Genomic DNA, 72,089 nt, shown 5'->3' on the forward strand with positions numbered 1-72,089 from the left:
TTTAGGATACACAAAGAAAAAATCAATGGTTATGTACCCTTATCACATCAAATCGAGTGAAAAATACTCATTTTATAAAATTGATCAAATCATTGAATTTTGTACTTTTTATATAAAAAAACTTTTTTTTTATTGATTTAGACATTTATTTTATATAGATATATAGTTTTTGACGCAACATCTATTGCTCTACCATATATTATAAAAGGCTATTATTCTATAAATATTAACAGGATGATATAAGATGACTCCAACAAGTCAACCCTAGAGGATGTGAATCGCCCATCAAATTGGTTTGTTTGAGATTTGAGATGATTCGGTTTAATATTATTAAATCCTTAGTCAAGTCTCTAAAAATTAGACTTATAAATATATTTTTATATAATATTATATTTTAATTTTATAAATAATTTTTCAAAAAAATTTAGTAGTGGTTTACAATTATGATTAGGCTCGTATAAAATCCTAAACCCCAAAAAATAGAAAAGTAGTCAAAAAAATAAATAGATGGGATCTTCTATTAGGTCCCTAACTTTTATTGATTCTCAGCTATTCGTCTATTTTCCTTATTTTTAATTGAGGTGTAATAAGTAAAAGTTAGGGTGCCAATAACAACTCTCATAAGAAATGGAGAGCTTCTATTGTTGCACCAACTTTTGCTAACACCACCCCAAGACGTGTACTAATTCTTTAGTGTGTTACATATGGATTGGGGTGATGTTAGCAAAAGTTTGTATGTTAATAGAATCTCTCTAAGAAATATCAAATATTTTGAAGGGTAGATTACTATTTCGTTGAATATGACAAAATTTTGAGTTTGGTACATTATTCATTCTAATTTCCAAAGCATATTTTCAAGCGAGTTCACTAGTAGGCATTTTAATTTAAAATGACAAATCGCTGATAATTACCAACGACCTTTCTATTAAAAAATAATGAAATTTTTCTTTAAATTTACCAATGAGATCATCACTTTTTAACAACAAGGCCGTCATTTTAAAATCAAAATGATATTTATTTTTAAAATTTAGGAGTGTGTTTGTAACTTTTTATCAGCAAGATCGTCACTTTAAATTAAAATACCAATAATCAAATTCACTCGAAAACATGTTTTGAAAATTAAAATGAACAACATACAAGAATTATAATTCTTGAAAAAGTTGTTCATGTTTTGGGAAAAATCTCTATTTTGTAATGTAATTAGTTGTGAGAGATTCTATATCCACACCAACTTTTGCTAATGCCACCTGATTCATTCATAAATTACGAAATAATTAGCACACATCTAAGAGTGGCATTAGAAAAAGTTGGTGTGGCAATTTAAGAAGACAATCTGACTAGGTCAAAGTTTCAATGGATGCCGAGACAAGATGAGATTTGAAAGCGATGGTCTGAGAGAGACAAAATCTTATGGGCCCACTAGCTTGCGTAAATTTTCAATCTTTCTCTTTGGGGGCCCACGAAATTATCGGATACCCAACGCTACGCGTTTTCTAACGCGGAGTGCTTACATGGCCTTACGTCTGTCAGAATTTAAAAATACTGCCACGTCATCGTTGTACAACTAAGAGTGGTTCTTAACCGGCCACGTCTAAAGAATGGGTGATTCTCTTTGGTGAATATTTGACTTACTCTGGTGTTTCCAAAGTCACATGCATTTTGACATTAGTCTTCATTGGAAGAATTATAGAAAATGACTTAAATGTCTTCGTCTTCAAATTATTATATTCCACCCAAGTTGAAGTCTGATTATTTAGTTTAGGAGATGCTATTGCCACACCAAATCTTTTTAATGCCACACTAATTCCTATGCAAAGAATTGCATACAATTGGGGTGGTGTTAGCAAAAGTTGGTGAGGCAATAACAACTCCCTTTAGTTTTAGGAGAGTGTACATTTGTGAATGACTTGAATCTCCTTCAAATTCTGTATTAATATTCATAAAGTTTTATACTAGGCTACCAATAGAATAGATTTGGACTCGAATACATTTTATTTTATATATACATTGGAGTTTATCGGGCGGGCATCTTCTTTGAAGTTCAGGGAGGTATAAATGAAAAAAATAATAAAGTCGGATTATTAAAAAAAAATTGAGGTTAAGAAGGTAAAAAAGAAAATATAGTAAAGTTGGAAGGATATTATTGTTTTTTAAATGAGGAGTAGAAAGAAAAGACAATAAATTTATGGGGAAAATCAACTGACATGGACATGTGTTAGAATCATAAATGCTTTTTATCGAGATATAAGTGATATCTCGATGAAAGCATTTATGGTTCTGTGCACACCAATGTCCCTCACGATGTCCAACATAATGTTCTAAAACAAGTAATGTGGAACCCATAAAATTATAATTGGATGGAACACTTATCCACAACAAAATTGTAGAAGAGTGGATTCTACAATTGTGTTTTATTATACTAATAAAGTGCATGTGTGTTGCACGTGAATACATATTTATTTTATATTAAATTATCATTATAAATTGGAAGATGTGATATTATCAATGAACCCATCCAATCCACCATTTTTCTTTACAAGATGGCAACAACCCCTCACATCCTCTCTCATTTTCATAGCTTCAACATCTTTCAGTAAAGTAACCAATAACCCATACTTATTTTCCAATGCTAGAAGGGTTTAATCAAATGTAGAATGATTATGCCTTTTAATGCACCAACCCTATCTTTATCAACAGAATTATTTCATTAATTTTCAAATGTCATTTGAAATCTTTCTTGAATCTTTTATTTATACATTTTTATAATATTCACATAACAAGATTGCATCTTATCTCTCTAAGCAAAGAAAGTAGACGAAAGTTTGGGCAATCAAAGCAAAACCATCCAAAGCCAATGTAGCAAATACTGGATTTGTAGCCAATACAATGAAAAAGGATTTACTTATAATTTAAAATATTCATTAAAAAATATTAAATTACATAGTAAAATTGGACATTTTTATAATTTTTGAAAATTAAACGACGTTGCAAATATAAAAATAGGGGCATTTATGACCACTCAAATTTTGGTGTCAAACCACTTTTACTTCACCTTCTCTCATTATAATAATAAACATACGAGGAGTGCTAACTCGATGCTACATTGGTGATGTTAGCATCTTTCAATACTTTTATTTTTCATGAAAAATAATGGGATCAACTAGTTGCACACCATCCACTAGTAATTGCATTCCATCACTTGAAATTTTTTCTTTTTTTTACTTCATTTTCATTATTTCACTTAAAAATAAAAATGATGCACTTTTTTTTTTCTTTTTCAACTAGTCAACAAAAATCATTGTTGGTTCAATAATTTTTGTAAGAAATATTTGATCGTATAGCGAGCATGTTTACAATTTATACAAGTAGCGAATGAATCCTAAACACCATTTGCATAATGAAGAGTAATTAGAAGGTTGAAATTGAGATTATTATTATTTTTAAAGATATTTTTTAGGTTTGTGTGCAACTAACCATTTGTGGTGTGCAATTAGTCAGTCCCAAAATAAATGACCTTTTAGTATTTATATAATACCACTTTGGTAAATATTAAAAAGGTGAATTACCATTTGGTGAGCTGAAAATGAGTTATTTACAATTCCAGCTACCTGCTCATCTTAATTATCAAAACGAGAATGACAACATTTTCATTAAAAAAAATTCAGAACGGTAACAAATTCAACGGTTTTAAAGTGCCTATTTCATAGGTTCAAAGTGAAAATTTCACAGGTTTAAGGTGACTATTTCAAATTACTCACTTTAAACCTGTGAAATAGTTATACTTTAAAAACGTCCGAGTTCGTTATCGTTCACGTTTTGGTAATTAAAATGAACAGTGAGCCGGAATCGTAAATTCTTCAAAAGTTGATCACTTTATCATAAATATCCCTATAAAAAAAAGTTTATTTATTTATTTATAAAAATATTTTATTGTGTAAATCTTATTGCTTGATTCACCAAAACAAAGATTTACATTCTTGTTTTGGGTTTACGAATCTGAAAAAATCTAAAAAGTGGTCCAAAACATCGTTTGTGAAAACGAGATTCGGAACCATACAAACCATTTGAATAAATGGGTACAAAACAACTATCATAAGATTCTCAAAGTAAAAAAACTTAAATTCCTTCTAGTTACAACACTTCAATTCATTCTAATAACAACAAACACAACTAGAAACAAAGTCTTCTCTTACATGCCTCAAAGGGGAGGGAATACATGTTGTAAGAACACCCTAACTCATTAATAGTCTCCTCAATCAACTCTCCAAACATGTAATCCTCTAACATAACTCCTATTCTTCCTAATTCCCATCTTTGTTCCCAAACAGCATCCTTACACACTTCATTTACACTTTCTACCTTACCATCGCTACTCCAAAATGGCGAATCCCAACTGGTTCTCGTGACCATTGTACCGATCATACTCGAGCTTAAGTACTTGCCTTCATCATCATCATCTCCTCTTCTCCCAGATAGCTTAGGCAATGTTTCAAGTGTGATTTTGTGGAAGAAGGACAAGTTGCTAATGTCACATTCTCTTAATTTTCTGTACTTCTCTCCTGCATCATTGACAATGTTATTATTTACATAATGTTTATGGTTAATATTGGCTAAGGCAGTCAATGGATCATATCAGACCCAAAATTCAATCCATTTCAATCCGAAAATTTTGAATCTGAATCTAAGATTTGAGTTCCAATAAGGGTTCAATTTGATAACTTATCAGATTGGTTCTGGATCAACCATGTCCTGATCTAATAGGATCAAGAACCGAAACAATGTGAGAAGTTATTTAAATTATATTACGTATTTTGTTTAGATATATGAAGTTTATCTATATTTTGTACGTCAAATAGGATTTGATCCAACTGTTACCTGATTGGATTTGGATCTTAATATTGAGACTCGATGAGGGTCCAATCTGATTCATATTGAATCAGTTCCCAAACCAATCGGATGAACCCCAATCCGCTCCGAAAAAAATCCGATCGGAACATATTTTAAGAAAATTTTTTATTCTTAATTTCATATAAATAGATATAGATAAAACATTTTAGTCTTTTTGATTTTCCTCTATATTTGTAATTGGAAAGTAGATTTTTAAAAAAATTATATGATTTTATATTTTTAAATTTTTTTGAACATTGATAATATGAAAATAAGGCATGTGTTCAGATCAGATTGGATCAGTTTCAGATTAAGAATGAAATGAAACATATTAGATTCGGTTCATATATTCATTAATCCATTCGGATCGGATTGGGTACATGTTTTAAAATATTCAGATGGATATTGGAGTGGTACTGATCCGGTACTTAACCGATCCATTGCCAGTCCTAGATGCATCTTCATGATTGTTAAAACAACTCAATGACTAAAAAAAAAAATTATTTAGGCACACCAACCCTTTTGTGAAGGGTGAATCTCCATTTCGTGCGTTGAATATGACAAAATTTCAAGTTCAGTACACGATTTATTTTAACTCCTAAAACATGTTTTTCTAATGAATTTGTCACTTTTATAATCAATGAAAACACTGATAAAATACCAACGATTTTATTATATCAAAGATCTCACTGATAATTTGTCAGTGCATTCATTGATTATAAAAGTGACAATTTCACTGGAAAAACATACTTTGGGAATTAAAATGAACAGTGTATTGGATCCATAATTTTGTCATAACTTGCTCACATTCAGGGAATATCTTTTTTGAAAATAAACGGTCATTCAACTTTGCCATATGTAAAATTTGGTGTGCCAATAGAAGCTTTAAAAAAAATAAGACAAAAACAAAAAATTTGTACATTGTTTGTTACGTGTGTGTGGTGGTTGGTAGTGATACATCCCCCTAAATTGCGAGTGTCCCACAGACTCGTGATTGTCCTGCCCTTGGTGTACCTTTTGGGGTAACATGCACCTCCACGTTTTTGGTCAAATTATACATATACAAGAGAGACCCGTGTGCTTTAAAACTCATGACATACCCCTTGACCTAGGTTTTCTTCAGACACGACTATAAAATGCCCTTTGTATTCAACCTCTAATAAGCCAAAAGCCCTTGATTTTGTTTGTCAAAGAATATCTGTCTTCTTCAAGTTGTTAACTATTTTTAACATATTTAATGTTGTCTTCAATACACACAAAATTCTGTCTTATTTTTGTGGTTTAAAGGAGATATATTATTAATTAAAGATTTTTACTTTAAAATTTTTTATCTTTTAGTTGTTAACTCGTAGGATAAATTATTTTGACTATTTTAATCTCGTCTTCAATGTCTTGTAGAAATCCTTGATTTTTTTTACTCAAAATTTCATTAATCTTCTACTTCTTCAAAAGTTTTATTGTGTTTTTCAAGTTTGAAGATTGAAGACGATTTGGGCAAAGCTCAAATATAGGTCCGATCCCCTGTCTATAGGGATATCCGATTATCAAAAAAAAAAAAAAAAATGATTCAAGACAACTTTATGGTAGAAAATTAGTGATTATCTCTAATATCAACCAAAACATGGAGGGACATGTCTAAATCATAATTTATTTTTATTTTTATTTTTTTAAAACTGAGAAAGAAAGAAAAGAAGATGTTATACAACCAACTTCGTAAACATTTGTTAAGATTGATACATTTTTTAACATGCGTGTATTGGCAAACTATTTATTTTATATGGGTATTATTAATGAATTACTCAATAAAATAATTCTTAAAATAATCCTAAAGCGACTTCAAGATTGTACCTCATATCTCACTTTCCTAACGTGAGAGTGTATAGGAATCATAGATATTTTCATCGAGATACAAGTAGAAAAGCATTTATGATTCCTACACAAGTCTATGTCAAGAAAGTGAGATATAAGGTACAACTTGAGATCACTCCAGCACGAACTCTATTTCTTAAACAACAAAAGTATAAAATATCAAAATCACCAAAATATAATCTTTTAATGGAAAACTCAAATTGAAATCGAATTAGATTTGGATCCTAATATTAAGATCCAATTAAAAACCTGATCCAATTCGAACCTCATCAGTCCCATTTGGACTCAGATCCATTGACAGCCACACTAAAAAGTCAGTAATAAAGCTGTAATTTGGTGGATAAATCTACCTAATACCTAATGGTGGGCCAAAAAATAATGGGTTCCACGTGGTATATGGTCACGAGTGTATTACACGTGGCATTTTTAAAGGGCTACGTATCAAATTTTTGAAGGGACCAAGAATGTATCAAAAGAGAGATCTCAACTAAACTATCTCTTGCCTTTTAGGGCTCACCTTGTTAGCTTCCAAAGTTCTATTTGTAGGGTTCATTTATGAGTCGTCTTTTAAAGGGACTACCGAGGACACTGCATTCGACACTGAGCTGACGTGGACGTATACAGAGAATTGTTAATGCTTTTCACTCGTATCTCGAGGGAAAGAATCTATGGTTCCGTACACACCTCCACAGATTTAAATGCATTTACTAGTCACTTTAGCGTTTTTCTCATTATCCATTAATGTCCCTGGCCCTCTTTATCAACATGAATGCTGACTTTCGACCATTGGATTCTAATGGGCTTGTAACTTATCTATGGGTCTAATAATAAAGCCCATGAGGCCATGACTAAAACAAAATTTTCTCCACGTTTCACGTATTGGGAGACGAGAGTTGGTTAGTTATCCTACTCTCGATGTATGTAATTAGAAGATAGTAAGAGAGAGAGAGAGGGAGGGGGGGAGAGAGAGAGAGAGAAAAGTACCAGTTTCATCTTTAGAAGGCGAAGAAGAAGAAGAGATTTGGTCGAGCACCGAAACGGGACTCGGCTGTTCGCTGTTAACCTCCGAACATCTTTTCTCTTTCTTCGAAGAATCTCCACCGTTCATCTCACCAAAACAATCTTTACTGATCACTGAATTTGATGATCTATCTTTACTTTCGGACCATTGTTTGATCACAATAAGACTTGTTTGACCTTGACCTTGAGCTAGATCTTTGACTCCTCCCACGTGGCAATCCACCACCACTTCCTCCTTCGTGGACGATCGGACATGATCTGCAGATCGTACGGATTCAATTATCTTCTTCAATGATTTGAGATCTTCATCGCATTTCTCCAGAGCTTCTAACAGTTTCCGTCGTTTCTCTGCAGTAGATAACGGTAACGGAGATGAAGGAATCTCATTTAATCCCATTAGTTTTGCCACTACAGCTGGATGAGATTGTGATATCTGTGGAGGTTTAACGGAACTTGATAGACGGATATCTGACGGAATAGTTGGGCTTCTCTTCAAATCGGATGAGAATTTCTTGAAATCGCAATCCAGAGAAGTAGTTTTCTCAAGAACCGAAGCATTGCTTACTGTTCTTGCCGGAGATGAAATTACGTTTTTGTCCTGCTTTTCACCTGAAATTACAAAAAAGAATTCGATAATTAATTAATTAATAACAGATAGAGAGAGAAAAGAGATCGGAAAATGACGACATTGACGGAATACCTGAAGTGAGGAATTTCCGGCGTTTGTGGTATTTGGAGACGAGGTGAAAAATTCCTGACATGCAACCGATATTTTTGGATTGGTGGTTTACCGGTCTGGTTTCCCGGTGAGATGACGAAGAAGAAGACGATTTTAACAAGTTTTCTCTCATCTTCTCTCTCTCTCTCTAAAACACACGCAGAGACAAAGATGAAGGAGAGAAAGACTGTAAAAGTGGAAAGTGTTCGTTAGCGTAATAAAGAGAGGAAACAATGATGTCTCTTCTCTTTCTTTTTAATTACGAAAATGCCACTAGAAGAGACAGTGAAAATCGAATCCAAGGGCACTAGTGTTTAATTAAAGCTAGAAAATAACGGCCTTATTTGGAAGGAATTTACGGTGAAGGCTTTCGATCATATTATTTTTGTTTTATTCATAAAGCACTAATAAAAATAAAAATAAAAATAAAAGTACGTTTTATTATCTGAATCGGCTCGATTAGGAAAAAACGTGTTTTCTTTTATGGATGTTTATTGAAAAAGTGATGTTAGTTTTGTCCTTTGGTTTTAAAAGTAAAGATTTTGTTATGTTAATTTTGTAAGAGTCGTGATAGTATGACTTGTCAGGTAGCATATTCAATAGATTTTTTTGGCGCTGTTAAAATCAATGTTAGTTAATATTTATTTAAATAAAATTAATTTAATTTATTTTAAAATAATATTTAAAAGATATTTTATGATTGATGTACTTTTTTATTAAATAAAAAAAATAAGTATTTTTTATTTAAAGTATTTCTATTAATTGATATATTTTCACAGGGGAAGTATTCAGCGACCTTAAAGAGAGTTAAACATTTTTTAAGATAGGGATTATTAATTTCGGAATGAGCTGTTTTTTTTTTGTGAGGATGATTTTTATGTTGAAGAAATCATCCTTACCAAAAATCAATTCATTCCGAAACTTCTAACCCTAGTTTATAAGTTGAAGAATTGTGAACCGTCCGATTTTTATAAAATCACTTTTGATGAGGTTAGAGGTTTAGAAATGAGTTGATTTTTGGTGAGGATGATCTTCTCATCATAGAGATCAGCCTCACAAAAAATCAAATCACTCTAAAATCTCTAACCCATACATTGAAAAAATGTTTGGCTCTCTTTAGGACGTCTAAACGCCACCCTTGTCACATTGATTGAAGATTGTAAAAGTATTTTTTTGATTCTTTTTTCAAATAATTTGTAAATCTTATTTGTACTGGTCCGAATCACGAACCGATACGAAGTAAACCAATTCATGGTACGGTTTATACTGGGTTCATATACTCAAGCAAACCGTGAACCCACCGAATTTTGATTGGGTTTGACGAATCCACCAATTTGGTCGGTGAACCAAATATTTTTTTAATTAAATTTTATTTTATTTTTATTGTTTATATTTAAATTTTAGATTGTTTTACTAATTTATTTTTATTCAACTTAGAATTTTTTAATATTATAATTGTAATTATAACTTGTGTAGATACACTGGCTTCGAAATCTTTGGAGAGGTTTTGAGCTCATTTATATGAGTTTAAGAGTCACTACCATTCAATTAAAGTGTGAATGGACATTATAAAAGGTTCTTAAAATTCTGTTTTGTTGGCTTGTAGTGACTCACATATTTAAAAGATAAGGGAAAATGGTTCACCTAGATATCTAAGGTAAGGAGGTTCGGCTAAGGGACAAGAAAGGTGTTAGGCACCTTGTCCCTCCCATCCTAAGATGGTTACCAATAGATGACCAAATGGTGTGATTATAAAACCTCTTTTTGGATTTTGAGAATAAGGAAATTATAGAGAAATGTTAAGAAAAATTAACTATAGTTTAACTATAGAAAATGAACAAATTAAGATAATAAGTAAGCCAAAAACAAAAGAAGGTGCTTGCTATAATTTTTTATGAGCTTGAGACTTTAATGAAAACCTACATAGATCTTATCATTTGGAGTCATAAAGCTTCAAAACAATTTTATATGCTCCTTAAGGAGATTTTATTTATTGGTTTAATCCTTTGGTGAGGTTCATGATTTGAATCACACCATATATGAATCAAGACTACATGCATAAGATTTTCTCAATTTTTGGACTATTTGTGTTAGCTATAAAGGTTGAATATAGGTTCATAGGGACTCACACTCTTGCTTGTAACTATTTTAGAAGTGACTGTGTGCAAAATGTATGCATATGATGGACTTATCAAGAGAAGATTACTTTCGATGAGGATTTACTCTCTAGCTCTATTGCCTCAAAGAAGGTAACATAAGAAAAAATATTATTATAGAAAACTTAAAGTGCAAGTAAAGTAAAAAAAAAATACAACATCTACACTATGAATTTAAATTGCATGAAAATAGATAAAGAAAGTAAAACAATATGATATAATGTTCTTAAGGAGCTTATTGAGGACTTATTGAGGAATATTACATTTAAGAGTGATTATTCTATCTTCCCAAGCCTCTAAACTAGAAATTTAAAAAACTACATTAAAAAGCAAACAAGTAAACTAAGTAAGAAAAGTGCTTGAAAGTAAAGAAGAGGGAAGAGTGAGAAGATGAGGATTAAAAAGGGGAAGTTTGGAGGATTTAGCCCATCTTGGTCTTCTTCTTTTTAGTTTGTTCTTCTAGAGATTTTTATAAAGGCTTTCCGAGAATAAGAAGGCTTAGAGAGATTTGAGAGAGTTTTGATAGAATTTTAGATCAGCAAATGAACTCCTTCTTCTCTTACCTTGGAAAAGTCTTTTATTTATAAGATTTTAGAAGACTCTTGAGAATAAACTTGTCCTAAATCATAAGTTTTCCAATATTTTCAATAAAATCTCTAGAGAAAAATCAAATTACTTATCATTTCCTTGGATTTGATGGTCTTTTACTCACTTATAAGTCTCACCAGTCATGTTGATCAAGAGGATAAGATTATAAAAAGTCATAGTTTCTAGATAATTCTTTGAGGAGGGTAAAAGAGTCTTAGGCCATTAGCTTTAAGTTAAATCCTAGAGAACCAGACTAGATGACATGTAAATATGAACTTGAATTTTGGTTATTAAGATCATCTAGTCTAACTAATTCTCTAACAACCTAAGGTTAAGAATGTCTTTATTCATAAGTTCTAGAGAATTCTTTGAGTTGGGCAAAGTTGTCAAAACTCATTGAACTTGGTTTAATTACATTGTCCATTCTTAGATTGAGGATAAACTTGGAGAATATATGGGTAATCTACCTTGGTTTAGTTTTAACAAGATGCGGTTTATGTAATAATTACACTTATGTGGGGATCAATTTGATCAAGGGTCTTTGTTGGAAGAATATGAAAATTACAAGAAGACCATGATAGTAGGTTTATTAAAGAATTAAAGAATAGGCAAAAAAGTAAAATGAAAAGACTTTTCATTAAAAAATGGGTTAAAGGGTAATTATTCTTAACCAAATTTGAATACACATGTATTTGTAATAGAATTGGCCTTTGTTGACCCAAGGCCTGAACAAAAATTATGTCTGGTCGTGGGTCACTCTTAGACTAAGAAAAATTTATGCATGGTTATGGGTCATCCCCATACCAGGTAAAAAATTATGCATTTTTCCCAGAAATGATTTTTAGGCCTTGCGATTGCTCGAAAATGTGATTTTTGAACCCTCCTGAAATTTTCTTAAGTCAAGCCACCTTTTCGGAAGGTGTTTGGTGCTCTCATGCTCGGTCTAAGCAAAAATTGAGTGTTTATAACTTGTATACTTGAATTATATATATGCACAAGCGAATCAAGTTAACGAAGCTATCCAGGAAATCGAAGAGATCTCAAAAACGAATTTTCTCTACCTACCCCTACGAACCGGGTTCATTTTAAATTGGCGAACTATGAATTCCAAACCGATCGAATTAATGAACCAGGTAAGATAGATTTGGATTGAGTTTTGACCTTGGAATATTGTTTTAAAAATCAAACTGATAGTTTATCCAATTGGGTCTAACGGATTCTTTTAATAAAAATCAGTTAGCTTAAATGAATCATAAGTTTTTGGGTAATTATAAAAGCACCCCACGAATTAATAAGGGCAACTCACACTTAACTGAATTGTTTTGTCTTATACGGGTTAAAAGTTTTGGAATGAGATGATTTTTGGTGAGGACGATCTCTATGATGAGGAGATCATCCTTACAAAAAATTAGTCCATTCTGAAATTTCTAACCTTATCAAAATAAGTTTAAGAATTGTAAATTGTCCAATTTTTTTGTAAACCAGTTTTGATGGGTTTAGAAGTTTCGGAATAAGCTGAGTTGTTGTAAGGATGATATCCTCATCATAGAGATCATCCTCATAAAAAATCAGCTCATTCTAAAACTTTTAATCCATATAAGATAAAAGAATTCGGTTATAGTGTGGGTTGTCCTTGTTAATTCGTGAAGTGCTTTTATAATTACTCTAAGTCTTTTTTTATTTTTTATTTTTAAAGATTTATATTTAGCTAAAAAATAAAAGATAATAAAGTTTGAAAAAGTACACATATTATTAAATTCTTAGTCAATGCAAATTGGTCCAACTAGATTGAACTGGGGTCCAAACAACACAATTGGACCGATTTGAGAAATTTTCAATCCAATCATCGGTTAGGTTTCTTTAGGTTACCTAATTCCATGACTTTTTGTTTTTGTACATTTTTACACTCTTTAAGAATCTAAATACAAGGGAGTATTTGACCCTTCTTAAAAATTAATAATAAGGGTAAATTACACTTTGACTCCTGTGATTTATCATAATTCCATGTTGACCCCTTAACATTTTGATAATTCCACTTACCTCTCCTTTCACAAATTGTGTTAAACTTTAGATGTTATTTTACCCTCTCATTTTATACTTTTTATTTTTATTTTTATTTATTTTTAATATATACAAAAGAATTAATTTTTAAAACTATAATATATCCTCATCTAATGATTAACTATTAAACCCATTTTTTCACAGAGATATATTTGTTTATAAAAAAGAATAACATTTTCAAAAGGGTAAAATGATCATTATTAAAAAGTTTAAAAAAAAAATCATTTTTGGACTGTTTGTTTGAGAACAAGTAGATGGAAGGGTGGGCATAAGTGAACTCCTTAGATAACTATAGGGGGAGGTAAGTGAAATTGTCCAAATGTTAGGGGTCAACATAGAATTATGCCAAATCATATAAGGGGGTGAAAGTGTAATTTACCTTATTAATAAAACTCAGAATAGCCTTACCAATTGCCCTTGGGCTCACCTTGTGGCATCTAAAAACATGATTCAATACGTTAGGGTGGGGTAAGTGAACCCGTTAGATATCTATAGGGGAGGTAACTGAAATTGTCCAAACGTTAAGGTGTCAACATAGAATTATTCCAAATCACAAGGGGTGAAAGTGTAATTTACCTATTAATAAAAGTCCGACTAGCCTTACTAATTATCCTTAGGCTCACCTTGTGGCATTCAAAAACATGATTTGATGCTTCAGGATTGTAGAGGATAAAATTTTATGAATTTAAAAAAAAATTCACCATTGAATTTTAATTTTAAATTTAGGAATCTGTAGAAATACAATAGCCGTCCATTTTAAAAAACTTGGATGAAGCCAAAATAAATTTTGATTTTTGTTTTTATTTTTTGGATTTGAATTTTTTCATGAAATCTAGAGGGTTGTAGTGTTGGATTGCCAATGTGGTAATCCACTTTAACAAAATGACCCTTCGTAAGATTTAAAATCTTACTATATTAATAAGAAAAGTGTTTTTCGATTAATAATCCAACTTGTTCAATTAATATTAGGCATTTGATTTGAGTGATCCAGGTGTCAAAATGGGGGGATGTGGAGTAAGATAAAATGAGTAACTCGTAAAGTAGAGGAAGTGCAGTCTTTGAGGGTGCCCTTTTCTTGGGGTTTGGACATCATTCTTTAGTGTTTTGATGATGGGATGGCGATGATATGGTCTCTGCAAAAGCTGCAATATGAAACATCATTCTCAAACCAAGGTTTGCTTCTGTCTTGCCTTCCAAAAAGAGATGGAGAGAAATGTCTTTTGCTTTTAAAGGTACACTTTCTCCACTAAGGGCAAGAAGGGGTTCATAATATGCCCTTAAAAAAGAGAAGGGAGGGGGAGGAAGGAAGAGGAAGGGACCTAATGGAAATAATTACCCATCACATTTAATCATAGTTTCCTTACTTCATTCAATGTTTTTAAAATTTATAGAGTCAACTTAATTTGATATTTTCGAGGTATGTCAACTCATAACTTGATGAAACCAACTTGGATTATCAGTAAATTAACTCGTCAAATTAGTTGAATTAATACGAAAATGTACCAAGTCAGGTAAAAAATGCGACCAAGTTATATATATAATAGAGTTTGTCTTTGCAGGAAATCCTTATTGGGGGTTAAAGGGATAAAAGAGAAAAAAAATAAAAAAAATGATAAAATTAGAAGGTAGAGTCGTGCTGGAGTGACATTGGGTGAAAAGCATCTATGGCTCCGTACATATTTCCATACCAATAATGTGTGAATTGACAATGTCTCACAACTATAGTTGGAGTAGGACCTAAGGTAAACCTAATTTTAATGAGTTTAATAACTCAGTGTTGGTGAGATTTGAATCAAGGTCTCTGGTATCATCACCCAAAGACTTTACCAACTAAGCTAGCTTGCACTTGGTTGTGTTGTATTATATTGATATTTATTTATTTTTATGGATGACAAAAACTAAATGAAATATTTTAGTGTAAAATAACCAACTCTTGATTTTGAAGTCTCACATTGCTTAAATGACAATTGGATAAATTTATAGTAGGACAAGAACTATAATAATTATATACATTTAGGCCCACACGTCGAGCCAATCATAGGCCGTGGATCAACATTTGGGCTTTGCGTGCTGCTCTCACATTGCTTACAGTACAATCGAAGTTCATACAATCCTATAGATCTCAATAGCGACGGCAAACAGAAAGAACCACACTACTGTCACTGTCTTCAGGCACACTTCCTACGCTTACCACACACCAATGTTCTTGCAGCACACCCCCTTGGGACAATACTATTTTAGTTGGCGCTTTTTATGAAAATTTGGTATGGCAATAAAATTTTATTATTATTATTATTATTATTATTATTATGTTATAACTCATCCGAGTTGATAAATGAGTTTTTGAGTTGATTCGGAATCGATGGAAGCATAAGGTGAGCCACTCATGTGAGTATTAGTTACTTGAGGGATTTAAATGCTGTAAATGCAAGTATGGGATGTAGTAAGGCTGTAAGGTGCTTTTGTGCCCTAAAATCTAGGATGGGCCTCGTCCAAGTAGGATGGGGTGTGAGTAATAAGTTCATCCCTGGATTTGAATCATTTATTGTCCGTAAGATTCACATCACACAAATCCCAACAATCAAATTATGGAGATAAATGTTTAAAAATCTCATTTTAATATTATTTTTTCGGGCAAGAGAAAAATCGAGAAGGACACTTGATACATTCCAAAGTATTTCGAGACAATTTGAACATTCAATGTTTTCTACCAATCTCAACAAAAATAATCCGAAATGCCATAAAACTTTGAATCATAATAGAGATTGAAGGGACTCTTAGGTGTCCTTTTAAATAGACGCTAAATAGAAATTTGACTAGAAGTGTTCATTTATAGATAACTAAATCTTGGGGCCACTCTCCAGAGTCTAGTGGACCTTTGACTCAACCTGTTGCATGTAGGACTTTCTGAGGGAGTGGTGCGTGTGACCGTGGATTAGTCCCACCTGAAGCATGGGGATACCCACGATATTATAAAAAAAAACCCTAATCTTTGTGTCCATTCATGGATAATTAAATAGTTATCCATTCATTCATAATCAAATATATACAATGTCCATTCACAAGTTTTTTTTATTAAAACATATAGAACTCAATAGTTTATGGGTTTATCAAATTTGTTGTGTCTTTGAGAAAGTGTGAATTACCATTTCGTGAGCTGAATTTGATGAATTCAAAATTCTGGCTTACTATTCATTTTAATTACCAAAATGTGAATGATATCGAATTCAGAGGTTTAAAGTGATTATTTTGCAGGTTTATAGGGAAACTTGCAAGATAGTCACTTTAAACCTCCGAAATTGTCACTTTAAAACCTTTGAATTCATTTCCGTTCAAATTTTGGTAATTAAAATGAACAGAGAGCCAAAATCATAAATTCATCAAAAGTTGATCTTTTTTTTGTAAATATCCCTTGATATGCCAATGAGATATGCGGTTTATTTGAATATTAAGAACATTTCTGATTTGTGAATTTTAGAATATGTAAAGGAGAGGGGGAATAGGTAGTTGTGATAATACAAGGTATGTTATAGAACAAGTGAAACTTTCCTAATTAGCATAGTAAGATTTTAAGCCTCATTAAGGGTCCTTTGCTCAAATGGATTACTACATAAGCAATCCAACACCCCAGCCTTATAAATTCATCCAAAAACTTAGATCCATTTAAAAAAAAAAAAAATTAATTTCCATTGAGCTTGATCAAGGTTTTGAAAATGGGCAGCTACCGAACTTCCCCTTAACTCCAAAACTTAAAATTAAACTTCAACGGTGATATATATATATATATAATATATATATATTGGATTTTTTTTTAAGTTAATAAAATTTTATCCTCTACAACCCTGAAGCATCGGACCATATTTTGGATGCCAAAAGGTGAGCCAAAGGACCCTTAATAAGGATGAAATCCTTACTAACTTAGTTAGGCTGGTCAGACTCTAAGAACAATTAGACTTAGTTGGACTATTAGATGTAATTTTCCCCCTAAGCTATTTGCTTTTGTTTGACAAGAGATTTCTTTGGAACTAAAAGAAGGGAAAATTATCCGTCATGAATTTTAAAAGAGTCGTGATAATATGATTTGCCAAGTGACATACTCAATTGACTCCCTGACATGGACAAGTTTGGGAACCATAGATTTGTATGCCTCAAGAGACACGATTCCCTCGAGATACACTTTTTTATGAGGAAGTGCAATCATGTATCCTTAGGCGTATAAATCTATGGTTTCTGAACTTGTCGCGTTAGGGAGTCGATTGAGTATGCCACCTGACAAGTCATACACTACGTGAAAATTGAAAAATTCTACATGAAAATTTGACAGGCCAAAGCCCATAAAGTTTAGAAACCAAAATTCAACGGCCTAAGGCCATCATAATTTGTGATGTTCCCAAGATTTGACGACCTAAAGTCATTGAATTTCTCTCACCCTTTATTAATTTAACGGTTTCAACCCGTCAGAAGAAAAAATTCGACAATGAAAAATTTGATGTCATGATTCATCAAATTTTGCGAAATTCGAGTCTTGGAACTAATCTAATAAGAATCAGATCAGATCATTTTTAGATTGGATTGTTCATCAAATATCGATAGTAGGATCCAATCCCCGACCCAATAATAGTCGGATCAAATCTAATATGATACGCAAACAATAAATAAACTTTATATACTTAAACAAAGTAACCCAAGGGCAATTTCGATCCGATAAGCGATTAATGCCCGTAAGTCATGAGTTCGTTACTCAATACGAGCATTAATTCCTCAAGGACCACCCGCAAGGGTGCATTCCCACTTACCTAATACCAGGATTTTACCCAAGTGTGGGGCAACTTAAGAGTGTAAATTTTTTTTGTGAGGGCAATAGTTACTGATTTATTTATTCACTATTGTTATATGTCATAAAAGTTCATTAATTCCTAGTAAATTTAAAAATTCTTAATTTGCCCATGCTTGGTGCATGGGATATACGGGCGTTGCACCTGCCCCGAGACTAGTCCTTGAATTAGACCATGATCTATGGATTGGGCAAAGCCCAAATATGAGCCATGTTTCCTATCTACATGAATACCCGATTATTAAAATTTCTAACCCCATTAAAAGTGGTTTACAAAAAACTGTTGTCACATGAACCATCCCCTATATGTATAACAAAGTATATATTATAATTAACATACTTCCCCACATTTTATCAAATTGAGACATAGTTGATCCAAAATAGGTCCAATAGATCATCAAATCAGATACTTATTAGATCGAAATCCAAATCCTTGTACCATACCCAAAATTATCAGATCGAGAAAAAAAAAATTCAAATTTTGGGTCTGATCCAATCCATCGACAACCTTATTTACTTATCTCAAAAATCAAGGTGAATATACAAATTAACAATATAGTTCACTTAAAGTTATGTAAGAACCCAAAGTAAGCAATGATAAAGGGAGGCAAAACTAAGCATAAATGTGTTAGGTGATGATTTCCCTTAGGTGTATGTCCTTTCTTTGGTTTTTTCTTCTTTTTTTCTTTTGTTTTAAGGGCACCTAATAAGGTCCCCCCTCCCACTCCTACTCTTAAAAGTGGTGAAGGGTGCCTTTAAAAGCTGAGGTCTCTTCATCTTTAGAATGGTAGCAAATATTTGAGGAAGGACAATTACACATTTTGCAGCTTTTTGCAGACTATATGCCTACCTCCTTCCACCACCCATGCCCATCACACTACAACACTAAAGGATGTTTGCAACCAAATAAAGGTAAAAACAACAACAAAGAGTGTTGATCCTCTACTACTGGAGTTTAGTAGTCTTATCGTATTCCGGGTCTGATGTTATAACCTATGTTGGATCAACTTTGGATCAACTATGAACAAATTTGATTGTATATCAAATTAGATTTGATCCGATTTTTAATGGATCAGGTTTGGATCAGACTATCTGAAACCAATAAATAAGAAAAAAAACCAATCATTCTAATTGGATTGGACTCCAGGTCTACCTTATAGTTATCGAATTTGTACTAAATGGGTCCCAATCCAATCCGTATCTGATCCATTGGCAGCCTACATTATGTCCTAAAATATATAATATTTTAATATATTTTGGAAGAAAAAAACCGAGCTCAAGCTAAAATTTTAAGGGAATTGAACCTGACGTGAATCGAACACGCAACCTTCTGATCTGGAGTCAGACGCGCTACCATTGCGCCACAGATCCCTCTTTATACTTAAACGCATAAATTATTTATTATTTAAATCAATAATCGACCCACCCTCACAGCTATGCCATGCCCTTAAGAAATTAAGAGTAATCGATTTTGTAGATGGATCCACTTAATCGATGAAACTATGTTCCTTTTTGCAGATTAATAAAAGAACACATATGACAAAAAGATTGAAATGACAATAATTACATCCTATTATTGCAACAACATATACAATTTGTTTTCCCAAAAAAGAAAAAGAAAAAAACAAAGGTGAATAAATCATCCAAATACGACCAAATGTTATATAAACTTTGTTAATCTTGCAGATTTGTTTTAGTTCTTCAACCTAGCATATCAATTGGTGACATAATTTAATTTGGTGAAATTAAGATAAGAGTTTATTGGGTTAATGAATTCAAAAACGGTTAACAAACCCCGAGGAGGTGGCTCAATGGCAATCTCGAATCCAATAAGTGGTGAGAGTCCATAGGTTTTGTGTTCGATACCTAATATGAGCAATATTTCCTCAGGGCCACCTGCGAGTGCGTTCCCTCACTTACTTAGTGTGTGTGATGTGCGGGCATTGCACGTGCCCGGGGGAGAGTCCCATATGTCTTGATTCCGGCCCTGGCTCATCTGATCCTCCTAATTGTTATGAACTAAGCCAAGATGTTAATTGACTTTTTTTATAAAAGAAATTTTTTTTGCACTATGGAATTGTGAATTTGTGATAGGTACACAATCAGTCAACCATAATCACAATTATTCAGATTCTTTTAAGTCTTAAATGCGAGTTACACTGAGCTGCATAGATCAATCTGAACAGTCCAAAGCCACAATTAGTCCTTCATGTGATGAGAATCCTACTACTTTACAAATAAAGTTCACCACCCTCACAGATGAAATATCAAGTAACTTCAATCTGTAAAACAGGCTCTCTTTTTTTCCTTTTTTTTCATAATCCTTCCAATATTTGTTTCATCAATCGTGATCTTACATTCCATTTTGCTCAGAGTTACATTTTCTATCGTTGAAAATAAATCTGAATCCATTTTCAATATCTCAATCAATGGTTCTCGTTCTTGTTGGAAGAAACTTGTCCAAAGGATTCAGTATTGGCTAAACAAATCTTACTGTACCATTCCATTTTCGCAAGAGCCACGTCTTCTATCATTGAAAATACATCTAACACAACAGGGTTTTTAAAACTCATCCAAGATCGAGACATATCGTCCGAATCATGAACAAACATACTTTTTAGGATTGGCAACACCTCACGGACGAATGAGAAGTCCCAGACAAGATATTGAAAATTTCGTTCAAGACTTCTGAGACAACTAATTTCCTCCTCTAAATAAGTCAAAAGATGAGGTTTTGTTGAAATCTCGAACGAAATGGTGAGGGTTTGTTGAAATCTTCATCTTCCTCCTCTAAATCAAGCACAGATGATTTGCTGAAATCTTCATCTTCAGATTTCTTTTTTTTTTTTTTTTCAAAAATTTTAAATGATTTAAAATCATTGTCTCAGTTGCCAAACAAGATGAGATGACTTGTCCAAGATAACTCGATATCGGCCATGGACAAGATGTGAAATTGAGTTTTAAAACCATGCAACTCAATCAACATTCTTTAGTCATCAATTTTGGTTGACACCCGAATGAGAAATCGATATTGGAAAGAAGCTCAGATTTACCATGGTTAAGATAGTCTAAACAAAACATTGATCTTGAAACAAGAGCAGTTTTACCATGGTTAAGATAATTTCAGCTTTCGATAAACACAAAACATTGACGAATTGCTTCATTTTAGATCTGAGTTTTTCTCCTGAGACAAGATACTAAACCTTGCCTCAATATACTTGAAATCGCATAGAAGGGCTGTGATCTTAAGCCTTAACCTAATGTAATTGAAGTTTTTTCAAAGCATGTGACCAAATGATTTTCTCAAACACAGGAAGAATGGATGAAGATGAGAACGTTTAAGTGGAGCAAGTTGAACTATTAACAGAAATGCCCTCAACCAACAAACAGAGAATTCCATTTTTTTTTTTACAGATTCATGCAAAAGAGCATTAAAAGAGAGAGAAAAGGATATTGTTCTTCACCTTCTCAGAGGCTTGTAGAGGACTACAGTTACATACTTTGATTGAAACCTATGGGTCAATCCGAGAGCAACCAGTGACTCAGAAGCCCATCCTTTTTCTATGAAAAGATGATTCAGGACGACGTGCTGAGGCTTCGTTGGTGCTTCGGCCATGGAGTTCTCCATACCAAGAACCGTGAGGTGCAGCTGTGGTGGAACCACCATGGGTTCCTTTGCATAGTCTTCGTCCACTGGAAATGTCTGACCATAGGTAGAATCAGGTGATGGTGGAGGCTCAAATTCTGCAATACTTTCAAAGTTTTCGGGCACGTAATCCTGAAAGAAAGCCAATATAAGAATTTTTGTCCACAAGTTCAGAGAAACATAGTGACAAAAATCTGCAATTTTTTTTAAAAGTTGCGATTATATCATAATTTTAATAGTTGCCGATTAAATCGTGATGTTTTTAAAAAATTGTCCAAATTTTGAAAAATCTCTGATTTTCCAAAACATCACAATTAATCGATGATTTGTTATAAAAATCACAGATTATCCTATGTTTTCCCGACTTTAGCCAAAGCTTTATGTTGCTGAGTTATTCCCGAACCCCTCATTTCATATGATATCCTTTTACTAGGAGGAATTTCTGTAATTGGTTTTGAAATTCAAAGATGTTCGAATAAGGAAAAGGAATGAAGAGTGGCTCAGTAATCCTTACATACGACTAATATTTTGTAGCCACTAAGCAACCAAAGCAAAGATCAGTAAACAAATGCGAAAAAAAGAAAAAGAAGAAGAAAGTTGGGATGGTTGAGATGTTTTCCTAAACAAAATCATGCAAAAGGGCATTGAGCGAATACTTACGTGCACATCAAGTAGATTACTAATACAGCCCATTTCATCAGCCATGCAAGGAAGATCGGGGATGTATCTCAATTCTCCATCTACGATGAATTTGTACTGATATATGCCTGATGGAAGGACCAACAGAATGGAATGATCTTTTCCTGTTCTCTGAAGTGCCTTCCTGCACAATTCATGCGCATCAAGTAGATTACGAGATCTACGATGTAACTCAATTCTTCATCCTTTCTATTATATAATGTGATTTCCATCATACATAAAGAGAAATTGAACACAATACCTTGTTGTCCAATTGTCCCAAGATCCTTCCACAGCAACAATGTTACCACCATGGCTCCATGTGATCATTGTGGGAATTCCTTGCTCTGGGGGTAGATCTAAAGCACCATGAGAGTCGTTCATCCACATTTGATTGAATATTGGAGGATTGTCACCCCTTTGTAAGGGAGCCACGGGAACCTGCAAATACATGAATAACAGGCTGGTCGGCATAGAAAGTCTCATCACTCTTAAGTAGGTAAAAACTCAACTTCAATGAGATTTGTTTAACATGCAGATAGATACTCCACGAAGGTTCAAAATGACTTAGCTAGTATATGCTACATCCTGTCAGTGAAAAGAAAAGTTAATGTTTCAGTATCCGGATAGATGGCTTCATCAGATTCATATGAGACGTTTCTGTATCCTGATATGATCTTAGAGAACTTGACAATGCCATAGATATGGAAATGGAAAAGAAGAAACATTTTCTCTACAGAATAGAAGTTTGAGAAGTAGCACACCAAAAATGTAGGAATCTAACATAAAATTTATACTCTGAAGTAAAAAGAATAAATATAAAGCTAATCTGCTCATCCATACATTCGCTCAATCATGAAGTACTGCTTCTGTACTTGTACGCTCTTGTTTTTCTGTTTTAGTAGACAAAATATGCAGTTCATGTTGCACATTCTCTTAAAGGGAAGGAATTGATACCAAAAAAAAAACAAAAACAAATGCCTTATGCCAAAGATTTGGGGATGGTTAAAACAATCTTGTTTTCCCATTCCACTCTGTCCAAACCTAAGTTTTCTCTCTCTAAATAATGACCAGGATTTGTCCTTTTCTGTTATTATTATTATTATTTTGTGCTCAGTTTTACTGCTTTTTAACTAATCATCTTTTTGGTTAATAGCAAATAGTTTTCTGAAAAATAGTTTGGAATAAAGTAACATTTTCTTTAGAATGGGTAAAGTTGAACCCGCAACATCATGGGCCTTGGTACATACAACATCAATATCATCTTCTGCAATATGAATCTGCTTATGTCATGCGATGATACGCAGAGCTATATCTTTTGTCAGTAACTGTATCATCGAATCTTTTCTCACTAACTCAATCCACTTCTAGCATTCCTCTCACCATTCCTGTACGTTCCAACTTGCACCAAAACACTCCTCATTGGCATGGTACTTGATCTTCGGTGTAAATGTGCAAGACATCTCAAATTGTCCTTCTATTTTATCTCCCATTGGCGCCATTTCTAAATTCCCCAGAAATATACTCATTTCTAGTGGTCTTTCCAACTTGGTCAATTCATCCATCCCAAAACACCACCATTTCTACCACTAACTTTATGAGTAGTTTCCTAATTGCTCAATATTTAGCTCAATTAAACATCTGGTCTTATTCTCGTCTTCAAGTTTTCATGTTAGTTCGATGAGTATGTACTGGTTACAATTTATGAGACATTCCAGAAGTTCATCTTCACTTTAGCTAACCAAGCACTAATTTTATGTATAACATCCTCGCCAATCTGTCCATTGGTGTATTTCTAGGGGTATTTCTTAGCCACTGATTTTTTTTTTTTTCTGCTAAAATTAAAAGGAAACTAAGAAAACACACCAAAGATATCCTACTCTGTTGAAATGACCCTTCACAGAAAGGCCATGCCTTTAAAAAAAGAAAAAAATAGTTACCCCTCCCTGTTTGCATTAAGATCCCATCTATACACAAAAATCCTCAAAAAACAACTCTTTAAATTTGCTAAGAGCCAAAAACCATTTGAACATAAAAAGTTCAATAGAAAAAACAATATCATGAAGCCCTTCTTCTCCCATAAAAAACACTCTAATTTTGTTTCCTTCAAGATGTAGATGCCCCAGTGAACTGCAAAACAAGCTTCTAGAGTCATTGACCATGAGGGAAAACATTGAGGTGCACCCACAATGGAACACATCAAACACCACTAGACATGGCTAAGTATATCCCAAAGTGCCAAAAGAATACGCCACCAAATATCCTAAACCAGGTTAAAATGTAACATAAAATAATCCACAAAATTTTCATTAGTTTTGCACATAAAAAAAATCCACAACCACCCAGTTCAACTGATTGCTCAACTATAAGAGCCATTCATTTTAGAGGAATCAATCTTAACTATCTCATCCTTAAAATCTACTAAAGTTGCACTTCATGCACTCTCTTAGTCCTACTTATCTTAGATATCCCTCCATTGTTCCTCTTTTACATCTATTCTCCCTTAATACCAGTCTTATCAACCAAAAAAATCACCCGTAAAGAATAGACATTAACATACCTCCCTTTGAATATAAGCAGGTACTCCATTATATAACTAGAGCAAATAGCCTATTGTAAACCCACTGAAATTGGAAACTCACTCATGTCACCACAACCATTATCACGATAGTTGCTGCTCCAACATACATGTCGTTAAAAATGTCAATATGCGGCATGTGACTCTTTTCTTCATTAACCACCAAATAAACTCTTGAGGGACTATCCTTTTCTTGGGAGGTTAAGATAAAAAATAAAAAATAAAAGTAATAATAAAGAGAAGGGAGGCCAAGATGGCCACCCAAAAACAGCATACAAAAAACAAAGAAGCAACCACAGATGGGAAAAACACTCCTGATATTGACCTACTTGGTATAATACCAAAATTGGTTCTGCATTGTTATTATTTCTTGGTCTCAATTTTTCTTCCATCGCTTCCAAAGTATCATATAGTGCAAACCATACATTCAGGGCTGGGTTGGAGAATGTATTTACACCAAGATGGGAAAAACACTTTTCTGGAGAAATGATTTTCCTGTGTAAATGCGCAATCATATACTAGCAAATCACATTTTCTCAAGAAAACCATTGGAAGAGTATAAGATACTCAAGGCTACCTATAGAGAGGAAAAGGGCACCAAACTTTGTAGGAAATGAGCTTGGGATACGCGAGCAATAAGTGGTAAGCGATGGCAAAAAGAGCTTTTGCGTAGCTAAGGAAAACCAGAAACTTTTATGGTAGCAATTAACTTATATCATGTGTTGTTTATGCAAGTAACAGAGAAAAAGAAAAAGGAACCGAGTCAATTGCAATTCAAATTTGTTTGGCTTCAAGTCATAATACAAAGTTCACAACTCACAAGATGGTTGAATTCTTATTTTAAAAAGAAAAAATATCTGGCCCTGACAAAATTAAACTATGAAGGAGTACGCTGAAAAACCATAGCACGAAAGTAGCAAGCTATGATCCCTCAATCGGGGGTCGAAGCGCTAAAGGTTGGTTCTTAGGTTTGAAAGATGGTATGAAGCCCCTATGACTTTGATTGATTCAAAAGGAGGCACTTAACCAAAGGTTCAGGAGCTCTCACTTTATTTATAGTTCCATGTAAGTTGGGAGGATAGAGAAGACCAACGCTGACTTGATTCACTAAAACAGAGGGAAGCCTAAGGCAGGCTCAATTAATGTGAGGGTGAGGCGAGCAAAACAAGTGGAGGATGTGAAAGAGAAGCGTAGGCAGGGGAAAAGCTATAACACTTCTAAAGGAACAATTTAAACTACACATGTAATAAAAATCAAAGGCCACAAGTGAGATCATAAATCACTTTCTCCAGCTACTCAGATCACCACCCATTTCCAACTCAGTACCATGAGAAGGTGAATTTTTAAAGTCAATTCAGGATGTGAACCTTCTTCTTATTTAACTTATCCCACTCCTGCAGTCTAGAACTTTCCTTGCCTCCTTCGAACCCTCATTTCAAGGAAAAAAAAAAGATAGACCTGGCTCACATCCAATCCTCCACTAATGCAATAAGTCAATGATGATCCCTCTCTCCAGGATCAGGTTCAACTCAGTCAGGGACACCTCTCGAATCTGCTCATGTGCCAGTACTTGGGTTTCTTTACATGGAAATCAAGAAAAGGGGGGGTGCCTAATGGTAGAATAAACAAAAAAATCTGCACTTCTAAAAGGATTTTCAAATGAAAAGGGGGAAATAAATAACATTAAATACATTATAATATAAAATATTGAGCAAAAAAGAATTTCACGTGAAAAGCATAAATTCGTACCAGCTACTTTTCATATAGATTATAGATGTTTCAATTGGTGTAAACTTTAAGTGTATTCCACAAAGATTTCTATATCATGGAATATATATTTCTGGAGGAAACAAGTAAGCAAAATGCTGGTGCTTATGGAAGGAACCGGATCAATAATATTTTTAAAGCTTAAGAGAGTAGTGTTGATGACATCATCCTCAAGGTGAAGGTCGTTTTCTTTAGATGGTCTGTCAGTAATGATGATATGAGGAGAATCCACTTTGAAGACTTGTTATTCAAGAAGAAAGATACTATCCTTCACTCGTAACAACTCTTTATGGTCTTTGCGCCATTTGTGACAAACTCTCTCGCATTATGCTTGCATATTATGTTCATAATTCTTTTTATTGAAGGTTATGCCACCAATAAATAAAAAACCCACTGCTTTAGAGAATAGGGTCAACCAATGCTATTTATCAGGAAACAAGAGCATGAAGAAAGATTTAAATATTGCTTATGGTGTGGAGTTCAAATGTGTGAGGCATAAACAATAGGATTTTATTTTAACGTGGCAAAGGGTATAGACCCAAAAAGTATGAAAATTTTGTGTTTACTTGGAAACACATGTTTCCTCAAAAGTAGCTATGCTTCCTGCACATTGTATCCATGCATATTAAAAACTGAGTCATTCTCAAGACAATTTCTATCATTGTTTCCTTATTTATTATGAAATAATCATCATTTCAGAATTTGTATCTAAGCTTCATAATTGTAGATCCATGGTCTGCACCAAGCCATTGTTTTATAACCTGAACCAAAATGGGCAGTCAGGAAACCAAGGCCTTGGGTGGGTAAGCCATCCGATGATCAGAAAAAAATATTCCAAACATCAAGAAATCCGTCAAATTGATGACCTAATCAATTGGTACAAACATTGGAACGCGCCGAACATGATTTTCTTTCATGTTTTACCAACAAAATTTTGGCTAGAAAAATTCATTGACCTCTTCCCCATTCTCACCACCCCATGTATGTGATTGCTCCTCATTTTAGCTCATATATGTATTCCTAAGAGAAACCTATAGCTTAGTGTGAGAGAATTTTTATTTTTTTTTTTTTTTTTTGATGAGTGTGTGAAAGAAGATTCCTTCAACGGCCAAATTTGGAAATGAAACTATTTCATGGAAATATTACAACCAATATGGAAAAAATACAATTTTGAATGGAAATGCTGAGGAAGCTTTCGTTGGAGTGTCAAAAATGATACAACAGACATGAAATACAGTCAGCATATATGAAACTATAATAACCATATGAACTTTGGAAATGAATATTAGGTGTGTTTCGCTACACGATGGCATGAGTACCTAGAAGTCTTGACACCTAAAATAGCTATATGCTTCGTGGAAATGAAAATGATAATCTCACATTAATTACACTATAAGGTGGCATGTGCAAACTACACATGTAACAGAAGGGCTTATTTGTAATTTAAAATATTAATTTAAGGGTTCTTGAAAATTACATAGTAAAAATAGATACTTTTGGAAGTTTGAAAACTATCCAAGATTTGGGTTGCCATTTTCTTGGTTTTTGACCAAAATGACCTTGATTATATAAAGTTTAAATGTAAGCTGGGGTCATTTGTAGGATCCAAATTTTGGGGTCGAATCACTTCTACTCCATCTTCTCTCAGTATAATAGTAAAGATATACTTTATTATATAAACCACTTTCTAAAATAAACAAACTATGATGTACTATATTCCCACATTATTATAATCTATAAAAAAAAAATGAATTCTCATATTCTCATAATATATTTATATCTAAATCTTTTAAATATGTACAAATAAGTTAATAATATATTTAACTAATTAGAACATGGACGATTGAATGTGCATACTTATATGAATACTTTGGTAGAAGTTTATTATTCTTCATCGAAATATTTCCACCAAAATCTTGCATCTTTAAACTTAAAATTTGATTATTTCAGTCAAAATTCACTACTCACATATGTCATGAAATGAATAGTGATCTCTACTGAAATATATATAGAGAAAAAATATTGTTGATTAAATTTTGTGTCTAATCTTATGAAAATGAGAATATTTTGATATAGTGGAAATATGTCAAAATTTAATACTACTCATAGTACTATGAAAAGAGGACACATTATCAAATCCTTTTTAGAGGTATGTGTTTTTTTTTAGGCAATAAAAACTCCAGCAATCCAACTGCAACCTAAGAAAATTGCATTTTGTTGAAGAAATTTAAGGTTTTTCCCTTGCTTGTTTCTTAAAGGTTGATAATCTTCTAATTCTTTGATTTCTTTGAGAATCAAGGATATCCTCCTACACTTAACATTCAAAAGTGCGTATGCTCATTTTTCTTTGGTTCCATCAGAAAGAAAAAAACAATCCAATGTAGGTTCATCATCACGAGGTAAAGGACCTGAATCCCAAAAAAAAATCTAGTGAGAAATGGGTGATCTTGAATCATGTAAAACAGTTCCCGATGATCAATGGTTAAAAATTGTACTTGTAGTAAAACCTCTATAAATGTAACACGTAAACGAATGTTTTAGGCATGGTTTAAAAATTCATTTCATTTCAGTGTTTTGGTTTTTTAAAAAATTGAAACAATACCGAAACATTCAAAACACTAATAACATTAAATAAATACAAGTCTTTGACAATAGATCATGGTCAAGGGGCATATCTTCGATTTGAAAACATGGGTACATCTCTCTCGGCAAAAAACTCAAGTACATCTCTCTCTCTCTCTCTCTCTTCTCTCTCTCTCTCTCTCTCTCTCTCTCTCTCTCTCCCTCCATCCCTCCTTGGTCTATCTACTTAGATCTCACTCTTCGATACCTCTCTTCCCTCTTTCCATATTCACTATTTCAGATTTTTCTCTCTCTGTCGCCACAAATCTCTCCCCACAAACTTCTCTCCCAAATTTTTCTACCTTTCTCCGCAAATTTCTCTTCTAAATCTGTAAATCTGAAAAAAAAAAAAAAAATAGAGAAATTGAAGGAAACTTCGAATGTTTGATTTCCATGTAGTTTCATCTTGACAAATTGAAAAACCAAAATGTTTCTATGAAACATTGCCAAACGGAATGAATCTTTAAACTGTGGCTGGAGGAATATCAAAAGTAATGATCCAGATGTCAAATAGTTAGATACTTGAGCGTTAAGCCAAACATGTTCCAGTTAAATGTAACAACTAACAAAAAGTTTCAATTACCACGTATTCGTTACATGTTATGATCACAGTAAAGTTGCATTGTTAAATGAATATTGGCGTGTAGCCCTACGATGTTATGGTAACCGCATACCAACTCACAGCTGTTGGATACGCCAATAATTATATCATTAACTGCTCAATAACGACATTATTCCCAAATCCAACAGCTAGCATTGAAGTAGTACAACATCAACACAAAACCATGATAAATATTTCCCTAATAAATTTAAATTTTGAAGGTTTAAGGCATCTATCTATCTAGACCTAAAGATCAAAAGATTGAAGCTCACAAAAATTAAATCGTTAACCGTTCAATAAGGACATTATTCCCAAATCCAACAACTGGTATTGAAGTAGTACAACGTTAACAATAAAAAAGTAAATTACTAAGTAGTGGTGCCATACTAGTAGATGAACTCAAGCTGATCGAAGCTTTCTAACCCTAACATGATGAAGATCGGATATAAAACATGATCAAAGCCCGACAAAGAAATTTTTAATTTAACCAAAATCAATCTTAAAGTAGAGATTAGAGGTTGCAGATACATAAATTAATGTTGGATGATTATAAGTAAATTATAATTAGTGGAGCTATACAAGTAGATGAACTTAAACGGATCGAAGCTTTTTAAGCCTAACACGATGAAGAACATATATATTGGATATAAAACATAATCAAAGCGGCGCAAAGTAAGAAATTTTTTTATTTAACCAAATCAATCTTAAATTAGAGATTAGAGGTTACAGATTCATAAATTGAAGTTGCATGATCAGATTAAAACACTAAATATCATCTAATATGATCCGTACGGTTTGAGATGAGATCAAGATCTGAAGATGATTGAATCACATAGAGAGAGAGAGAGAGAGACCTGAGGAGCGAACATGAGAGGAGTTCGAGATCTTCCAGGGCTTTCAGGAGGCGAATTCCCCATCGAATCTGTCGAAGCAACACGATTCGGATGATCCGGATTCGGCATGAAATCGTTCTGGAAACCTCCCGATTCTCCTCCATCAGATCTTCGAGAAGGATCTTCGCTCCCATTCTCTCCTTCTTCTCTTCCATTCGCATTTCCCATCTTCTCACACAGGATCTAAGACTTCAAGAATACAGAGAATATAGAAAATAGAGAAACACAGAGAGATTAAGTGGTATTTCAGAAAATACCACTGATCATAGATTTATTTACGGAGATTGCCATTCGAACAACGCAGTTTTTGCAGAGAGTGAAGGTGAAGGGTTGTGGGAGAGAGAGGAAGATATGGACTGTGGACTATGGACTGGTTGTTTAGAAAAGGTTAAATTACAGAAATGCCATTGGAATTGTGTTTATTTACGGCAATTGACACTGCTACGTGCTCGAAAGTGGTTTTGAGAAGAAACGGCTTTGCAGCGAGGAGGATAAACGACAGAAGAGAGAAGCTTTTTTGTTTTTTTCTGATCAAGGAGTTAATGGTTTTCATAAAATGAGAAAAAATCTCCTACACGACAGAGTAGAGAAGAGGTTTACACAGTCAGATTTATTTATGACTAGTAGCTGACGTGGAAGACTATAAAGGGGTAGATAATGTTAGTTGCCAACTGAGAAGATAATCCCTACTTAAGGAAATTACCAAAACAGCTATGTTTTAATAGCTACAAAAGATGTTCATTACTGACATTTTTATTATCAAAATTATTATATCACATTTGCTATTTATTTATGGATTGGGTTGTGTTCACTCAATAAATATGACTCAAGAAATCATCACATATCTTGATAGTGTAAACACAAAATCAAATGATTTAAATTATCCTCGAGATATGTATTCTTGAGATATGCATAGAATCTCAACCATTACATTTTATATTTATATGGTCAAGATCATATGTCATTTCATAGTCATAATTCTTGAGTAAACGAAACACAATCCTTAATAATTTACCCTTCATTGCAAGGGATGGAGTCGGGAATTTTTTGTAGGGGGTAAACTATAGTTTGTGGTAAGGTGGAAGTGCTTGAAGGTGATCGATTTTGGAAAGAAAATTTAAGGGTTTTCAGTAGAGGTTACAGAAAAGGGTATTCAAATAATTTCTTATTTGTCTGAGAGAAAATCCAAGTTAAGGGGGCAATGTCATTAGTTTAATAGATGTCTCGTGTTCATCAAAACACCTACATGCCACCTTCACCTTGGTCTTTTCCAATAGATTAATGCAAAATGATCTTATTACCCTCGTCTTTAACCTGAAAATCAAATTCCCTTTGAATTCTCTTTCCAAAATCAAACATCTTGAAGTTCCTAGTTTCCAACCTTAAGTTTAATCTATTTTATTACCTTTAAATATAAATAACAAAATGGGATTTTCGAAGTATAAGATGAAGGGATTTTTTCTTATAAATACTAGGATTTTATACATAGAATTAAGATAATCAATAGAATATCTTTTTCTTTCTTATATATATGAGCTGGGGTCATTCCTTTCGTTAAGGTTGACTAACTGGTCATAGGTTGCCTGCTAAGTGAGGGGTCGATGGATAGATCCATTTCCGAATGATGTGTCTGGGTAATAGGTCCAAGGGTTCAAAATGATGGATTGAAGATGAACTTAAATAGATAATAATAAATTATTTTTTTATAGAGATTGCAGTGCAAAAAAAATTAATTGATTTTAAGAAAACTATATAAAATATTTTGGTTACAAATTGAAAATGAGGCTATTTTGGTTATATTTTGTTAGTTGAGGAAAGAAGAAAATGCTAAAGAAGACATGTCATCAACTTGAAAACACAAGAATATCTCAAATATTGATCAATTCCATAAAGAGGTGTTCAAACTCTAAACCACCAAAATATTTAGAGGTGAGCAGGGGTGTAACCAGATAAAAGGGGATATATTATCAATTTGAAATCAAAGGTGGGGCCATCTCAAATATTCACCCATTTGTGCAGGGGTGTCTGATATCCCAAAAAAATAAATTGAAGGGGGGAGGGGTTGGAAACCTACATTTATGTCAGGGGCATAAAGGTAAATTTATCAAATTTTTGTAAAAGTAATGATTTTCATAAAATAAAATAAAAAATTCAAAATAAGGTATATGACTAGTTTCTTAAACATAGAAACATGATTGATCCAATAATTTTTGCAAAATATTTACCCTTAAAACACTCTTGTTATTTATCTATCATGACAAATATCTCTTTATAATTAATAATATTAAATAAAATACTAGAGAAAAATGTACTTGGTCTTTTAGTTGCACAAGATCAATACTCATAACCAATTTGATAATTTAAGATTTGGATCAAGGAATGAAGATGGATCTTCTTATTGCATAAATTCTAGGTCAGTCGATTTCCAATCAAACAAGATCCAATTTAATAACGTGTAGAAATACATCAACTACTCTAATTAAAGAAAAAATATTTAAATTTAAGGTCTTAAAATAATGAAGGAAAGACCAAAAACGATGAAGGATAGAAACCAATGAAAGTAGGTATGTGTAGACATGTGATTTCGTCATTACGATGACCACATCTACTAAGGTTAGGAGTCACCACCATTCATATTGTAAGTGGGTGTGAATGGTCATCCGATGTGTATTTTTTGAAAAAGTGACATTTTCGGCGTTTAGTGACTCTCGGTGGATAAGAACTAATTGAACCTTGAGATTCGGGGTAAGCGGCCCGGTTGGAGAAAAGGGAAGGTGTTAGGTACCATTTTTTCCCCACTAAATAGTGGTAACCTCAACTCAACTCAGTCATTTGATATAAGAAAATGCGAAAAGTAAAGTGCCACGTGTGTGCATTTGTACCCTAAATAGGGATTTACTTTCAGCTTGATTATAGGATCATCCTATTAAAGGGGATGATCCTTTTAAACCTATGCCTTGAAGACCATTCATCCCAAAAATAAAATTAAAGAGAAGGAAGGGGGACAATAGAAAAATGAGGGGGATAATAGAAGAGGGAGGAGGAAAGGGTAGAGAAGAAGAGAGGGGGGTGGTATACTTTGAACCTACCTTGATGCTTCGATATTTTCTTTTCATTTCTTTTCATTTCTTTTTTTCCTTTTTCTTTTTTGAATTTTCTTGAGTTCGTAGTGATTTAGAAAAATGTAACTTTTTGTATGATTGAAGGAGTAGAGAAGAGATGAGTGGAGTATAATAATTTTTTTGTGAGACTTGGGAGAGAGAATTGATAGTATTTTTTTTAGTAAGAGTGGGAGGGTGGGAGGGGAGAATTTTTGGGAAGAGGATGAGGGTATTTATAGATGTTGAGGAGTTATTTTAGGGATATAATGGGGGTAAAATGAAGAGAAGTGGTAGAATGGTGTGGGGTTTAAGAGAAAAGTGGGGTAAATTAGAGATGATTGAAGGGCATTTGTGTAAGAAGGGTAAATAAGTTGTTTTACAATCCAAATGGGTTGGATCTTTCAACCCATTTGGGTTAAGTATTAGATGGAATAAAATAAATGAGAGTGGTTGAGAGGATGAAATTGTGTAAAAAAGTAATTAATTGGTGAAGTGAGTTGAGGAGATGTGATTTTAATTAAAAGAAGGGTTGTGTAAGAAGATGGTTGATGATATTTTGGGAGGGTGTGGAAGATGATGCCATGTGTCAAAATGGGTGGAGATGAAGGGTTGAGATGGGTTGATGGGAGAGGTTGAGTGTTTGACTTGAGAGGATGGGTGTAGATTTAGGTTGTAGATGTGGGTTTTGTAAGGAATGATGAGAGTAGATTAGGGGGAGGTATAGGTTAGGGGTGTGGGTAGATTAGATTTCTTTAGAGAAAAGGTGATGAGTTGATGTGGGTAGATTAGGGGAGGTATAGGTTAGGGGTGTGGGTAGATCTGTTTGATTTGAGAGAAAATGTGATAGGTTGATGTGTGGGTAGATGAGGTTTAAAAAAAATTAATGGGGTAGGTAGTTGGGTGAGGGAGGTGAGATGGGGTGATGACATGTGTCATCTTTTGATGATAAAAGAGTGATTGGTTGATGTGGGTTGTGGTTTATGGGTTAAGTTTTTGGGTTGGATAATGAATTTGATATGGTTAATGATTTGTGAGCTTTGTAGTGTTGGGCTTGGGTTTTAAAAATAATTTTGGGTTTTAGGGATTGGTTGAGGGTTATTTTGGAATGGATTTTAAGGGTGTAGATTGGTTTTAGATTTTAGGTGGTGTGGGATTAGGTTTATGTTAAGGTTAAGATGAGGAAGATAGATTTTGAAGAATTGAGGATTTATGGGTTTTAGGTGGGCTTAGGTTTTTTTTTCGAATTCGGAGATGGAACGGTGAAGGGATATGTGTGATAGGCGTCCCAAGTCTCGTTTTTTAATTTTATTTATTTTATTTATGATTTTTCAAATCATCGATTTGATTAAAGATGTCATGTGTTGGCAAATCGGGGTTTTTAAGGTCCGTCGGTAAATTTTATTGAGAATTCATTATTTTCGATTTTGGGAATGGTGCGGTGAATATTGGGAAAGCATAGGGTAGGCCGAGTCCTTTTGGTCGACCTCCTAGACCATTGAGAGGTCTTAGGGGCCTCGGTTTGGTCAAAATGTCAATTTTCAATGACTTCGGCCCTTAAGGCCCGTTGGCCCATTTATTTGGAAAATCGATATTTTTAGGCCCTTTCGAGTAGTGGCCCATTCAAATTGGGGTGTCTACAGTATGAATTTACTCTCAATAACAGAAGGCTTGGCTTTGATCATCGTGGAATATAGAAATTCGATTCATTTAATCGATATCAAATCTTTAGGAAGAGGCTTTGTTGTTGTTGTTGATGTAGAAATAAATGAAATACATCATATGTTTTGCTTGAATGTATACATTATTGGTCAATTTTTTTTTACATGTTAATGGGTGGTAAAGGCACAAGATTACAAAATATAAATATCTATGAAAAGTTAGAATTACTTCTATTATTATTTTAAAAAAAAATTAAATTTATAATTTAACTTTGTTACCTATTGCATCCTATTAATGGAATGTACAAATATTTTTACAATTTAGAAAATATATTTTTTGATTGGTATAATTTAGAAAATAATAATTAATGTTGATTAACACACAAAAAATACTTGTCATAAAACATACTCACCCTTCTCTCATGATAACGGTAAAAATATTACGTATTAAATGAGATCAAGGGCAGATTTAGGATTGTACTCCGTGGTGGCAACCAAGAGCCAAAAAAAAAATGGGGGGCAATCAATAGGGGAATTTTATTTTGTGGGGGTAATACCGGTGGATTTTCTTACCCGTCGTTGCTATCTGTCGCAATAACTCATGTATCCTCATAGACTTCGAAATATTTTTTTAGGGCAAGTGTTCCCACTGCCCCTAATGTAAATCCGCCCCTGAATGAAATTGATACAATCTAATGACTATCCGTTCAAATTTGAATCCCAACATTAAGATCCAATAAAACTTGATCCAATCAATAATGAGTTTTGTTAATATATGCCCTAAGAGCACATGTTAATGGGCAATAAATACACTTTGGAAATTGGAATCTTGGGATATTAAACAAATAAAAAAGGGCATTTTCGATACAAAATCCAATTTTCAAAGTGTATTTGTTGCACTTTAAAATTAACCCATCACTAATTACATCAAAATCATTGTCCAAGCCATTTTAAATTCTAGGATCATTAATGAATCAAATCAAATACAAATTTCAATTAGTTATGATCCGCTAACTTTTATTTGGATTATGGATATGGGTTCCCATAATAGTTGGATAAGAGAAGTATCAGATTTGATAATCTATTGGATTGGTTTTGTTGGTTATGGATCAACATGTCTCTGATATTCTATTGATTTGATTGATCTAATCAGGTTGTTATCAAATTGTATTTGAATGATCCAATATTGTAAAAGTCTGATCCAATTCTTAGTTGCCTTTATCGAATTGGTCCCAGAAGAACCCGATCCGACCCAGGCCGGAGCCATTGACAGCTCTAAGTCTTAAACCATCAAATTCTTTAAATAAAACAAGCTTTCCATAAATCTTCTCTTGTCTGTCTGTGCAGAGAGACAACTATTTTTAGAGAATGTGATAAAATAAAACATGATGACGATGATATTGAATTATCACGTCATGTTGACACGTGTATGATTTTGGCCATTTTGGCTATAAAGCGTCGTAGTCACGTGACATTCTTCTAAACTCCTTTTCAGATAAGATTTGGATAAGTTTTATTTTATTATTAAATGACCAAAATATCCTTGATTCGTGTGTTAATTTACGGATTTGCCCATTTCCAAAAAGGTAAAACATGTCTTGTCGTTCATTAGTAACAAGTAGGGTTGTTAATGTTTCGGATCCAGATCGGATCGGGTCAATTTTCAAGGAGGTATTCTAAATATTGACAAAAATAAATACAAAAAATCACATGTATTGTAAATCCTTGAAAATTATGAAGTGGACTGTTTTTTACCGCTTCAAAGTCGAACACGATTTGATTATGATTCTCAAATAAATGGATCCGAAAAAAACTTTGAAGCGGGCAGCCTATTTCAAAATTTTGAAGAAATCCTCTTCACATTATGGTGTAACGAGATTTCCTTCAAAATTTTGAAGCCGACTACCTGATTCAAGGTGAAACTCGAATGGAACCATAATTGTTAAAAAAAAAAGAAAAAAAAAATCTCTTTCATTAATTTTGATTCGACTTTTATTGATTTCTATCGAAACAATTCCAAGATTTTTCAAGAGATCCAACTCTTATCAATTCCAATAAAATTAGACGTAGAACCGTCCTTGGGTACCCATTAACACCCCCTAGTTCTCCCTTCTTAAAATGACTAGTGCTAATCTGACTCAAAATATTTTTCTCGATTTGTACTCGATTGATGTGGCAAGTGCACAACATCGTAGATCTTTTTTTTTTGTGTATCTTGAAGAAAAAGATCTATGGTTTTGTGCACTTGCCATGTTGACAAAGTACAACCTGAGTGATAATTGTTGAGTTCGATATCGTAACTCTTTTAAAAATATTTGACTCATATGACAATATCAAAGAAGCTTAAGGGTGTTTTGGTCATTCAAGATGTCGGAAAGTTCCTTCAATAACTTATATTTCAACATTATTATTATTTTTTAATAGAATAATGAGATAAATCAAGGGACCATAATGAAAACGACAAGGATTAAAGGTCTTGAAACTTATCTATGTCAATATAAAAAGTTTCCTTTGCATCATTTGTCTTTTCTTGCTTCCATAAACACCATTATAGTTTGACCGGTCACCCATCTCAGATGCCGAGTTGACTCATCGGAGTCATCTGTATCGAATAAGTTGAGTCATTAGAACTAGTTGCATACAACTCATACTAATTGCAACCCATCACTTAAATTCCCTTTTGCACTCCAAAATAATAACAAAATGTTGCACTCCTTTTGTTTTGTTGTTTTTACTTCCTCGACCTTGCTCACATAAGTACTTATTGGGAGAATGACTGATTAGGCTAAAATTTTGATCTATTTTGAGTTTTATGATAGTAAATACATATCTTTTTTAGATTTTGTCCAAATAAGAATCTTTTGAGATGTTTTTTTTCCAATGAAATACAAATCAGACCAACTAGTTGCACACCATTAGTTGTTGGTTGCACACCAACCTTGAACTTCATATTGGTATCATGACTTCGTCTTCTTTACTTGTTATACGGCCAAGTATTTCTTACAAAAATTATTGAACCAACAATAATCTATGTAAGTATGTTTGAAGAATAGGAAAAAAATAATAATAATAATAAACAAAGGAATGCAATATTTTAATTTAATTTTAAGTGCAATCATCCAAATGGAGTGCAAAGGAAATTTTTTTAAGTGATGGAGTGCAATTAGTTGTGGGTGATGTGCAACTAATCCATCCCAATACCAAAACAACCCTCTTAAAAAAGGATCAAACAATTAAAGAGATCATCTTCCCTGTATTTTTGTGAATGGAACAATCTTACGTGTGTGCCCTCACACGTTTTGGTGATTATTTGGGAGACCTCCTAATCCCATATGCTCTAAAACTGATGACATGCCCTTGACATCGATATTATTGTAAATTTCTAAAACATTTAAAAAAAAAAAAATCGGTAATCATTTTCCCTCCAAATTTGACATCTTTATATTTTATTCTTAAATGATGATGACGACGGCGATAATCACAAAAACCATCATCATCATACCACTATTATCATTGTCATTATCATCATCTCATCATCCAAGAGGTCGAAGATGACTTGTTTTGAAAGAAAAAAATCAAGGAATTATATATTCCTTTTGATTAATCTATAAGAGAGGACCAAAGTGAAGGGCTTGTCATCACCAAGATGTGGTAGGTCACACATTTATGCTTTTGAGTGTCATTTGAAAAGGATACTTTTGGTATTTTCTTAAAAATGATCTCAAAAGATTCTGATAACGAGGACATTTAAAACAAGGACCTTAAAAGGTTTGTATTTGCCAACAGGGGCGGAACTAGGATTTTGCCTATGTGAGGACAACATAAGAGTGGAAAAAAATTTGTGAGGGTAAATAAGAGTAAATTTTTATGGGGGTAATAACAACATATTTTTTTATCTGTTGTTATTATCTATCACAATAGCTCTTAACCCCCTAATAGATTTTGAAAATTTTGTGGGTGCCCATTGCACCAACCGTAAATCTACCCCCAGTTCCCTAAATTATTGTTGGTTCAATAATTTTTGCATAGTCTAGTATGTGTATAGACATCACAAATCCTTGAAATCACTATGTATTGAAAAATTAAGGGAGGATTTTAAAGTTATTCCGAGACAAAAGAAACTCTTTGGAATCAATGTAGATATCTCGAGATGATCAAAGATCATGGAATTCCTAGAGATAAGATCCAAGCACATACTTTTATCCATTTCTCAAACAATTTTTAAATAGAGATTGAAAACTAGTGCCTTCGATTGTTCCCAAAGAGAGCACGAGTAAAATCAATTCCAAGCAAAGTAGAGCAGAGAAGAAGTTGTGGGAAAATACATAAATCCTAAAGTTATCATAACGAAGTGCAATTAATAGGTTAAAATCATGGTTATAAAAAAAAAAAAAAAAGGACATTTTCTAAGGTTGGGGTGCAACCAATTACAAGTGGTGTGCAACAAGTCGGTCCCTCAAAATTATTTATTAATATATATCTATATGTAAGCAATTTATTGTAAGGAAAATGAGTAGACATTCAGCTTCAAAAGCTTATTTTCATAAATTATAAATATTCAAATCACTGAAGTAATAATTATTTTACATCAAAAGCACAAAACCCAGTTGACTCGGCTGAATTTTCATCTTTGCCATTGTGCCAATATGGGTCGGGTCAGGATGAGTCATGGAAAATGACTAATGTAAAAAAAATACCTATTATGCAAACACGAAATCCAACCGTTAGGAATTATTTTCGAGATAAGTATCTAATATATATTACTAGGATACATATTAATCTCAACCATCTGAGTTCTGTATTTTAATGTCGTGATCATAGTTAGTAATTCAGTGTACGACAAAAAATCATTATGGGATTAATTCGAGTATGATTTGGAATTTACATTTAGCAATTCGTTTAAAAATCCAATCAAATAGTCGGAGAACAGCAAAAAAAAAAATGCGATACAAGAATGGTTCAGGTATAATTCGAGTTTAACACTCTAAAAAACTTTCAAAAATTCATGTGTATACATATTGTTTTAAGATTTATTATGTTTATATCTCATTCATGTATGGTAGCCTCTCCGCTTAGTGGCTCTCGCTCCATCTACTCTCTTGGTCTATGGTTCCTACTTGAACTCCTCGATTGATTTTGCTTTTTTCCCTATATTTCTCCTTGAACTCCTCGATTCCATAAGTTTTTTTCCCCCTTTTTTTAATTTTATTTTTTTAATTTTTTTAATTTTTAAGGTTTAATTTGAAGGTTTGTAATCTACCATTAACCTTCATCTTTGAACTCAGACATGTTTATCAAATATTTAAGCCTTATTACAAATCAAGAATACTTGGATACTTCCACACACGTCTGATAGACATTTTAATTCTTATTCTAAAATAACATAGAACAAAGTTAATACTAAGAACATAATAATTAGTTTTTATGATTAGTCGTATTATTAACATAAATCATAATGCAGCTGCACACACCTTCCGACTTAATTGAGTTACCAAGACTTTTGTTAAAAAAATATAGAGAGGAGAGAGTGAAGAGAGATGGAAAAAATTAAAAAACTAACATGTTGATTGATAATCTTGAGATTTGAAAATAAATCATGGTTAATGATTGACTAATGGTAAAATCTTTACGTGTAAAGAAAAAATAATGAAAATATTATCATGCGATATTGGGATTGAAATTTTTTTTATTACAAAATAAGGGTCAATTTGTGTTTTTATCCTTCTTTGCAGAAAATATTTTTTTGTTTGTTTAGTATAGGAAAAGAATAAATCGTGAATAATTTGATAAAGATCAAAAAGTCATGAATTTTTGCAAGGAGTATTACTAACTATGGTCATGATCATGTTATAATTCAGATCGTTTTTTGTATCAATTCAGAAAATTTGGTTATAATTTTCGAATTATTAAGAGCATTACTAACTATGGTCGTGATCATGTTTTTTTAGATTGATTCATTTTCCATGAGTCATCGATACCCGCACTCCATATCAATATAAGCTCCTCTAAAAAAATCTTTAAAATAAGATAATCTTGGTTGTTATTCCCATAATCCAAGTGGAAGTTTGTCTTTAATATAATGCCTTATTATGCAATAAATAAGAGAGCTGCTATTGTCACACCAAGTTTTACTAAATCCACACTAATACCTATGTAAATCAACACAGTTGGTGTGGCATTAGTAAAAGTTGGTGTGTCAATAGTAATTCTCATAAATACCCCTGACCAGCGAGGACCTATATCCCTTCTAGTCTGAACATTGATTGCAGTTTGTATGGTAGCATTTCATTTTAATTTGTACAAAAATAACTATCTAAGGTACTTTGAGGGTCCTTATGATTTGCAAAGAATTCATTTTTAAGGGAATATAAATTCTTTAGAAAAATGAATTCTATGGAAAATGAATTCCGTTGTTCAATTGCACCTAAGAAGATGTCAAAAGGAAAGTTTTTGCTCTCGGTGAAGGGGGCAATCGTGAGAGAAAATCAATAGGAGATGGAAATTAAACCCATTTCACGAGGTGAGGGGGTGGATAAACATTTTCTTGCCATAGTGAAAAATAGCTTTGGTTAGGAAAATGAGTAATCATACATCTAAAAATCATATTTTTCAAGAAAAATCATTTTCGTGCGACCTCGTACACTCTTAGGTAGATTTCTTATTTTCTTTAGAGGACTTTTCTTGCCAATAGTCAAACTCTTATTTTATAAAGTAAATAGTAAGAAAACCAAGGGGGTTTTTTCTTTCTTTCTTTCCCTCATATTTTGGTGTTTTTATTAATAAAGATTAAATAGTATGACTCAAGAAATAATACATGATCCCGACCATTTAAGATATGTACAACATCCAACAATTGTGATTTATGTGTTGTCGTGATGATACATTTCTCAATTATACTTATCTTGAGGATAATTTTCATGTTAAAATAGATCATTCCAACAGTTAAATTACAAAATTCAACAATTGGGATTTATACACATTTCCTATCACAATACCCAATAAAAGGATTTTGTTTTTAATAGTTGGGATTATGCGTTTTTCCCTGGAGGCAAGGGACTAGAGTAGGTTCGAGATTTCTAGGCTCAAAAAATAAAAGACTCATAAAATAAGAATAAAAGACTCGTGATAATTTGATGCTCTTTTTTCAGACACCGCCCCCTGTACACCTCCATCACAAAATTGAAGATCCTTTCTTTTGGGATACACAAAAAAAAAAAAGATTTATGGTTTTATAACTATCAAGTCAGGGAACGTATGTCGGGTATCTTACAAAAAAGAGTCAGATTATTATTAGTCAAAACAAAAAACAAAATCCTAACCATTACAATTGGCACCTAACTCTTACTTATTACACTCAAATTAAAATAATAAAAAAGTGATTTTTTCCCGAATGTGCACACAACTTATGTCCAAATTCCGATTTCGGTACACTGTTTATTTTAATTCTGAAAACATGCATTTCAAGTTAATTTGCCACTTTCATAAGCAATGAATTTGTTGGTATATTTACGAAATCGTAGATATTAAAAATGATGAACTACAAGTTTGTAGGATATAAAAATGACGAATGCATGTTTTGCGAATTAAAATGAATAGTGTGCTGAACTCGGAATTTCGTCATATTTAGTGCACGAAATGAAGATCCACCCAAAAACTATCAGCCAATGGCTGAGAATAAGTAAAAGTTGGGATGCCAATAGAAACTCTCTCTCTTTCTCATATTCCTATTTGTTAGATTGAGGATTTTATATGAGCCTAATCCTAATTTTAAACAATTGTTGAAGTTGTTTGAATGTATTATAATGCTTTAAAATATTGAGGTAATAACTTGAACCAAACTTAGTAATTGCTTGAATTGTGTGTTTTAATCTTGAATTAGGGTGATAATTTAAGAAGTTGGGGGGTGCCAATAGCAACTCTCCAAATCTAATTTTTAACTAAAAATAATATTTTCACCGATCCAAGTTGAAAAAATGAGGTTGCTCTAAGGCAACGTTGAATAGTTTAAATGGAGTACTACTTCGGAAATGCTACGTATGTCAAACTAGAAAACAAATTTCTATACAATGGATTGATGGAAGCGAAAGTTATTAGACTAAAATCGATTTACAACATTGAATCCATGATTATAGAAATGTGGAAAAATAAATATTAATCACGAACTTAATGTGTTTAAGGATGGTTGAATCCAATCCAAATCAAAAGATTACATTGCTAACAAGCATGTTTAGAACGTACATTTCAACATTGCTTATCGATGAATAAATCAAGAGAGCTAGAAATCCAAATCACATAAACCAATCGAGCAAACTTCCTTGTGTGTACAATTCTTTATCTAGACAAACCTTCTTCTCTCTTTTTTACTTTATGGAATAGCTAGGCATTCTTATTGATGGCAAAGCCAAAATTTTAATCACCCTAAACCTTAGTTCTTGTGTGGAACAAGGATGCTTGAGAGTTGAAAATTGTCTATCGACGTTTTAACATGATTGACGTTTTCGATAAGGGAGTGTCACTCCCCTCTTATAGATGAAAAAAAAAGAGCATAGAGTTTCTCTATTAGAAGGTTTCCTACCCATCAAGGTTATATTCTAATTCATTTTAAGAGAATCTTTCCATTTAAGAACTCTAGTAAGATTGAGATTCCTTATATCATTGGTCGTACCTTTTAATTACATGGTTTCCAACTTTCTAAAAATAATGAAAACTATGAGATTCATTGGACTACATCAACAGTAGGTTCAACAAAAGCAACTATGTTTTATGGAAGAATAATGATTTTCTGACGCCCTCCTAAGCCCTCATCATAGAACTATAGAGTATTTGCCTCGGGATACATAGAATTATAAATCTTTTCTTATGTATCCCGAGGCAAATGATCTATGATTATGTGATGGGGGTGTAGGGAGCCCACGGAATTCTAGTGTTCGATGAGGTCTGATACGGGAAGATAATCCTTAATGGAATTGATCCTTATTGAAACGAATACAGATCCCTAGGAAACATGTATTTCTCTGTTCATCTCAGCCTTTGTTGGACATTCAATGTCTAACATCGTTGGACCCTAGAAAATCCCTATAAAGAAACTGTTGAATGAAAAACAGATGTACAACATACAATGAAAAAGTATGGGAGGCTCTATGTCCAATCACCTGAGATTCACGTAGTATTATAACAAAATGGTAACTATACTACACTATCCTTCCTCAACAAGGTTAAGAATATTAAAATGGGATCTTATTATCTAATCATCCATCCAATGGTCTTGCCTGTAGGTATAATAAAATTACAATACAAACAGATACACTTCTTACCAACTTATTATTGGGCCATTCTGTATCATATAGTGTTCAATCACCTCAATCACATTTAATATGAAAAAAACCTTCTGATCACCTGCATCATCACCATAAGAAAATATCATTTAATATATAATTAAGAATATGGATAAGATAACATCAATTGATATCAGATTAAGAGTGAAGATATCGAGGACGATGTTGTTCGTAGAATCAAAACTAAATGGTTAAAGTGGAGGTGCACTTCTGAAGTACTATGTCATAACAAATGCATATTAACCAAACTCAAACGATTTTTATTATTATTATAAATGATAGTAAGATTAACTATGCTTCTGAAGTGAAAAGACCACGAAAAATAAAATTAGAAATAAAAGCAATCGGAAAAATCTAGGAGTAGCTCCAGTAATAAACTAAAAGAAAGTTGATTAAGATGGTTTGGAAATATTCAACGAAGGCCGATTATAGCTTTAGTTGATAGAGATCTTCAAATTGAAAGTCCTAAAAGAGCGAGAGGAAGACCTGAAAGAACTTGGATGGAGATGGAAAAAATAGATATGAACTCACTCTCACTAACAACAACTATAGACAGAATGGAATGGAGGAACATGATTTGTTTAGCCATCCCAGAATCTTTGGGATAAGGCAATTGTTGTACTAAAAACAATGATAAGTAGATACTAAGCTTAAGTACTACATATAACTTCCCTTCATAAATTGCTAGAATCAATCTAGAGGTCAATTCCATATGAATTTTCAAATAAATAAGAATGAAAAATGATATGTGAATAACCAACGTCTATTGAGAGAAACCTCTTTTGTAACCACAAAACAACCACTTCTTTTTTCACACAAGAATTAGGTGGAAGGCACGGGCATACTGTTTGGGTGTAGAAAAGGAAAGATAATAAAGTTGGAGGGGTATAATTGAAAATGGATGGGGGGGGAGATGAAATACAATAAAGTTGAAGAGAGTATTATTGGAATTAGGGGAGAAAAGGAATTGCAGTAGAAAGGGATATTCTTGGAAAAAGGGTAAAAGAGAAAATGTAATAAAGTTGAGAGTATACTTGTAAAGATGAAGAAGATAAAAGAAAATAAAGTTAAAGGTTGTCCTCAAAATACATTCTTTATGGGGTATAAAGATTGAGATAGAGAGGGGGATAACCATTGTGTTTCATTATATAAATACTAGAGTTCGCCTGTGTTGTAGGCACTAGAATCCTCTTTGAGATTAAAGGGGTAAAAGTAGAAAAAAAAAGTTGAAGGGGTATTATTAAAAAATGATTGAGGTTAAAGTAGTAAAAAATGAAAAATAATAAAGTGGGTTAAAGGGGTAAAAGATGAAATATACTAAAGTTAGTAGTAGGTACATGCATCCTCTTTGGGGTTAAGGAGGTTTATCTCCCACAACACTATAAAAAAATGGGCCCTACAACTGTGTTTTATTATATATACATACCATGGGGCTTCAATTTTTTTAAGAAGAAAAAGCTATTTTGCATAAAATGATTTCAATTTCAATAGTTGGTCCCAATTTGATTATACAAAATGAGGGAGAAATTGTGGATGATGTAAGCCATTGAATTAAAGTTTTGCAGATGAAGTTGGAGATATGCCCCTAGAGTGTTGTGAGACAGAACATACATATCAAAATAAGAAAATTTCACAAGATAACACTAAGACCAACTATTCTTAATAGAGCTCCATGTGGGGCATTTAAGAAGCATGTTGTACATAGAATATGAGCAATGGTGACAAGGATTGTGAAATGGATGAGTGGGAAGGCTAGAAAAAAATAAAAATAAATAGAACGTGAGCATCTAAAGGAATTAAAGAGTAGCCAAATAAGATATGAATAAGCTTCGTTCAGCTGACAACAAATTATTGGGACAAGGCTTGATGAACGTGAGCATCAAAATAGGCTTGATCGTCGACATGGGTCATCACCATCATCGAAGACTTATCCCAAAGATTTGAGGAATGGTCTGACAAATATAAACTAGTTTAGTAGTTTTTTTAATCAATTCAAATGTGTAGGATTCTTCTCTATTCAGGAAAAAAAAACAAGGATATTTCACAACATATTGAATTTTAGAGTAGGAGAAATCTTTGATCCCATCAGTAAATCCTAATTCCGAAGGTCCAATGTCCTCAGGAATGATGATCCACCAAATGTTGGATATCATACCACCTAGGAGATCTCTTCCGAAATCTGACTGAACCTAATTCAGATCAATTGATCTATGATTTTCTTTTTGAAAATCCTTGAATCATGAAGTTTCCAAAAAAAAACCGTAACGAATGGTCATGGTCATACAATCAGTTTGTTTGTTGGCATAAAAGATCTCCTAGGTAAAACCCATCGAATGGATCCACCATCCCTCTAAACATGTTCTATGTACACAAGAATGTGTACAACAGTCTGTCCTTAGAATCGAACTATCAAAAAGCTGTGTTGCCTATAGAATTCAAATCAGGCAAAGCTTTATACCTGGAAGAAACGAAGCATCCAAACGCTTTTGTCCCCAAGAAAAGCTGAAAATACGAATGCACCATAAATAAATTGGACATAGTGTAATGAGATATTTACTGAAGCACCATGATGAAAATGTAAAACAATAGCTACATAATGAAAGTAGATACTTACAGAACACCTCCTCCAACTGGACCCAATGCTTTCAAAATAGACATTAAAGTCATTGAAATGTCATTTGCAACTCCTCGTTGGTGCTAGGCCTTTCATAATTTTTAAGTATAGTAAGTGACAAGTTTTGGTGGAATAGTGAGCTACAAATTTCAATTTAAAAAAAAAAAAAAAGATGAAGAAGAAGAACAAGTAAGAAGGAAAAAAAATTACCACAACTTTATTTTGTAGAATTAAGAACCCGGTGCTTATGGACACCTGATCAATTAAAAAGACTATTATAAGAGGAACATCACTTCAATAATAGGACATAATGTAAACTAAAACATGTGAAATATACGTTAAAACAATGAATGGGCTCTAGGAAGAATGATTATATGCAAAATAAATCTAACAAAAGTGTGTGCATGCTTGTCATCAACATTATCATCTTTTCCTTGATCACAAATATGGGGTCGTTGACATGAATCGTATTTTGCTAGGCCAGTTAACTTCATCTAGAGATATATCTTCTATAAAGGCATGTGTCGTCATTTCTTTTCTTACAACCTCACTCCACACAATTCTGGCCTACAACTTGTTTTTATATTCTTCAACTTGCATCAAAGCACTCTTCATATATAGTTGTTGGAATTAATATCATATCGATTAGATATTAATTCTGATCAACCAACCAATATTTTCTTAGACAAATTTTTTGTTTTATTTTTCTTTGGTCCTTTGGACCAACATAGGTTGTAATTAGGGTTTCTAGCCATTTGATATCAATATAATTTGACGATAGTATAAACCAACTAAGTCCATCTTCTTCTCTTCTTTAAATCGTCTTCTATTAGTTATGTCATTGTTTAGAAGAGAAAGAGAGATTTGGAGGAGAAGCAATGAGAAAGATTCGATAGAAAAAAAATCATATTCTATAAGCCTCCTTTCTTATATTTATATAAGAGAATTAGGATTACACTAAGTAGAACATATGAAACTGGAAAAGACCAGTTTGCCCCCACACGTCCTATGCATACCGATAACACCCCCCTCAAGTTGGAAAGTTCAACTTGGAACAAAAAACTAAAGGAAATAAACTAAAGAAACTACTAAAGAAAATAAAATAAAAGAAACTAAAGAAACTACTAAAGAAAATAAAATAAAAGAAACTAAAGAAAAAAAAATAACACTCGCCCTCAAGCTAGAGCATAAATATCAAGTAAATCTAGTTTGGAGCAAATAAGACTGAGGCGACTACAGTTAAGTGCCTTAATAAACATATCTACCAACTGATCTTCATACTTCATGAACGGTTTACTAATCTCCCCACATAAAATCTTGTCTCTAATAAAGTGACAATCTGTCTCAATATGCTTTGTTCTCTCATGAAATACTAGATTGGAAGTAATATGAATTGCAACTTAATTATTACAATATAATTGCATAGGAGTAGCTATCTTAACACCCAATTCTCTGAGAAAATTCTTAACCTATGTTAGTTCACATGTCATAAGAGCCATTGCTATATATTTTGCTTTTACACTAGACCTTGCAACCACATTTTACTTCTTACTTCTCTAGAAAACCAAGTTTCCTCCCAAGAAAGTGCAATACCCAGATGTACACCCCTATCAAATGGAGAACCTGCCTAGTCAACATCACAATACCTCTCTAAGTCCAAATGATCTTTGGACTTATACCACAAACCACGCTTGGAGATCGTTTAAGAAATCGAAGGATCCGAACAATATCTTCCCAATGTGGAACCCTTGGCATTTCTATAAACTGACTCACTACACTTATTGCAAAAGAAATATCTAGACGAGTGATAGTCAAATAATTGAGTTTACCAACTAGTCTTTTGTATTTTTCTGGATCATCAAACAACTCTCCACTATCTACTATCAACTTTGAATTAGGGTCCATTGGGGTGTCCATAGGTTTACTTCCCAACATACTTGTCTCATTCAACAAATCAAGAACATACTTTTTAGTCAGGTTAATACATTTCTTGGATCTCGCAATTTTTATACCTAAGAAATAATGCATTTTACCAAGATCTTTTGTCTGGAACTGTGCTTGAAAGAAGGCTTTCAGCTCCTCTATTCCATTAGAGTTATCACATGTGATGACTATATCACCAATGTAAACCACTAGAATGATAGTCCTCAAAAAATTGAAGCGAATAAATACAGAATGATCTATTTGACACTGTTTCAACCTAAATTGAACCACCACACTGAATCTCCCAAACCAAACTCATGGAAATCGTTTTAAATCATAAATGGCCATTTTCAACTTACACACCATGTCAAACTCATCCTAGACAACAAAACTAGAAGGTTGCTCCATGTACACGTTCTCCTCAAAATCACCATTCAAAAATACATTCTTAACATTCAGTTGACATAAAGACCATTAAAAATGGACAGCAAGGGAGATGACAATACGAACAAAAGTCATTTTTACTACAAAAGAAAAAATTTCTGAGTAGTCCACACCATAAGTCTGAGTATAAAATTTGGCCACGAGGCGAGACATCAACCGCTCAACAAACCCATCAGACAAACACTTCACCACATACATCCAATGATAACCAACAATACGCATACCAACAGGTAAGGACACTAACTCCCAAGTACTATTATGATGAAAAGCATCAATCTCAACCTCCATAGCTTGTCTTCCACCTGAATGATACAAAACATTATGTACACTACTAAGAATAGACACAAAAGAAAGAGCATAAACGAAATCACGATACAAAGCAGATAGATGGGATAAATAAACAAACTTAGAAATGTGGTGCTTAGTACAATGATGATTGTCTTTCCTTTGTGTAATAGGAAAATCAAAATCAAAAGAAGTACTTGATACCTAATTTGCAGACTATGAAGACGATAGTAAGGTGTTTGCATCTAGATGAGGATGGAGATTTGAAGTTGTCAACTGCTTTCTACAAACATAAGTGAATGAAAATAGAACAATGAGAGATAAATCAGTCATAGGAAGAAGAAGAAGAGCAAACATAAGACCATCATACTATATTGGATCTGTAAAATATGATACAAATTTTTTTTAAAAAATGTAACATCTACATTGACATAAATACATGGGCTAAAGGATCATAGCAACAATAACCTTTCTAGGCATAAGAGTAACCCAAAAATACATACTTCACTGAACGTGGATCAAATTTATCAAAATCAAGAGATGACTGATGAACAAATGAGACACAACCAAAGATCTGTGGAGGTAAGGAAAATAAAGAACTCGAAGGAAACAAAACTGAATGAGGAGATTTACCATCAAGAATAGACATAGGCATACGATTAATCAAATAACATATTGTAAGAATCACATCCCCCCCGCCCAATAAGGTTTGGGAACTTACATCTGAAATATCAAAGAACGTGTAACTTCCAGAAGGTGTTAATTTTTACGTTCAACAACACCATTTTGTTGAGGGGTGCGTGTACAAGTTGTAGCCCTAGCGGGCATTGCACGTGCCCAAGAGATTGGATTTGCACGCCTTAGCCAATCCTTTAGTTCTTCTAATCTCACTAGTCGGACGTAAGTTTGGATACCCCCGTCATAACAAAAATAAAAATAAAAATAAAAAAATGATAGTTTGCAATATCAATCAGTCATAACCCCCTTATTACTGAATATGCCCATCTTTGAAAAGTAAGAAATTCTATGTATTTTGACCAATTTATGTTTTTTCTATTTTAAATACGCATCATGCCATTGGTTCATCATCTTAGCACAAAATTATTATAACATGATTAGCTAGAGCTTTTTCGTTCATAGGAAAATAAAAAGAGTCCTGGATGACCAATTGCACGAAGCCTAACGATGGTAATTTTGTAAATTAAGGATGCCCTTAATACACATGGTTCATAAGATTGGTTGATTAGGAATTTTTTGAAATCCTAAATTGAATTTTTTGTGAGTAAAAAATTCTCATTGTACCCTCTATGGATCCCTTTAATTCTATTTTAAGTGTTGTCACTAAATGAGATGAGCTACTCTTATCCTATCAAAAGATGGAATGGCTTGAGCTATGAGACTCATTTTTCTCAAAAATGCATAGATGACAAAGAAAATTATTATTTCATTTCCCACAAGATTCCATTGACTCAAGAAATAATACATGATCTCGTATATAAAAGCACAAATTTCAACTATTGAAATTTTATGTGTGTCCTAATAATACACATCTCAATTATTCTTATTTTGAGGATAATTCTAAATTGTTGGATTTTATGTTTACACAATTAACATCATATTTTATTTCTTGAGCCAACGGAACACAACTTTTTTATTCATCTTAACTTGAGAAAGAATTGCAATATGTACAAATTAATTGATAAACTATATATATATATATATTATATATATTATATATATTATATATATCATGTTAACTTTTAAAGTTATCTAAACCATTAATTTTTTACATCCTAATATTTATGGGACATTGACTATCTTCAAGAAATGGCATTGTAGTGCATCTCCGTGCCATTTATGTGTACAATAATATATATATATATATGTGTGTGTGTGTGTGTGTGTATTTTGATGACTTGTTAGACACCCCTAAGATCTAAGTAAGTGGCTCGATTAGAGAGAGAGGTAAGTATTAGGCACCCCTTTCTCTCCATCAAGTAATGGTAATCTCAAAAGACTCGGTCCTTTTGTGACGCCCCGCCAAACGCTAACGCAAATCCCAATGCCAAATCCCAGGTACTAGGTGGCACCTCGAATTTCGGCATGGTCTCCTCTGTTCATGTTAACGTTTCACGGAACTCAACCTGATAAACCAATTTATAATACAACCTGTATATAAAGCTGTAAATACAGAAATGAACAGCGGAAGACTAATTACATCTAACATGTAAGTAGATCAGAGTGCGGAAGATCTAATCATATACAGATTTACAAAATACTCTCACTCTAACATAGGCCTAAACTCTCAATCCAAAAACCACATACATCCTGGATGAAACTGGCAATTCTAACGGATGTAGCCTTACTGCTCACCAGGCAATAAACTCTGATCGTCGATCTGACCGACCAGATACTCCTCAAATGACTGACTCTACGCCTGTTTCGGTAGCTGCAAGTGCTGAAACTAAAAAAAATAGGAAGGAAAGGGTGAGTAACGAAAGTTACCCAGCAAGTCCACAGCCAATTCCTACTAATAACCCTTCCTAAGCATGATCGAATAAAGCATACTGAACATTTTAATACATGCAAGGTTTTACAAGATAAAATACGATCAACTGGTACATATAGCCAGGGATGAGCAACTAAACAGTTTAAAAGATTACACATGGCATCAATCATCCATACTCACTATACATTTTCCATTTTATGCAAATACCGTTGACAACATTAAAACGATAGACATGCTTTTCAGTTTATAATTCGAAATATAACAACAGATACATAATACAAATGGTGGAGTATTGGAATTAAAGAGTTGGGATTCACGACTGGATCGCTCCCAGTCGGGACATGATGTTCCAAATAAATCTGGCTTTTAGTTCCTGATTTTGTGGCTGGTCGCTGTCTTACCACTGGTGACCATTTATCCGGCTCAGGCTGGCCGTTTGACGTGACCGTAAGCAATGGGTCTCTTTTCGATGTGTCAGAACGTTCGACTACTACTAGATTGTTAGTGATCACTGACTAATCATCTTCGTCTATGCCTATCAGGCGTGCATGTAATTCCCAAATGACACTCCACTCGTATACGACCACCTTTACAATACACGTTCACTGGTAAAGATAAGAAAGGAATGGACCCGGATTCCAGTTGTGACTCCACTCTCATACGCGTCCCATACCACGTATGAGTTTGGTGGTCCCTACCGTACGTCTCAGGATAGTGTACCCCTCCGGATGATGTGACACACTATCCCTTCAGGCATTCACAAACCCTTTAACAGCTCACAAAATAGCTACGTACATATATGATTTTTTTCATTTAAAACAAAAGAGAAATTAACAGAACAGGGTTGAGAACGGATATCCAGTTCCTACCATGCAACCGTGGCCACCCGGCCTAAAATAAATAACAGTACTCAGCGCAAGCGCTAACATAATCGGAAATAAACATGCAACCCTTTCATTAATAACCTGGATATCCTTTCACCAACCTACACACAACATACAATGTAAAATGTAGACATCACCCCTCGGGTGTGATTCTGACATTTTACCGTTCATTCCCTTTTCCCATTCTCTCGACATTCTCATTTTTCATCTTTTCAAATCAACCATCCATTTTCAATCTTTCAAAGTCATTCTTTTGGTCTTTCCATTGAAAACCATCGAAGTTTATTCAAAAACAAGGTCCCGATGATGCACGGGACCAAGGCTGTTAAAAATAGAGAAAGCTGGTGAAAATTTGGCTAAGTGTCAGAAACTCAATTTTTCAAAGTTCTCGAAATTGAAAGCGGGTTTTTCGAAATGAAAGTGTCGATCATGAGATTCGACACCATATAGTTTTTGTAATCTAATTCAAAGAAACGCGAAAGTTATTTCATTTTGAAAACTTGCCGAAAACGTCGAAAATTACGTTTTGTTCTTTAAACCAAAATTCGGATTTTGATCCTTTGAGATTTGGATCTTAAAACCATTCCCATTGTTCCGAAATGGGGGGTAAAACCTTAATTTCATTAAAGAACTTAAAGTAAATGGAAAGTAAAAATTAAGAGGACATTTACTTAAATGTTTTAATGAAATAAAGGGTGAGAAATAGTGTATAAGGTGTGAGGAAGTCAAGCCAAGAGTCAGAGTCTGTTCTGAACAGAACAGTGCTGTCGGTGGCTGTCGGTGGCAGAACCAGGATTCTGTCGGTGGAACCGACAGATTGGTCATCGGCAGATGTCGGTGGGACCGACGGTCCTGCCGACAGAACAAATTTTTCTCGCGTTATTTGGTTTCGTCGGTGGCAGAAACCTCATTCTGTCGGTGGGACCGACAGAATGCCTTCGGTAGGTGCCGGTGGAACCGACCCTACCCGCCTACAGCCTGAACCTCACTCGCGATTTTTGGGTTTTTCGATCCCTTTTTCGATTTCCTTTTCCATTCTTCGAACCATTCTACCCACCCACGATTTTGTTATCAAAATTCGATAAAGCATAACCAAAACACCTACTTCTACCATGAATTTGAAATCAAACATCAATTTCTACGATTTAAATGCAAACAATAAGTTTTGTTTCAAAACCCTAAATGCACATTTCGGAAATCTAAAGCTACCAATAAGAATTGGAAGTCCCTTACTTGGTTGTGGACGCCGAACGTGATAAACTCACACAATGATCAAGGTTGGTGGCTCGAGAGTCGAGGTTGGGCTGACTTGGATGCAAATGAGCAAGGGTTTGCAAGGTATCCGACAATGACGATCTCCTTCGCTTCTACAATGAAGTATAGACCTAGCTCCTAACTCGATGAAGCCCTCGGACGGAAGATGTGGAGGTTTACTCGAGCTACCCGGGCTGGTTTTGATGGAGGATGGGGAAAACGAACAAGAATGAACAACCAAAGGTGGTGAAGTTGTAGCTCTCGACGTGGCCGACAACTTTGTCTTCTTCGTCGAGGTTCAACTCGGCTTCGTTCGGGCTAGAACTTGAAGGGAATGGGTTGAAACCCTTGGTTGAAAGTGGCTGTCGTTTGGTTTCCTTGGAGAAGAAGAGAAATGAAATGAAATAAAAGAAATTAGATTTCTTTTATAATAAAGCTGAGGGCATACTTGTAATTTTCCCTCATTTCTAGTTTCGATCATAACTTAACTATTCGGACTCGGAAAACGACAAACGAATATACCATTTCGAATAATTTTTCGATTCGGATCTAATGGTGTCATCAAATCTTTTCGATTCTCGCTCTAACGAAATTCTACTGTTTTGGGTCCCACTTAACACGAAATTCGAGGATTCTATAACTTCTCATCCGAATTCGAATTCGGACTTGCTTACAGGCTAATGTATATATTTCGATCCTTTTGAATCTAATGGCGAAGTCGATTTTCCTCAAAATTAATCATAGCAATATTCGAGTATTTTACTCTAAATCTCTCCTTCGATATTTTCTTCCAAATCTCACCATTTAATTTCCTCGAGATATGAGTTGAAAATCCGGGGTGTTACACTTTAAATAAAGAAAAACAAAATGATAGAAAATGAAAAGTCTAATGATCGATGACTGTACCCTTACATAAGGGATATGTTATTGGTCTGGATCATAAGGAACATTTCATGGAAGGAGATGATCATCATCAAGATCATACCTTGAGAGTCTAGTTTTAAAATAATGTTACCTTGTGGCCATGGCCCCTTTCTCATGAGTTGAAAAAGTTCCTATTACCAATTTCCTTAAAAAGAGTTGTTTAGGGGTTTAAAACGATTTTCTCTTTTTTATTAAAATGATTACAATCCCTACACTTTCAAATTAACTGAAGTCTAATCTACCGAAAGTAGGAGAGGGGGAATACTATATCTTAAGGGCTTTATAAAAATAAAAATAAGAAGAGTAAAGGGGGGAGGTAGAAAAGGGAGATGGAGAGGGGAAAGAGGGGGGGTACAACACTATGTCCAACCCACCTTAAGGCTTGGCCTTCCTTCTACTTATTTTAAATATATATATATATATATTATATATATATATTTATATATATATTATTTTAAGTCCTGAGTGGAGTCATATGAATTTTTTTAGAGAAGAGAATGTAATAGAGAAAAAAAGAATTGAGTAGAAAAGAGTTGAGAATTTTGAGTCTTTTTTGGGGCTTGATAGCATGAATTATTTTAAAAGATAATGGGGTATTTATAGGTGTTGAGGGTTATTTTTAAAGATAGAATGGGGTGAAAAGGTAGAAATGTGGGGAATGACATGAGTTTTATGGGTGGGGTGTGTGAAATTTAGAGTTATGAGAAGGGTATTTGTGGAAGGGGTGGTAAGTGGGTAGCTTTTGATCCAAATGGGTTAGATCTCTCAACCCATTTGAATTGAGTGTTAGGTGAGTTGGAGGGAGTGGATTTTTGTTAGAAGAATAGTAGTGTAAGAGGGGAGCTTGTTAATTTTTTAAGAGGGTGGAGGAGGTAGTGACATATGTCCTAAAGGTGTAGGTGTGCTTGTTAGGTGAGTTAATTATGGAGATTGGAGTGTAAGGGGGGGGGGAGGGTATGAAGATGATTTACGAATTGTTTTGAGGAAAATGTGATGGGATTAGGTTATAACATAGAGTGTGGATTGTGGTATGGGTGGTGTAGCTTTTAGGGGTGATGATGAAATTAAGTAGAATAATTTTGGGAGATGGGTTGTAGTGATAACAAGTGTCCCCTTTGATTATTAAGGGTTGCATGGACCTTGATTGGTGATGATCATGGGCATGAGTGTGGATAAGGGTATGGTTTTGGGTTTAGGCTTGATTGTGTTGGGCTTTTGTCTTGATGAGGACTTAGGTTTTAGAATTGACTCGGGTTTAAGGTTTGAGTTGGAGTTGCATTGCATAGGATGAGTTATGTTGGGTTAAGATATTGGCTAGGGTTAGGTTTATTTTAGGGTGATGCTAAAATATGATTTAGTGGGTTGAAGATTGGTGGGTTTTAGGTGGGCTTAGACTGTTCTCGAGTTTTGAGTTAGAGGGGTGAAAGGTTGAGAATGTGGTGGATTTAGAAAGCCTTATTATGAGTTCGTGGGACCTTTAGGGGTCTTAGGACCTTCTGATTTGATTAAAATGCTGAATTTCTACGATTTTGACTTTTTAGGCCTGTTGGCGGATAGTATCTGAAAATTATTTTTTGGGGTCCTTTTGAGCGAGGGCCCGTTAAAATTGGGGTGTTTACATTATATATATATATACATATTCATGGGGATGTTAGCATTCTCCAACATATTTTTTTTCAACAATACCCCTACCTATTTTGTTTTTTAGTGAAGAAGATGATGGTATATTAGTCTTTTTACATAATAAATGTTTATTTACATATGATGCGAGACCATGTAGAGCCCAAAGCAAGATCTTGATTTGGGTTACATGCAAGGGCGGAGCCAAGATTTTCTATCAGTGGGGGTTAAGTTTTAACGATGATTGATCAATAATCTTGATGTTGGGCTTGTCACTATAAGTGATCGTTGGCTAATAATCTCCATAATTTTGTTGTTATAATATATATATATATATATGGGTCAGGTTCAAGGGCCATATGAGAAAACATATGTAAAAACTTCCGTTTTTAATAAAATTTTAAAATATGGGTTAGAAATTTTGGATTGAGCTGATTTTTTGTGAGGATGATCTCTATGATGGGAAGATCATCCAAAAAAAAAAAAAATCAGCCTAATCTGAAACTTCTAACCCCATTAAAAGTGATTTAGAATGTGGACCGTCGATTTTTTACCAATTTTTATCACTAATTTGTAAATCACTTTTGATGGATTTACAAGTTTCTGATTGAGCTGATTTTTTGTGAGGATGATCTTTTCATCATAGTGACCATCCTTGCAAAAAATCAGTTCAATCCAAAACCTCTAACTCTTATTTTGAAAAATGAAAGTTTTTTCATATGTCTTCTCATATGGCCCTTGAACCGCCCCATATATATATAGGGAGGCGTTCGGCGCAAAACATTTTGACAAACATTTTGGCAAACATTTTTAAGTCGTCAGATTTAACGCAAATCAACGGATCAGATTCAATTTGACTGTTTTATAAAATTTTAAGTTAATTACAGCGCCGTCCCTCATTTTCAGCGTAATTAGTGCGACGTCCCTCTCCTCTTTCAAATCGATCGAACAAAATGAGGTTCTGTTATACAGAACTGAACCCTTTCTCCTCTGTCGAACCCTCTCTCATTCTCACTCTCAAGTCTCGACAGAACCTTACTCTCTCACCCTCTCATTTTCTCTCTCTCTCTATCTCACTCACTCTCGCGAACTCTCTTGGTTCTGTTAAACCACTTCTCCTACCAACATAAAGTACACAACACCTAGCATTGCAATATTCCAGCATACTGTTCTGCCAACACCTTTGATAACATCAACATTTGTTTGGGAGTTTAGCTCATTCATCCATATTAGCTTGCTTACTGTTCCAAGAATCATCTACCTGGGGCAACAAAATCAATCAAATTTACATATTCCTAAACACGTCAGGTTCTAAAATAGCTTAGTTTCTATATTTTTCTGCTGCTTGGCTAACATAAAAAACATAACCTAAGATTCAAGATGGATGGATGAAATACTTCTTCCCTTCTAAAAACACGAATGAGTTCAAACCGAGAGAGTTCGTGAGAGAGAACTCGAGCGAGAGTGAGAGAATGAGTGAGATAGAGATAGAGAGAGAGGTTCTGCCGAGACTCGAGAGTGAGAATGAGAGAGGGTTCGGCAGAGGAGAAAGGGTTCAGTTCTATTTAATAGAACCTCATTTTGTTCGATCGGTTTGAAAGAGGAGAGGGACGTCGTACTAATTACGCTGAAAATGAGGGACGGCGCTGTAATTAACTTATAAATTTATAAAACAGTCAAATTGAATCTGATCCGTTGATTTGTGTTAAATCTGAGGACTTAAAAATGTTTGCCAAATTGTTTGTCAAAATGTTTTGCGCCGAACGCCTCCCATATATATATATATAGGGAAATGTTCAGCACCCTAAGTTTTACCACACACTTTAACAAACGTTTTTTGTCCTACATGGGTTAGAAGTTTTGGAATGAGCTGATTTTTGGTGAGGATGATCTCTATGATTAGAAGATCATCCTCCCCAAAAATCAGCCCATTCCGAAATGTTTAGCCCCATGTTTACACGTTGAAAAATCGTGGACCGTCCATTTTTTGTAAATCAATTTTGATGGGGTTAGAAGTTTTGGAATGAGCTGATTTTTGGTGAGGATGATCTCCTCACCATAGAGATCATCCTCACCAAAAATCAGCTCATTCCAAAACTTCTAACCCCATCAAAATTGATTTACAAAAAATGGACGGTCCACGATTTTTCAACGTGTAAACATGGGGCTAAACATTTCGGAATGGGCTGATTTTTGGGGAGGATGATCTTCTAATCATAGAGATCATCCTCACCAAAAATCAGCTCATTCCAAAACTTCTAACCCATGTAGGACAAAAAACGTTTGTTAAAGTGTGTGGTAAAACTTAGGGTGCTGAACATTTCCCTATATATATATGGGTCCCGTTCGCCACCCTTAGTTTTACCACACACTTTAACAAACGCGTTTTGTCTTACATGAGTTAGAAGTTTCGGAATGAGCTGATTTTTGGTGAGGATGATCTCTATGGTGAGGAGATCATCCTCACCAAAAATCAGCTCATTCCAAAACTTCTAACCCCATCAAAATTGATTTACAAAAAATGGACGGTCCACGATTTTTCAACGTGTAAACATGGGGCTAAACATTTCGGAATGGGCTGATTTTTGGGGAGGATGATCTTCTAATCATAGAGATCATCCTCACCAAAAATCAGCTCATTCCAAAACTTCTAACCCATGTAGGACAAAAAACGTTTGTTAAAGTGTGCGGTAAAACTTAGGGTGCTGAACATTTCCATATATATATATTTGTTGGATTTAATTAAGCAAGAATAAAAGACCTTCAAGGGATACATGTATCTTTTTTTCCATTAGTATGTGGATAATGTTAAAGGCACCTGAATTATTACCAAAGGCATCCCCTACCATAGCCAAATTGTTGTCTTATATGGGTTTCGGAATTCCGAAATTTCTAACCTAATCTAGACAAGTTGAAGAATTAAAAATCATCTTTTTTTTTTTGTAGACCAGTTTTAGAAGAGTTAGAAGTTTTGGAGTAGGCTGGTTTTTGGTGAGGATGATCTCCTTACCATAGAGATCATCTTGACCAAAAATTAGTTCATTCCAAAACTTTTAACCTATATAAGACAAAAAAAAAAAAAAAAAAGCTATGGTGTGGAGTTGCCGTTGGTAATAATTGGAGTGCCTTTAACAATACCCTTGGTCTATTAAGAAGATAAATTTCAATTGATGGATGTCTTCAATTTAAAAACACAATGGATATCTTTGAGTGTGATTTTGGAGACTACAAGAGACTGAGCATTCATATTGGCCCATGTGTATTGAGGGCATCTTCAATGTGGGTATTTTTTTAAATTGAAGATGCCCTAATGTGGGTATTTCTGTAAATTAAGGATGCCCTCAATACACATGGACCAATATATAGGAGTTTGAGGTCTTTTGTGGGCTCCAAAACATCAATATCTAAAATCACACTTATCTAACATTCACCAAAACATGGGAAACATGTCTAAATCACAATTCTTTTAAAGAAAACAACTTTCCCAATTAAGGAAAGTTTTCCAATCGCATCACTTTTTGGCACAAAAATCATGATATGATGTCTTGGGGGTCGTAGTGGACAAAAATTCTAAGAACTTCGAAAAAAAATTAAACAAAAATTATTTTTCATATTTGACTTTTAATTTTAAATTTAGGAATTTAGTAGCCGTCCCTTTTTAACAACTTGGGTAAGCTCGGTGTTGGATTGCCAATGTGGTAATCCACATGGCCCAACGATCCTTAGTAAGATTTCAAATCTTACTAAGTTAGTCAGAGCTAGCCCGACTCTCTTTAAACTATCCGTTTGAAAATTCTAGGGTTGTATGTCTAATATCTATTAGAATATAGGGTTATGTGAAAATTACCTACTTTTTCATATTAGAGAGATTTATGGATAGATATGTTACATTTTTATTAAAAAAACTTATCAATTTTGTAACTCAAAAAATCTTGAGTGGGATCCAAATTTTTAAAAAATTGAGGGTCGCACTCCTAGGCTTGTTAAAAAAGAAAAATACTTTTCTTACCAAGTTAGTGTGGGAAGTTTCCCGTATCAATTGTTGGCATCCAAAAACATGATCTGATGCCCAGAGTTGTAGCAGATAAAATTCTAAGAACTTCATAAAAAACTAATTTCACAGTTGGATTTCAATTTTAAATTTGAAAGTTCATTAGCTGTCTATTTGCTTTTGACTATGAATTCTTCTATGAAATTTAAAAGGATGTGATATTGGATTGCGAATTTGATAATCCATGTGAGTCTAACTACCCTTAGTAAGATTTCAAATTTTACAATATAAGTCCCGCTAGACTGCTTTTTAGAAAGGAAGGCTTGTTGGGTAACAACTTGGTAGAGTAAGAGAGCTTCTGTAATAAAATTTAACAGTTTGGCTGTGAATCTCTCTTCAAACTACTTGGGATGCATGAAGTTTAAAATTTTAGGGGTATCTCTATCATTTATCAAAATATATGGGGGCAAATCAAAATTAAATTTTTTAAAACCAAATCTTAGTGGGCTCTATAGTAGGGCCAGCAACGGATCGGTTCGGTATTGGATCAGTGCCACTCCAATCCGATCCGAAATTGTTTAAAGAACCGAAATTCTACCCACATGGTCAAGAAACGATGCTGAGGTTTCTTTTCCAACTATTTCATTTTGTTTGAGTAAGACTTGAGTCAAGTTAATGAAACCCCACGAAGGGTTGGCTCGATGGCAGTTTTGGACCGATAAGCGGTTAATGCCCATGCTCCATGCCCCATGCCCGTAGGAAGTTGTGAGTTGGGCCCCCGTCAGGGCACGTTGTACGTTCATACCCCACGGTACTAGTTCTTGGACAAGACCATGATCTATGGACTGGGCAAAACCATACATCAGATAAAAAAGTTCTATAAGGATAACCGATCATCAAATAAATAAGTTAACACAATACATCAGAAATGTTAAAAAAGTTGTAAGTTCAGAGTAACATCCCAACATGTAAATTAAAAATCAGAATGTCCACAAAAGCTGCTTCTCACAAAACACCAGAGTTTTTGGAAGCACTTTCTTCAACTCTACAAACAATCGACACTACAATGCAATGCTAAAGATGTGATTAAAAACAAGTGATTCAATAAAAGAATCTCCTAAAAGCAATATTTGTGTATTTTCTCCGCACAACTCAGGAGGATATCATCAGTAGTTCTCATCAGAAATCCTAAGAGCAACTCCAACTCACATTTCTAAAGTTTTGCTCCAAATTGAAATCTTCTCTAAATTTAGAGAACATTTGAACTCCAATCAACTACTCTAAACCACTATTCATTCACTTGAAAAAGTGAAGTGAACGGACAAAAATGGTATTTAAAATATTATTCCATGAAAAGAGGTCAAAAATGCCATTTATGAAGGAAAAAAAAGAAGACCGAGATAGGTTTTTCAAAAGGTGAATAGTGAGTTAAAGAGGTTCTCTAAATTTTATGAAGATACCTATATTTAGATACACAATTTAGAGGGTGATTCTCTAAAATAGAGACCGATTGGATTGGAGTTACTTCGGACTCTCTATCTCAAAATTTAGAGTTTTAGAGACCGGTTAGAGTTGCTCTAAGAGACACAAAACAGTGATAAAATCTCCACAAAAAATGAAAGATTTCATTAATCCTTCAAAATATATGATTTAAGTCACATGGCCACATGAATCTTAGTGCGGAAAAAAAAAAACTATAACGCACCAAAATGGCAACATTGGTTTGCCACCGAAACAATACCAATACCTCAAAGAAACCAACTCTTGTTTCATCTACATTACATTTCATCCAAAAAGGTAAACCACTAACAGGGTCACTTGCAGCAATATAATTATTTCAGTGTAGCCATTTAAAACAGAAGCATCACTTACAACTGAAGATAAATATTGTTAAACTGAAACTAACCAAAAAAAAAAAAAATTATTGTTAAAATTGATGGGAAGCATCGCCAAGATAATATGCTTGAGGAAAGCCAACGGCCATAAAATTTCACAAAAGAAGGGCAGGGTTAGAACCTCGCATGCCCATGGTCTTTGTTCGCAACCTTTCCATGAATTCAGGATTGGCCCTGAGTCTCTCCTTGACATAAGAAGTCCGTGTTTCCTCCACAAACTTATCTGCTTTCATGGCTTCCTCGATCAGGGAGTATAGAGTTCTCAAACAATCCTTCCTGTTCTCCTCCCGATGTTCAAATCTGAAAAAAGAAGGAAAAAAAAAAAATTACGAATGATTTGCTCAGATCTATGACAGTTGCGCATAGTTTATTTGATTCATGCATAGAAGAAAGAGCGGTTGTCAGTTTAAAATATGTATTACAGCTGCAACTTCTTGTCATTAAAAAAAGGAGGCCTCCTCAAGGGAAAGAAATGTAAAGAAAATAGTTTGTTCAGTCAAGATTTCAATGGAAATATGCCTGACCAATGATTTTTTTTCAAAAGAAACGTCAAAAAAAAATTGTTCATAATTTATTTTTTTTCTTCATTTAAGAGTATAGTGACAGTACAGAAATCACCTAAATACATTAAGTTTAGACATTTAGCCATTCTGGGTGAGAGAATATAAACCATCCATAATCTACCAACCAAAGCATGTATTATAAGAAAGCACACAGAGCCGTACCTCTCACTGGTGATTGTAAGCTCATCTTTGCCAGGGTGGTACCGTTTTCCAACTAATTCCCTTAATCGCCTAAAAGCATGCTTTGAAAGTTCAAGTTCTTTCACAGTAACAGAAAGTTTCACTTTCCTATTTTTGGGGTGCCATGCGTCGCCACCTGGAGCAAAGACAACCCGTGTTTGCCACCTAAGGATAGGACCCTCACCAGGTGGGTCATCAAGCTGCACTTTCCTTGCTGGCAAGCTGATCTCGCCAGATGATGGAGGCTGCTCTGCCGCCATCATCTTTGCACATTCCAGAACCATCTTATCCTCGTATTCCTTGAACAACTCGTAAGCTTCTTCAGGTTCAATCTCCCCCCTTTCACACATATCCCCAAGTTCATGGAACTTTGCTTCCACCTTTTTCTTTATCTCATCTACAAATTACAAGAAATCTAAACACCTAAGATTTGAAAATGTCATAAACAATTAGCATGAGTCCATATTAAGTGAATGCTTGAAGCTCTGATAATAGTTACAGAACACAGTTAATCAATACTCTTTAAAAAAAAAAATTCAATAATGAAACTCCTGCCCGAAAATAAACCCCTTGTATGTGAAACATGGAAATATGAGGCTCATGTTGCTTGAACTCTGAACCAGTCAGAAATTAACTAAAAGCTAAAATCTGGAAGGCTTTAACATCTAAAATCAAATATTGGATTCGTACAGCGGATGTTCTTTTCATAATTGAAATAGGACTGCATGTTATATTGATGAATTTTTATTATTATTTTTTTTGATTGATTGGTAATTTTCCAGCATTATACACACAGAAAGATGCATTTCTCCATTTTATCCCATTTTGCTTCAAATTATTGATTCTACCCACCTGTCATGATCCAGTGCACTTCAATTTACGTGGTTACAACCTCTAATTGCCATTCAAAAGTGTTGCAAACACTTATCTATTTAATTAGTTTTTATAAATAAAGTAGAGGATACTGAAAGGAAAGGGATAAAACACAAAAAGATACAACCTAGGAGGACAAGGAGGCCCTCGGCGATACAAAAGGAAGGATGCTATATAGAGAAAGAAACAATGTGCTCCCATCTGAAAACAAAAACCTCAAAAGGAAGCCCTTTACAATAGATGACGGAAATGAAGCTCCTTACAGTCAGTTATTATGTTGGAGAGACATACTATCTTCAAATCCACATTTTGGTGTGTGATTCGCCATATATTTCATCTTAAAACCAGAACCAGAATAATGGACAGGTGAGATATGAAGTTGGTCTTTTGTGAATATTGGTTGTAGGATGGAAAATTTTAGTGTCACAATTTTGGGCCATCTAACTACAGATTTTCGCTCTTCTAATATTCTCCTCAAATATTCCATTATTTGAAATCACCTTTAAATTAATTATTTTTGTCTTCTCGTTAGTAAACAATATGTCATCTTCTTTCCCATTCAAAATTGTAATCTCCACCAGTAACTCACTCTTCTTTAAATCCACTCTCCCAAACAAGAGTTGAATCATGGAAAACTGGAAACACACAAAATCTGACCACTCTAATTCCTAAAATTAAACATACTCTTGGGTAAGACATGCATCAGAGGATTTCTAAGACCTGATTTCATATTCAACTCCCATACTCAAATAATGAAAAGAGAACCCTCTTAAGTTCAGCTTAAATCATAGTATAGTGTTGAATATCTTTCCAGGAATTCAAATGCTGCATCGCATCCTCAAGAACTAGATTCCTGTAGTTGAATCCATAGTAAAATGGATTCCACAGCGCATTGCAGCTTCATTTGACTCCATTGTGGGAGATTGATCAATGCCATCCTTTCTTTCCTCCCGTTTCAGCATTACGTCATTCAACCGATTGTTGTGGGGGTGGTGGTGCCTCAATTTCATTGCCACTTTCAGAATCAGTTTCTCGCAGAGGTATCGTTAGCTTCAACTCGAGCCATATGCGCATCTTTTCAAGCCTCTGGATGCAAATTTGGACCATATGGTTAAGTCAAACCACATAGAGAGAACATTAAGCTTAAATTTCTCTAATCATTTGGAAGTGGAAGGTCATCCTCTTTAGTTGCAATTGACGGAAAGACAAAAACAGAGATACTAGCAAGGACGATAGCACTCTGTTTCGTGTTTATATAATAAAGACTTGGGGACTATCTCCACATATATTGTCCTTGGAACTATTTCGAAATATAGTTGTACTATAAATAATAATAAAAACATATCCTCTCCAATATTACTAACCTAACTTCTTTCAATACTACCATCAACAACTGTGCTGATAGACACAACACTATTTTGCCTCGAGATATCAATTTTGTCTGCTTGGGGAAAATCAATGGTTCTTATACAGATAATGTTGAAGAGTAGGAAGTCAGTGTAGTACAACTCCATTTACAGGTCGTTAGCATTGGTGCGTTACTTATACGTAGACTTGAGTAGGTTTTAAGTAGAGTTACTAAAATGCCCTTACTTATTTATGATAGGTAGAGATAAAACATTAACACCAAAAAAATAATAAACCATGTCCCCATCTAATCAGAAAGTTTTCAAAGAAGACACCCCTGAATTCTTTAAAACATTAACACCAAAAAAATAATAAAGCTAAAATCTCCACCAAGACATCTTTGTCCTCCCTTTCTTTATTGTCGAAGACCCGTTAGTTCCTTTCCCTCCAAATTCCCCAACATATCATGTAAGGTAGGAGACCCCAAAGCGTTCGTTTTGCCTTGATAAAATACCTTTCCCCTATGCAACCAACTATCCAGCAGACCATGCAAATCAAACAAAACGCAACCAACCACTCCGAACAGGACGAAGAAATGATTCCAAACTTCAGTCGCGAAACTACAATGAATGAGCATATGATTTGTGGACTCAGGGGCGGACCCAAAAAAGCTCACTTGCAGGGACCGAACTAAGTGTATGAAAATAAAATTGGAAAAATAAAAAATAATGGTGTATAGGTCACATTCGGGGTACATCTACAAGTGACAGCTATTTTTACATGTCTCGGATGCCATCCATTTCACAAGATCCAACAGCATCTGGCGGTGTTGTAGAAAATATTGACAAAATGGATGGCATCCCGGAGGTTGTGTAAAAATATTAGTCAGTTTTAAATGTCCCCCGAACACGTCACAATATATATATATTATAATAGATTTCGTATTACATATTTTTTTTGACACTAAGCATGTTTTTAATGAGTTCAATAACTCGGAGCATGCGGGATTTGAACCCAGATCTCTGGTATCATCACCAAAAGACTTTACCAACTGAGGTAGCTAGCACCTGCTCATATTACATATTCTTACCTTAAAAGAAGAACAAGGTAAGATTATATATAACCTTTATGACCCATTAAACGCTTTACAAAAATATATCTATCCAACTAGGTATAGATATTTACAAAAGCAAAAGAGAAGTATCTACTATCAAAGCTATGCTTGACACTCTTTAGAAAGACAAATCGAATGGGAAATTGGGAATCGTGAGGTTGTAAAAGTTTTGTAAAATAACAATGACACCTATCTCACCAATTAATAAAATAGAAATCTCTCTAACCAATTAATAAAATATAATATCTTTATAGAGAAGGCAGCGTAAAAGGAGCTACAAAATTTGGATCTCACAAATGCCCCCACCTTTATATTTAAACATGGTCATTTTTAGAGAAAGAACAAGAGAACTACAATTATACGACCTTCCAAACATGTTGGTTGTTTTCAAAATATAAAAACAAACCTTTGTAATGTTAAAACCCCTTCAATTAATATTCTAAATTACAAATAAGTCTATCTCATACATGCTTTTGCATATGAGAAACACATCCCTTACTAGGGTCTTGTTAACGTGTGCACGTTAAAGTGCAATAAATAGACTTTGGAAATTGGATTTTCTACTGAAAATGCCCTTAAAACATTATTTTTTACCAAAAACAACCTCAGATTCCAATTTCCAAAGTCTATTTATTGCACTTTAGCGTGTGCCCTAAGGGCACATGTTGATAAAACCCTACTAACTTAGTAAGATTTCTCAAATGGATTACCAAATTGGTAATCCAACACCACAACTTTCTAGATTTCATGGAAAAACTCAGATAAAAAAAAGAAAAAAAAGATAAAAAAAGTAATTTTTTTTGCTTGATCCTAGGTTTTGAAAATAAACAACTACTAAAGTCCCAGCGAACTCCCAAATTTAAAATTTAAATTTAACGGTGAAAAATAATATTTGTTAAGTATGATTGTTTTTAAATTCATAGAATCTTGTCCTCTATATCCATGTAGCATCAGATCATGTTTTTGGATGCCACACCCTTAGAAAAATTTGAAATTTTATTGAGTTGGTAAGACTAGACTTAGGTGTTGTTTGTTAAACTGAAAAAAATAAGTGCTGAACAGCATTAAGCGTTGAAATTTATAAGCGCTGAATTTAAGTGCTGAAAAAGTAGTTTGTTTAAATGTTGAATCATATTTGTTACACATTGCTGAAGCTAGTAAATTGTCTTTGTTACCCTTACAATCATATTATACATAGTTTGCATGTTTCAAATGCCTATTTCTTATCAAACACAATAAAATATATTATTTCTTATAAAATTAAAATACAATTCATTTTTAAATAATAAATAATACTAAAATCTTCAATTTATAAATAATAATTTCTATTTATAAAAGCTCACAAATTTCAAATTAAAAATAATAATGTCATACAAGTCACTAAAATTTGAAATCAATATTAAAATAACTTAATTTTGGATGAATAATTTTCGATGGAAATGAAGGATGTGTAATTATAAAAGCACCCTATGAATTAATAAGGGCAACCCACACCATAGCCAATTTTTTTTGTTTTATATGGGTTAAAGTTTTTGGAATGAGCAAATTTTTAGTAAGGATAGTCTATATGGTCTAGAGATCATCCTCACCAAAAATCAGTCAATTTTGAAACTTCTAACTCGTCAAAAATAGTTTTCAAAAAAAAAAAAAAAGGACGATTTACAGTTCTTAAACTTGTTTTGATAGGGTTAGAAGTTTCAGGATGTGCTAATTTTTGGTGAGGATGATCTCCTCATTTTAGAGATCATCCTCATCAAAAATCAACTTATTCCAAAACTTTTAACCCATATAAGACAAAATAATTTAGCCATGATGTGGGTTTATTAATTTGTGGGGTGCTTATATACTAATGAGGAGATCATCCTCACCAAAAATCAACTCATTCCAAAACTTTTAACCCATATAAGACAAAATAATTTAGCCATGGTGTGGGTTTATTAATTTGTGGGGTGCTTATATACTTATCCATGGGATATAAGAGGTAATATCCTTTTAAGAATAAGGGCATACTTGTCCATGCTCAAAAAAATGAAGGGCATACTTGTCCGTGTCGAAAAAAGCGAAGTGTTTACCGCTTCAACACTTTTTTTCAGCATCAAAATAGTGTTGAATTTTTTTCACTTATTTTCAGCAATAAGCGCTGAAAATATAGAATAAACAAACGCGCTATTTTGACAAAAAGTGCTGAATTTAATTTTTTTCAGCAATAAGCGCTGAAAAATAGCGCAAACAAACACTGCCTTACTCTTTGCACATCTAACTTCTAACATAGATGCTATGGCTTTTTTTTTTTTTTTTTAATTTGTGGGTCACGACTATATATGTAAATATAAAACTATACATAAAATAGTAATTTTTAAAAGAAACACACTTCCTTACTAACTTAGTAAGATTTTAACTCTTACTAAGGGTCCTTGAGCTCAATTGGATTACCACATAGGCAATCTAACGCCACAACCCTCAACCCTCTACATTTCATGGAAAAACTCAAATCCATAAAAATGAGATTCAAAAACAATTGTTTTGGGCATGACCTAAGGTTTTGAAGATGGATGGCTACCGAACTAGCTTCCACAGAACCCCGAAATTTAAAATAAAAATTCAATGATGAAAAACAAGTTTTTTTTTTTTTTTTTTTAAGTTGATAGAATTTTGTCCTCCACAACTTGTGATATTAGATCATGTTTTTTTATGCAACGAGGTGACCTCAACCTTTAGTAAGAGTTGAAATCTTACTAAGTTAGTAAGGCCAGTATACATAAAATAATGTATTCAAAATTTTTGTGGAGGCCATGGCTCTACATGAAAATCTATTCCAGAACATAAAACATATATAAAATAATATATTTTAAAAAACATTGTGGGGGCCATGGCCACCCTAGTCTCTACATAGTTCTGCCCCTATGTGGACTCTCGTCTTTCTTACAAAGACACCAAAAGTTTGGGAGAAAGAACCCTTTCTTTGCTAAAAGATCAACGGTCAATAACCTTCCAAAAACTACAAGCCACACAAAAATTGAAACTTTTGAGGGAATAAAAGTACTCCGAACCATAGTGTATGGGAAATTCGACTTGCTTCTTTGGATCTGAGCCGAGTAAAAAAATCTGATAGAAAAGTTACCATCCTTCGTACCAAACCATACACGAGTGTCTTCAATATTAAGATCCAATGCCGAGGAGTCGACACAAGCTATAAATCTCTCTAAGTTGCTCATTTCCCAATCATTAAATGGACGTCTAAACCCAAAGTCTCAACTAAATCACCCATCATCCCTACGAATGAAGGAGGATATTAATTCCCCCTTTTTCAAAGAGATCTCAAACAACTCCGGAAACTGGCTCTTCAAATCTTTATCCCCACACCACCAATCCTCCCATAATCTAACCCAATCCCCCCAACCCCCCACTTTAAATTTCACCTTCTTGCAATACAAGGGAAGCCTACCCAAAATCCCTTTCCATAACCCTCACCTGTGAGCCCCTTTTGCTTCATCGTTCTCCCATTATTACTTTGCACCTCAAACTTATCCCCTATCACCTTCCTCCATAAACTACCCTCCTCATTCCCAAACCTCCACAACCACTTCCCCAAAAGAGCTGGATTCATTACACTAACCTTCTTTAAACCCAACCCTCCACAACTCTTTGGCATACACATCTTCTTCCAACTCATAAGATGAAGCTTCCTATTCCCTTCTCTATCATACCAAAATAAGCCTTTACACACCCTATCAAGTCTCAATTCCACGGATTGACAACACCCCTACCGAGCACAATCCCTTAAAAAAGAATTAAATGAAGGTAGTTCTATATCCCTCAAAACCCCTGAATCGCGGATTGTTCATAAAAATGTTCAAGCGTCAAGCCAACCGGGCGAAGGCACCAATTTCTGCATTGTCACCATAATGATGTGCAAACAAACAACGACAGGGAAACCCTCTCATCCTTCATTATCTAAGCACACAAGGCATTCAAGTCTATTGAAAGACAATACTTTTGACATTGGCGGAATTGGCCAGCTGCTATGATGTGGACGAGTTCCGACGTTGGTTCCCCCAACTACCTACTCACACCATGCAGGGGTTGAGACATCACACCAACTTGAGGCCTTTAAGTATTTTGCCTTCATTCTCCAAATTATGGCTTTGTACATTCTCCCCACAAAAGCCTCCACGAAAGATAGCTCAAATGATGGTGTTCCACTTTCACGATTGTTTAATTAGGTACACATTATTTTAGTGCCTTAGACGCATCCTAACATTCCAAACTTATCTCAAGGGATGTCGCCACCACATCACTATGTCAACGAGGACCAATCTTTCACCCCCTCCCCCCCCGATGGAGTGCTTACCCTCCACAAACTCCCTTTGCCCTGTGGCGTTCGACTATTTTGATGGTTTGCGTCTAAGATCCTTGGAAGTCGATGTCGTGAGTCCCCTTTTTATACACCTTTCAGAGGAACCACATTTAAAGAAGAATCATGGGACTCAGTATTTCGAAGAGCCTCATCTCGGGGTAAAGGATCATTCCAACTCAAGCACGTCGTCTTAAGTTGCCATCAGTGGTGACGATCACCAAGCGGCTGCTCACTGGCGTCCCTCTCCTGAGGCATCAATTTAAGTTTTCAAGAACTTTTAGTAACTGTTCCAACTTTTCT

At 34.0% G+C, this 72,089-nt stretch overlaps 3 protein-coding genes and 1 non-coding gene across 5 annotated transcripts in view; all 4 read right to left on the reverse strand.

Annotated features, from left to right (window-relative positions):
• Positions 1 to 4,105: 4,105 nt before the first annotated feature.
• LOC147400616 (uncharacterized) lies at positions 4,106 to 8,745 on the reverse strand. The gene is made up of 3 exons (XM_086446374.1): positions 8,477 to 8,745; positions 7,741 to 8,385; positions 4,106 to 4,559 (listed from the first exon to the last, which is right to left on the reverse strand). Exons 1-3 carry the CDS (start codon positions 8,625 to 8,627, stop codon positions 4,171 to 4,173), a joined length of 1,185 nt encoding a protein of 394 aa, XP_086302500.1. The 5' UTR covers positions 8,628 to 8,745; the 3' UTR covers positions 4,106 to 4,170.
• A 10,687-nt stretch (positions 8,746 to 19,432) lies between these two features.
• Positions 19,433 to 19,504, reverse strand: TRNAW-CCA (transfer RNA tryptophan (anticodon CCA)). Its single transcript has one exon. It is a non-coding gene; the product is annotated as a tRNA-Trp (tRNA).
• A 1,972-nt stretch (positions 19,505 to 21,476) lies between these two features.
• Positions 21,477 to 31,409, reverse strand: LOC147400618 (SNF1-related protein kinase regulatory subunit beta-1-like). The gene is made up of 4 exons (XM_086446377.1): positions 30,880 to 31,409; positions 22,720 to 22,898; positions 22,440 to 22,602; positions 21,477 to 21,911 (listed from the first exon to the last, which is right to left on the reverse strand). Exons 1-4 carry the CDS (start codon positions 31,084 to 31,086, stop codon positions 21,594 to 21,596), a joined length of 867 nt encoding a protein of 288 aa, XP_086302503.1. The 5' UTR covers positions 31,087 to 31,409; the 3' UTR covers positions 21,477 to 21,593.
• A 31,795-nt stretch (positions 31,410 to 63,204) lies between these two features.
• The window catches only part of LOC147400619 (uncharacterized), a 12,666-nt gene continuing 3,781 nt past the window's right edge, over positions 63,205 to 72,089 (reverse strand). For both annotated transcript variants that reach the window (XM_086446375.1, XM_086446376.1), the window contains exons 4-5: positions 64,081 to 64,495; positions 63,205 to 63,655 (exon numbers count right to left, since the gene is read on the reverse strand). In XM_086446375.1, the coding sequence (XP_086302501.1) occupies positions 63,451 to 63,655; positions 64,081 to 64,495 (620 nt within the window). In that variant the 3' untranslated portion in view covers positions 63,205 to 63,450. The remainder of the gene's footprint in view (positions 63,656 to 64,080; positions 64,496 to 72,089) is intronic.

The sequence above is a fragment of the Akebia trifoliata genome, chromosome 6 (assembly GCF_017979445.1).
Source record: "Akebia trifoliata isolate Shusen 1 chromosome 6, ASM1797944v1, whole genome shotgun sequence".
Classification (NCBI taxonomy): domain Eukaryota; kingdom Viridiplantae; phylum Streptophyta; class Magnoliopsida; order Ranunculales; family Lardizabalaceae; genus Akebia; species Akebia trifoliata.

Excerpts from the sequence above, each read along its gene's own strand:
- LOC147400616 (XM_086446374.1), bottom strand. The coding sequence starts at position 8,627 with ATGAGAGAAAACTTGTTAAAATCGTCTTCTTCTTCGTCATCTCACCGG. Across the intron at positions 8,386-8,476 it reads CCGGAAATTCCTCACTTCAG|GTGAAAAGCAGGACAAAAAC; the intron begins GTATTCCGTCAA and ends TTGTAATTTCAG. Across the intron at positions 4,560-7,740 it reads GCCTTCTAAAGATGAAACTG|GAGAGAAGTACAGAAAATTA; the intron begins GTACTTTTCTCT and ends TCAATGATGCAG.
- LOC147400618 (XM_086446377.1), bottom strand. The coding sequence starts at position 31,086 with ATGGGAAATGCGAATGGAAGAGAAGAAGGAGAGAATGGGAGCGAAGAT. Across the intron at positions 22,899-30,879 it reads CTCTCATGTTCGCTCCTCAG|GTTCCCGTGGCTCCCTTACA; the intron begins GTCTCTCTCTCT and ends ATGTATTTGCAG. Across the intron at positions 21,912-22,439 it reads GTAATCTACTTGATGTGCAC|GATTACGTGCCCGAAAACTT; the intron begins GTAAGTATTCGC and ends GCTTTCTTTCAG.